We start from the raw sequence: 53,172 nt of genomic DNA on the forward strand, positions 1-53,172 counted from the left end.
CCGTCCCTGCCCGCTTCTTTCCCCCCTGGGTTCTCTGGTGGTGGCAGCCTCCGCCAGCACCGGGGGCAAACGGGATGCGCCGAACCCGGTGATTTCTCACTCGGTGCACGCGTGGGCCGTGTTTCTCGTGGTGCCATGTGCCCGCTCCGTGTCTGCCCGTCCGTGCCACGCCTGTGTGCCGTGCCAGTATGCGGCAGTGGCACGCTCCTGCCCCGTGCCAGTAGAAGTACGGGTGAGCGGAGGAGGTGGGAGCAAGATGTGAGCCTGGAGAAGGGAGCTGACGCGGGCACGGAGGTGCAGGCGGGGGTACTTGGCTGCTTGCTGCCCTCACCCCACTCCCTTAACCCGTCCCACACATCCCCGAGCTGACAGTTGGGTTTGCCTCGCTGGAGGCGGCGCGGTGACAGCAAGGTGCCTTCTGTCACACGGAAGCACTGAAATTAATGATTGAAACGTGCCGCTGTGAATCGCATTGAGCCCTTCTACCCCGTTAGGTCTCTGGTCGGCTCTGAGCCGTTTCCTGGTGCCGCCATCCAGGTTGTGCAGAGCCCGGAGTGACACCGATGGAGTGGGACAGGGGGAGTGCAGGAAGTCCCAGTTTGGGATTTTCTATCCGAAGGCACACAGCACAGGGTGCCTCGAGGAACTTGCTCACACGCTGCAGTATTTTTGCTGACCACTAAAAATAAGATGGACATCCTTTAAAGCCTCGGTCAGCCGTGGAAGCACGGCTTTCTCAGGGGACAGCTGCAAGGAGCAGTTGGGGAAGGGTGGAAGTGGCAGAAAAGAGAAAAATGCTCTGCATGATTGGGATCAGTGGCCATTTTTCTGGCACAGGCGAGGTCAGGCTCAGCACATGGGCGTCTTGCGGGCACGGCTCGGGGCAGGGACCTTTTCCCATTCTATTTTCCCCAGTGATGAATTGACAGCCTCCCGGCCATGGGAGGTGCTGCACAGTGCTGGCTCCAGCAGCGCAGGATGGGGCGTTGTGTGGGTAGGGCTGTGCCATGGCAGGAGCAGGAAGGAGCACGTTGGAGTCTCAGTCTGTAGGAGGACCTGAGAACTGCTAAACCCTGCGTGGGGTTCCGGGAGGACCCCTCATAGATGGGCCCAGAGCTCAGCTCCCTGCTTTGGGTCCCAATCCAGCACAGATCCAACAAGGCTTTAACTTGCGCTGCATGGGTAATCTCATGGCATGCCAGATCATAACGCATGAAATTGAGGCCACTCTTGTCTTTAAAAATAGAAGGGGAAAGGAAAAAATATAAGTGTGTTTGGTGGCGCTGGCATTCGGGCTCTCAGTTCTGGATGACAGACACCGTTGTTGAGCGCAGAGGATCTGCTGAGGGCTCCTTTGCACACAAACACGTGATAACGGCCAGTCCAGGGCTGCTCACGCTCTGAAAGTTGTCCTCACTCACTGCCAATTAATATGAACTGGGCATCGCTTCTCTTTGTAAAGCTTTGCCACGCAGGGTACCCCAGGCTGTGGGCTGTCGTGTTGGTTTATGATCATTCTCTCACCAGGAGAGACATAAAAATGAGGGAGTTGGGAATTAGCGGTTGTAACACCCAGAAAATACTCCGCTGGGAACGTGAAGGAGGTTTGGCTGAAATGGGAGATGAGCTGAGGGGCTGCAGTGGGGTTCTGGAGCATGTGGGGAAGTTGAGCGGTGTGAGCTGTGAGGTCTCTTCTCATGGCAGAAGAGCGAGGGTCCCCATTTGGAGGAGGGACACATGGAAGGACTTCAGGAAAAGAAAAGGGGAGATAAACATGTGTGCTGCAGAGGATAAGCCTGAAACCGACTGTCAGGAGCCAGAAAGATGCTTCCTTTGTGGCCATTTCATTCCTCGCCGTGGCACTCCGGCCTTCCTTTGAAGTGCTGATGTTTATCAGGGCCGGGGCAGCACAGCACTGTGCATGGATGGATCCAACCCAGCGATATCCCATCGCTTCCTGCCTTCCCCTCTGCTCCGACCCCACAGCTGCTCTCCATACCCGGCCCCGATCCATGCAGCGCTGCAGGGCGCCGGCCAGGTGGGCACCGTGATGTTTTGGAACAAATAATCACAGGGGGATTAGTTGTATTTTGAAACAAATGTCACAACTGAGCGGTATCCTGGGCGACTGGGCAGCTCCCTTCGTGGGAGCCGCAATGCGGAGGTGGATGCGGAGAGGGAGAGGTTTGTGGACCATCAGGAAATGGACACAGGGAAGAGAACCGAACTGCAGCACTGCATTGGACAGCTAGGAAGGAACCTGTAGTGTAAATCCATGCTTGGCTTTGGAAGGTGCTAACAAAGCATGGCAGCAGCTCCCTGGGATCACCCCTGGAACATCCCACTGGGCATCACTGCTGGTCCATTCCTCACACAGCGGCTCTCAATCTCCAGTAGTGCCAACTCTGAGGTTTTTCCAAGTAGAAACTATTCCTGACTTTAATCAAAACCTAATTTAGATCCAGGTCAGATAAAAAGTTGAAACAGCTAAGGGTAGTCCGCAAAAAGCCCGCATTCCTTCTGGAGCCCATTGAATTTCTGTCTGTGTCACAGCATCAAAACATTATTTGGTGTCTCCTGCCTGGGACCGAGGCAAGTTGAGGAGTGGGAGCTACAGACTGAGTTGGGATTTGTGGGAATAACAGGTGCTGCTCCCACCTTCTTACTCCAGCTTCAGAGCTCTGGGAATCAGACCACGTGAGTGCTCGGTTGGTGAGCGTGGGGGAAAAAAAAGATAGGAGAAAAAAAGGGGAAGGGGAAAAAAAAGCAGAAGAAGGAGTGCAGCAGTTTCTGGTTGGACTGAGACCCACCAGGTGCTGGGGCAGAGCGGGCAGGGGCTGCACTTCGGGACTGCATTACATCCCTGCACTGGGTGAGGACATCAGTTGGCACCTGCCTGCACTCTGCATACAGCACTGCACCTCAGGGTCAGCGCGTTTGCTGCTCTCCTCTTCATTGTTCAGGAGAAAGAAGAAAAACCTCAGCCAGGAGGAAATGTCCGGGAGCGGCTGCATGGACGTGGTGTGAGCAGAGCTGGAGGGGACAGGTGCAGGGAGATCTCATCGTCTGTGTGGCAGGGAAATGATGTGCATTGAAAACAGCTGTGCGGTTTGGGAAGTGGAACGGTGAGCTCAGAGCAGCGCAGGGATGTGGGCTCTTGTGCTCTCAGCCCAGAGGAGCGGCTCTCCTTCCCTCTAGGTGTCATTCGTTCCTCTATAGGTGCATCTGTGTGGGCTGTCCTCCCCCATTGCCATTGTCCTCCTCTGAAATCCATGCTGTGGGTGCGCTCTGGCAGCAGCTGCAGCTGCAGACATCTGCAGGGGCTTTGCCTGCAGTGCTCCGAGGTCAGGGCACTGGGACAGCAGGGCAGCCATGTTCCTAGCCTGCCTCTATCCCACCTCCTCACACCAAAACGCTCAGACAAAGCTGTTAACTGACAGAAGATGGTCCTCACTGTGGCCCTGCCTGTCTGGGGGGCTCACTGCAGTGTGAGCATCGCTGCAGCAGCACATCCTGCAGGGCTGGGTGCTGGGAGAGCCCCGTGGGATGGGATGCTGCTCCTTCCTCCCAGCTCCAGCAAGACAGCAGCTGAGTGGCCACTGAGGCGACTATTTCCTTTTTTATAGGGGCAAATGGTTAGGGTTTTTTTTTTTTTTTGCTAGATTTCTTGGTATCTTCCCAGGGGTGCCAAAGGTCACCCCGGTCCCAGGATAACGTGGATTCTGTGTCACACTGGGCCTCAACGGGTTAATTTTTGTGCTTCTCTCCCCAGCTCGCTGCGGACTCTGGCTGGGACAGAACATCTGTCTGTTGCTATGGCTGCAGTACACTTGAAGGGGATGACTGGATAATTATTGCAAACATCCATCCTGCCTGATGTGCTCCTGGACCTTGCTGGCCCAAGCGAGGGGCAGCGGCCGGGCAGCTCCAGAGCCGGCCTTGGCCATGGGGACCCTACCTAGGGACGGCGCCTTGGCAACACCTTTTCATTTGCATAATTAATGAGGCCGAGGCTGCAGTGCTCCTGGGAAATCCGTCGCAGAGCAGCAGCGATGAAATGGCACGGAGGGCTCGAGCCTTCTCGGCAGCTCAGAGCTCTGCCCCCAGCTTTGGGGCTGGCAGGGGGATGTTCTCCTGTTCCCATTCATTTACCGCCCACTTCTATGGGAACAGATTGCTCCGGGCCCGATCCTGCACACACCTCCTGCAGGCGTGGGCTCTGGGTACAGCACTGGGTGCAAACCCACTGCCTGCAGCACCGCTGTGCCTGCCAGGCCCGGCCCTATGCCTCGTGTCCCGGCCTATTCCCACATCTGAAATAACACAGCAAGAAATGACACCGAGGTTCCCCGTCTGACTCGGTGCTGCTGTGCTCTTTGCCCAGCCGCACAACTTCAATGCGTCCATTGTATGGGTTTTTTTTCTGTTTATCAACAAGTGGAGGGACAGTATGTCAGCAGGGGGGAGAGCCGGGGCTGGGATGAGCATGAGTGTCCTCACTCAGGGCAGCATCACAGCATCACAGCAGGGACCCTCTGTGGGGCTCCGTGGGAGCCAGGCTGTGCAGGACAGGGCAGCCCTGCTCGCCCCAATGCCTGCGAGGTTGGCAATACGTAATCACAGAGTGCCAACAAATCAGAACAGAACACAACAGAACTCATGTCTGCTTCATGGCCACAGGTGCAATGACTGCGGAGCGCTCCCCAGGACTGGCGCCTTGCTGGGAGCTGGGGCAGATCTGTGAGCCCCTGCACGGCCCTCTTCGATGGGAGGGTGATGGGAAGGGCCACATGCTGCTCCTGGCCCTGCCTGATCGCTATCGCCCCAGCAGTTTTGTGTATGATTCAATAAACTCCTTTGCTTGCACAACTTACTCGATTCTCATCAGCATGACTCAGGTGCAAATGATCCGCTCACATTAGCAAGGGAGAGAGTCAAACCCCACGGCTGCAAAACCTTCAGGAGATCCAAGTTTTGATTCAGGTCGGCCTGGAGGGCAGCCAAGCTCTTCCCTCTGCGGCGGAGGGAATGGGGTGCGTGTGGGTGGAAGCACAGGCATTGCCCAGCTCTGCCAAGGGGGGGGGTCCCAGGGCGTGCCACGGTTTGCTAAGCCCACTGAAGGTCTGTCAGAATCCGGGGGACTGCTGGGTGCCCAGCTGCCAGGGTCACACGCTGTGCCGTGGCAGGGAGCAGGGTGTCACCTCCTGGCAGGCCCAGTGCCGGTCCGGCACTCTCCGATGGGGAAAGGACTCCTGCGGGCAGCTCCTGGTGCTGCGATGCCGGTGGGGAGGGGACACGCAGGCCGTGGCTGGAGTACAGAGCTGAGCTGTGCCTTGCTGCGGGAGGTGGAAGGAGCAGCTTCAGCGAGGCTCACCCAAAATGTGCCCTTACCTGGAGCTCACAGCGGGGGGGTGGGGGCCGCCCCCCCCCCCCCCACGTCCCGGGTTTGGCCCCATTTCAACGGGGCTTGGCACCATATGGTGCACGCTTTATTTGTTCTGCCGCCACTCGGGAAGCAGGGCAGGGGCTCATTGTCTGCAGCAGGAGGTGGGACGCAGCGCGGGGCCGTGTCCGTGTCCAGGGAAGCGCTGCCTCCCGCTCGGCGCAGCGCGGACCCTCAGCGCCCCGAGCCCCGCGGAGCTCCCACGCGCTCAGCCCCCGGCACGCAGCGGGACTCGGGCGGGTGGGAGGAACGCGTGGCAGCGCCGAACCTGACTCATCGCAGCACAGGCAGTGATCCTGCGACAGCGATGCTGGGCTTGCCCAGCACCAAAAAGTGACAGCTCGCTCCTCCCACCCGGCTGCGGGAGCGGGAGCGGGAGCCCTCCCTCCCCTGCACGCCCGCGCCCCCTCTGTGTGCCCGCACCGCATCCCGCAGCCCCCGTTCCCATCCAGAGCTGCTGTTCTGTCCCGACGCTGCTCGGCGCTTGGCTGCTCCGATTCGGCTACAGAAATGGGGGAAGGGGAGAGGATACTTAGAGCCTCCTAGGCCCATCCCTGCAAAATTTGCATATATTTTTTTTTTCCCTGGGCCCTAAGTAAGACGTTTCTGAGGGGAAGCGAAAGCGTCTCCGTCCATCCTCGTGGATGCTGCGTGCTGGGACAGCAGCAGCCGCTGGTGGAGGGGATGTGGCCCTGTGCCCACCATGGGAATGCTGCAGGCACAGCCGGGCTGCCCCCCACTGCTCCCTGCCCACCCTATCAGGACCCTTTTCTCAGCAGTTCCACAATCCAGAGGCTCTCTCTCTGCTGACCCAGGATCAGGTCCCGCTGCACACAGGAGGAGCCCTGAAGGTGCCCGGCTGCACAGATCTGCACCTTTTTTCCTTTTTTTTTTTTTTTTTTTTGGCCAGAATTTCCAGCTCGTCCCTCCTCTCGTGTATAATTCAGTCGCATGAAGAGAAGCCGTGCGCGGAGGGGAGAGGATGGGGAAACTTGCAAAGTCAGCCGCGGAGAGGGAATCTGTGTCAGAAAGCATTACAAAGGGAGCGGGGGGATTGGCTCCAGTTGCTTCCAGTTGCTGTTTGTTTGTGCCAACCCCTTCGGAAATTGCCCAGCGCAACGCACGGCTCTTTCTTTCCCTGCGTCCCTCTCTCTCCCTTTATTGCACTGCAGACTCCGGCTGGGACAGCCCATCTCTGTTGCTATGGCTGCAATATGCTGGAAGGGTTTGGCCGGATGATAATTGCGAGCATCTCTCTCCTTCCTGCCTTGCGGTTCCCCGTCCCCCGTCCAGAGATTCTGGCGGATCCTCGAACCTCTCCGTCTCCCGCACGGCGAAAAGCCGTGCGGCGGGGTTTTAAGACGCATTCGATCCGACAGCGCTGTCTGTGCGCGGGGCGGCGGGGCCGTGCGGGCAGCCCCGATCCCGCAGCGTCGCCGAGGGCCCCTCCTCGGGGAGCGGGGGGGCACGGCTGGGGCGCGGCGCAGCTGATCCCGAGCGCGGAGCGCAGCTGAGCCCCGCCCGGCTCCCCCCCAACCTCCCCCCCGCCTCCCACCCCGGCAGCTGCCGCAGCGGGGGCAGCGCGGAGCCGGCCCGGGGGTGCGGGGCGGTGTGCGGGGCGGTGCGGTGCTCTCTCCTCCCCTCCGCCCCGCCGAGCTCTCAGATCCCAGCCCGGACCGGAGGCGGGGGATGAGGGAAATGAAAGTGGCAGGCAGGGGAGGGCAGGGCGGAGAGAGCCGGAGCGGGGAAAAAGGGGGGAGACGTGGGGGGATGGGGGGCGGGGGGGGGGAGCAAATCCCCGGTGCTGGGAGGGAAAGAAAGGGCTGCGCGCGGGCGGGGGCGCCGGGCAGGAGCTGGAGCCGCGCCCGGGCGGGACGGTGCCCGCAGCCCCAGCGCCGGGAGTGAGGAGCGGCGGCTGGGCGGAAAACGGCGGGCTCTGCCGGCTCCTTTCAGCCCCCGGTGCCGCCGCCCCGCAGCAGCGGGAGGTTGGGGATGGAGGGGGGGGGGGGGGCGTGCGGCCGCGGGGCACGGAGCGCCGCAGCGCGGAGCCGCGTCCCGAGGAGCAGCGCTGCGAACGGGAGCCGAGCGCTGCAGCAGCTGCACGGCCCAAGGAGCCGCGCCCGGCCGGGCTGCGCTGCGCTGCGGGCTCTGCCATCGCCCGGCCCCCCGCGAAGCTTCCCATGGTGCCGGAGCCTGGAGCTTTGTAGGGCTGCTTGGGGAGAAGCCCCCGGCTGCGGGCACGGCTCCATCCCATGAGCTGTGCTGGCAGCGGGGGGAGGGGGGGGGTCGGCAGCAGCACGCCAAGACCTCGCCTTGGCTCGCTTTGCCCTGTCCTCGCCGTGGGGCCATCTGTGCCGTGCAGCTGAGAGCCGCAGCGGCCGTGCCGTGCATTGCCGTGCATTGCTGTGCCGTGCCTTGCATTGCCGTGCCGTGCCGTGCCGTGCGTTGCCGTGCATTGCCGTGCCATGCCGTGCTGTGCCGTGCCCTCCTGGGGCTGCAGCCACACTGCGGTGTTTTCCCCATCGTGAGTGCCATGTGATGGGTTGGGATGAGTTGAAATGGAATGGGTCGGGATGCGATGGGGTTTGGTTGCAGCCTTGGACCCATCGTGAGCACTGCGTCCCTCTGCCCCCGGCTCCTGCTCCCCTCTGCGCCGTGCCCTGTGCCTCCCTGCGCTCCTGATTACCATCTTGTTTTGAGCCTCTACAGCGGCTGTAATTTGATGCTCTCAAAGTTGGTGTTTACGAGGGACGAGGCAGCCATCAGAGGGCTCTTCTTGTTCTCCCAGTGAAAGAATATTCCTCCGTCTGAGCGCGTGCCCACACCGTGTGCCAAGCACTGCTGGGTTACACCCGGCACCTTCCAGACACGCTCACGGGGTCAGCACCTCTGGATCTACAGCAGAGCCTGAGGGCACTGCATTGCTCCAGGCAGAGGCCGGGAACCACAGGGTGCTCAGCGGGGTGGGTGGCACTGAGCCCAACAGCACCCGGCCACGTGCTTTGGGCCTCCCACCGGCCAGGGGGTGTGCAGGGCAGCCCTGCAGGACTCATCAGCTCCCTGCTGACAAATCTCTTCACTCACAATAGAGCAGAGCACAACGCAGCTCGGTCCGAGGCCCCCCAGCATGGCTGCAGCCCTGCATTGCTACCTCTTCACTCCATGGGGCTGGGCAGCAGCCGCCACCTCCACCACAGCCCCCAGACCCCCCCCCAGTGACTCATCCACAGGCCTGGGGGGGTTGGATGGAACCCTCCTGCTCTCACAGGGACTTAAATGGAGCCGGGGATCAGAGCCCAGCTCAGGTCCCGTGTGGGCGCGGGCCCTTTGGCAGCGCTGCTGCAGCACAGCATGACACCGGGCAGCGCCTGCAGAACAGATGGCACCGCCTCACTGACAGCAAAGGACCCGCTGCCCTCCAGCCTGTTTGTCACAGCCGGGAGCGGGCAGCCCACCCCAAGGCCCTCGGGAGCGGGCTTTGCAAAATGCCATCGACAAGGGCAGGCTGTGCTCCAGGCAGCGAGCGGCGCGGGGATCAGCGGCAATAAAAGCTGTGCGAGCCCTTTGTGCTGCGCCATGTTTAGGCAGTGCTGTCTATCACAGGGCAGCAGACCCTCCCTTTTTCTTTTTTTCTTTTTCCCTTTTTTTCTTTTTTCTTTTTTTTTTTTTCTGTGCCCCCAGCTGATGGGAATCCCGCTGGGAGGGGAGCGAGGGATAAAGGCCAAGCAGCTAATGAGAGGGAGAGATGTTAATGGGGGAGCCCTGGAGTGGGAGAGGCTGGGGGCACTTGAGCAAGGGGCTGCGGGGCAGGTTAGAAATCCTATGGGGGGGGGCAGCCCCTGGGTTACCGTGTGCCCTACATAGGTGGTGGATGGTGACTCTTGTCTCTATATAGAGCCAGCTCCTCCGTAGTGGAGGCTAAAAATACCAGCCTGCCTGGTTCAGTAACCAGATGCCTGGAGGTAGCCCCCAATGAGCCCAGTGTTTCCTATCGTTATTATTTTTAATCAGCTCTGACGGGTGAACTGCCCCGACGTGGCATGTTGTGCAGCGGGATGGGGCTCCTCCATCACCATCCCTTGGCAAAGGGAGGGAACGGGGACAGTTGGTCTTAGGTTTTATTGTGTTTTGAATAACTCTGGACAATGAGGAGAGGGTGGCTGATGTGACAGGGCTCCTGCCCCCCCAGCCAGGGGCTGACTGATGCTGCCTGTGTGGGGCTCAGTGCTGTGTGCCCGTGTTTCCATTTGCCCCAGCACTCTCAGGGCAGTGGCATAGGACTGTCTGGTGGGGGATGTGGTAACCATGGGTGATGCTCACGGCTCTGCCTTAAGGTGGTTCCAGGGCTTCTGCCAGGAAAGCCCACGTGGAAAAGGGCTCGCGGGAACTGGGGGAGATGGTAATGCCAGAGAGGTATGGGGTTGGGAGGGGGGGTACTGCTGCTGAGAGCCGTGGGCAGGGGGTAAAGAAGGGGAGGGAGGCTTGGAGGGAGGGAGGGAGGAAGAGGAGTGGATCTGGAGGGAGAAATGGGGAAGGGATGGATGCCCACAGCGCAGATGTAGGGAGCCGTGCTTGGAGGATGAAGGGCGAGGTCTGGGGAGCAGTAGATGCTGGGGTGGGTTGGGCAGCGCTAAGGGCAGCGGGGGGCTGAGACAGGGATGGAGTGGAAAGGGATGGGACGGGGAGATGGGGCTGCGCCGGGATGGGGCTGCAGGCACAGCGCAGTGCTTTGGCGCCCCCTGCTGTCCGCACCGCGCACTGCACGCAGCGGGGCGGGGGAAGGGGAGCAGCGCGCGGTGCCCGCAGTGCCCCGGGTCGGCAGCGGATGGGGGGCTTTGCCGGGGGTTCCGCTCCTCCCGCCTGGGGAACCCATCTCGAGCCCCGTGGGGTGGTGTGGGAGCATCGCTGCGGGGTGAATTCGCGAGGACAGTGAGCAGAGCCGTGCTGCTCGGCGGGAGCGAAGCTCGCCGCCCCCTATCCCGGCTACTGTCCTCTGCCATCCGCCATCCCACTCTGCTGCGAGACAAAGCGTGAGCAGGATTGGGGCTGGGGCTGCTTCCCCGATCCCATCGCCAGGGCACTGTGCTCGAGGGCCGGCGCTGCTCTGAGGTTCAGCGCTGTTTCTGCAGATGTGGCAATGCTCGGAGACGAGGACGGCACGAGGGCTCCTCGCCTGCTTTGCAGCAGCACCGTCACCACTGGGACCAGCGAGGGCGCGTGTTGGAACAAAGATGCTCCGCAGCGCTGCGCGTTGTGTCGGCAGCGCAGGGGTTAACGCCGTTTTCCCTCTCTTTCCATGGCGAACTCGGTGGCGTGGTCGGGGATAACCTCATTAGCGGCTGCGCTGCAACAGCGATGCCCCTGGGACAGAGCAGACCTATAAAATGGAGCTGCGCTCTGCGGGGAGCATGGGGAAATGGTCGCTGTGTGGCGAGGAGCGGGGCACTGCCCTCCGGTGTGGGGCTGGGGGTGCTGGGGCACAGCGGTGGGATACAGGCTGGGCCCATCGTGGTGCTGGGGGAGGGGGGGGGGCTGCTAACAGAGCTGTGTCTGTGATGAAGCCACTGCCACCGGACCTGGACTGGAATGTTCCAAGGGTGTGGGGCAATGTGAGGCACTGGGATCCCCTCTCTTTGGAGGGGCTGCGGGGCTCCACCACCACCCTGTGCCCGAGCATTATTTGCTCTTTGTGCGCTTTTTTTTGTGCCATGGGCCCCCATTCTGGTGGCCACCTCCCCATGCTGCAGGAGAAGATGGGTTCCTTATGGCTGAGCATTCATTCGCTCTGCTGATCGACAGCCTGCGGTCTGGCTGAGCAGCCCCAATTGTTCCCAGAGCGCCCGGACAAAGAAATGCCTCGAGAGATGGCACGGCTCGGGGACGGAGAACATGCTAGGAATATTTCTGCTGCCTCACACACCACCAGCCTTTCCTCCTCCTGCAAGAATGGGCGGCAGCACTCCAGGTTCGCGCATCCCCACGCCTGGAGCAGGGCTGCAGCGTGGCTGTTCCCATGCAGGCTGTCCCCTTGGCCCCACTCCGGCCACCACAGCCTCCCCGCAGAGACGGGGCCGGTGCTGGCTGCCCCGGGCAGGCTGTGGGGTCAGCACCATAATGCAGTGTTTGTTTCGGGCCGTAGAGGTCACGGAGGCCCCGCTGTGCGTAGCCGGGCTCTGGCCTCTGCTGCGAGGAATTTGCTGATCTGTGGGTTTGGGGCACCTGAACTTGTTCTTGCGATTGCTGCAGATTGATGTGGAACTGGGGCTGTGTTCCCTGCCTGCCCCCAGTCCCTGCGCTCACCATGCTGGCGCTGCAGTGCAGGGCTGTGCTGGGGGGGCACTTGGCTGCTGGTTCCAGCTTTGTATCCCCCTCCCTGCCTGAGCCCCGTCTGCAGGAGCTGGGATGTGTCCACGTGGAGCAATCCCCAGCCAGCCCCCTCCTGCCCAGCTCTCCTGATGGCTGCCGCAGTGGGAGCTGCCTGTAGCAGGAATGCAGTGGTGTTGCAGATGGGAACAGCAGGGCACTGGGATAGTGGAGGTGATTTGAGGTGTGCAGGCAGGGAGCAGAAATGGAGCCACGCACAGCACAGTGCCTGCATCACAAAGCAGATCCCATGCCTGCAAACCCTGGGTGCTGAACCGGGGCTGGGGCTGGTGCACCATCATCCCATAGCTCCTCCAGGGAGGTCTGCCAGGCCCCACAGCCTTCTTTCCTGCAGCAAACACTTTCTAGGAAAAGCTCTTGGCATTCCTCCATAGGTATTTGTGTGTGTTCTGGTTGCTCCTGGTCCGGTTCCAGCTCCTGGAATGGGAGACCTGGAGTGCAGAAGGGATGAGCGTGGTGGAAGAGATCACCCTGCCAGGCAGGCAGAGGTGAGGGGCTCTGCCCAGAGCAGAGCTGGCCATCTCCAGGGATTGCTGATCACAGCAGCACTGAAGCTGTGCTGGGGGCGACGAGCCATGGGGGAGCAGCCCCCACATCCCAACTGTCACTCGCCCTCGTGGGACTCTTGTGGGATGCATGGGGCCTTGGGATGGCCCCATACCCATGTGGTGGTGCGGTCCTTGACAGCCTCTGGGTGGGAGGAAATGGGCCGAGAGAGCCCCAGGGGAGGCAGAGGACAGCAGCAGTGTGGTTAAGCTTCACCCCACACCGCGAGGGGCCCCGTTTCCCCCACTCCTGCTGTCCCACAGAGATTAGCTCTCGCAGGCGGCCGCAATTGGCAGCACCGGTACTGCAGAGACCCAGAGCTACCAGGAAACCCAGGCAGAACCAGGCTGCTGCCAGATTGCCCACAGCCCTGCACCCCTGCACTCACCTTCCCAGCCCCACGCAGAACGAGGTCACACCACATCTCCCAGCCTATGCCAGGATGTCCCTCCCCTGGGCCCGGCTCCATCGCACGCAGCCCAATGCAGGGATGAACTGGGCTGTGGGTCACCGTGACCCCACGCTCTCTGGGGACCATGGAGCAGTGCAGAGGTGACCCCCACGCTTGGGGTCGGCGTGCTGTGCTGTGCATCAGCCCCACAGAGCTTCATCTGAAACAGGAGATGGGGATCCTGACCCGGTCTGAGCATCTTCCAGCACAGTGGGACGGGCTGACCGCTGCGGCACTGGGGGGGTGAGGGGAAAAGGGAGAAATGACAGAAAATGTAAAGCAAAACCATTCCTTTTGTCTGCAGAAAGCACTCCGGGGCTTTTCCTGCCACCCAAAAGGGAGATGGAATATTTTGCAGGGCGTTACGTTAAAAAAAACAAACAACCCAAATTCTTTATTACCTTCATCACGTGACAAAGCTTAAAATGCTCATGGATGGCCTGCTATGTCAGGAAATAAATATGCAGATACTGTCCCCAGGCTTGCCAGCAGGATTCCCTGCGCTGTGCTCCAAGCACGTGATTCAGCCTGTCCTCACCACAGGTTCCGATCCCTCATGCAGGATTGCATGAAATGCAACATGGAAAAGTGCCAGGTCTTCTGCAAGATGAAAAGACCAACGTGAAAGAGGAGAGGTGGAGATGGGGTGTAAGGGAGGTTTTACAGTGAGGGCAGCAGCACAGAGATGAGGTGGGTGCCTGTATGGTGACTGTTGAGTCGAGGCCTGAGCCACTGATGGAGCACGTGGGGAAGGGCCCCTGTCAGCCCTGGAGCACAGGTGAAGGCAATTCAGGTGGAGCTGGCTGCACCTCTTGGACCTCATTTAAGGGCTGAGTGGCCCAGGGGAAGGATCTCTTTCTGGAGATTCCTCCCCTGTGAAGCTGAAATCTCCTGATCCAGGTAAGCAATCTTTTTCCCTTTCCTTACAGCACCTTTTCTATTGAGCTCATCCTCCCATCGTACTCAGGTCAGGCTGGGGGGCTCTGAGCACTGGTGGAGCTGCGGGTGCCCCAGCTCACTGCAGGGCCAGATGGCCTTTAAGGCTCCTTTCCAGCTCAAACCTTTCTATGGTGATTCAGTGCCATTTTGCACAAGATGTGACTGGGAAGGATGCAATCATTCCATTCCTTGACACGAGAACAAGAGGCTCAAAGTGGGTGTGAAGTGGTTCAGCAGGCTGGATGGTCTCCTTGCACCCCATCCATTCCTGCTCCATTCTTCCTAGCATGGAAGTGATTCTTTGCTCTGTTTCTGTCTCAAAAACTCAAATTCTGATACAAACAGAGAAGGATGGGGATGGATTTATTTCTTTGCCATTTTAGTACAAGTATCCACGTCAGACAATTTCTCATGATAGTATTAAAAAATGGCCAGGTGGACTCATAGTGCCTTCAAAGCATTTGCCCAAGTTCTGGCTTTTGAAGGACTTCTGGCACAGCTGTTGGTTGCACAGCCTCATCTTCTCTTACCAGCTGGAACAGAGCAGATCTGCAGGTCCACAAGGAGAAATTAAACACCCTGCACAGACAACAGGTCAGGTCCTTGTAGCTTCAGCCGAAGCTTTCCAGTGTGGTTTTGGCTCTTTCCATTTCATGCAGGAAACTGTAGAACTGGGGCAATGTTAACTCTGTAGGCAAAAAAAAAAAAAAGAAATAATAATAGAGGTTTAAAACCTTAGATGTCAGGTTGCAATGAAGGCTGGAGAAGCCACTCTGGTGCTATCGCAGAGCAGCTCGCGTTCACCTAAGCTAGGTTCACTTCCTTCCTTTGCCATGCTGCTGTTTCCCAGTGCTCCATGGCACACCTGCATCTGCTTTTGCAAAGATGTGAGGGCTGCCCAGCAGTCGGTGCTCCCAAATGCTTCCCATGACTGCATCAAGGAGAGGCTGGAGGAGCAGCATCTCCCAGCAATGCTCTCACAGTGACCCCTGCTGGGTCTGCCCCCAAAGCTCCCCCACCTCCCCAAACACACAAAAGCTCTGAGCTGCAGCTCGGATTTCAAGCTCTCTGCTGCTTTTCCAGAACGGTTAACTCACCTACATAGACATTTTCCATTTGGCTCCCTTTTTTAATCACCAGCTTCAGCTAGGGGGAAGAAAAAGCAGAGATACATCAGTGCAGAAGCCCATATTTCAAGCACCATGAATAGACAGGAATCTGCTCTGAGTTCTAGTGCCAACTGCTGCACAGAACACACATCTCTGTCGGGCTTTTCAAGAAGTGTCACTGCAGGAACAGATAAGGGAGGATCTCTGGGAAGCCCTTAGAAACCACGGCCTTCCCCCTCCCTCCCTGAGACAGCACAACCTGTGCTAAGATCAAGCTTTTTTTGAAGCTTTTCAGAGTGGGCTGCACTTTTGTGATGCAGCTCTTCTGAGAAGTAACAAACAGCAGCACGCCTGCTATCTGCTGGCAGCTCACTCAGAGCACTGAAGATGTGCCATTGCAAAGCTCCTATGAGATCCAGCTTTCCTCTGCTTCCTCTGGCAGCCAGTTCCCCCCACAGCCCTGGCCACGGCTCGTTCCCTGACTGTGCTGTGATTCCCTCATGCAGGGCATTTACCTGTAAGAAGATACTTCCTACTTTTTCAAGTTCGCTGCTCCCGGCTGTAACTGTGGATCAGGGAGAGCAGAAGGGAGAGGAAGTCAGCTAAGCTGTGAAACAAAACCTCCTACAGCCAAAAGGTGCTGCTGGGTTTCCCAACCCGGTCAGTTTAAGTCTTAGCTCCGTTACCACCAAACTTCCACTCCATGTCTATCAGCTGGTTAATCATCAGGGTCTGACCAACAGCCAGGCGTGTCAGGGTGGGGGCATTCAGCTTCCACTGCAAGAGCAGAACACACCATCAGTTCAGAGGGGCTCCACGTGTGGTACCTGTAATTTCAACACAAATCACAAAACAGCTGCCCAAGTGTGTGTGTGTGTGTGTGTGTGTGTGTGTGTGTGTGTGTGTGTGTGTGTGAGATGGGCCAAGCTAATGCAGCCAGGAGGGCTCCCAAGGATGAGGCCTGCAAGGATTTCCATCTGCCCCGTCACTTCTGGCACTGGCTGGTTTTGTTTGAACATTGGTTCTGTGTAACAGTATCTGCTCAAAAAGTCATGTGTTCGTGTAAGTGCGTGACCCCGGGGCTCCAGGCATGCAAAGCAGAAAAACAATCAGATGGAAGCCACACGGCTGCAGGAATCACTGAGCCCACAGGCCACAGCAAAGCACAGCACCATTACACAAGTGTTTCTTATCACTGAGAATTTTCAGCTCAAAATTCAGAGCTGGATTGGAAGAAAGCAGCTGGTGCATCTGACTGACTTTCTGTTAGTTTAGAAACAAGCAAGGAGGTCTTCATACCTGCTCTGCAAAGTAACTGGCTTTCTCTTCACTGAGGCCTGTGAGAGAAAGCACACGAGGTTACTAGAGATGATAAATGTTAATTAGCTTTTATTTAGTGAAGTCACGTGACCTACCTAGAGCAACAAAATCTGCTCTGACTTGTTCGGAAGACAGATTTCTCTTCAGGGCACCTGAATAAACAGTGCAAGGGGAAAAAAATCAGCTTCTACTGAGTGGAACCAGTCCTTACTGTGGCAAACAGAGGCAGGGATGGAGACCTCGCCATAGAAAGGCTGTTCTTGGACTGTTTTGAAACAAACCCCAGCTTGCCAATAGGCAATACAGTTGTGTCTGCTGGTATCTTTGCAGATGCCCAGTGCTTTAAAAGTCAGTCCTGTGGAAGTGCCTGAGAGAGAGAGGGAGAGATTTCATTGCAGGTAACCATGGCAACGGCAGCAGCAGTTGTGTTTTGAAGTTGCTGCTTTCTCTCCTATAGAAGCTCTGCTTGTTAAGGGGGCACTGTTAAGGCTGGCAGGCTACTAATTTGACCTACCTGCTGTGTTTTGGATTATGGGTGTGAACGTGTGCATATAACACTTTCCCCTGCTGTGCCTGCCTCCTTTGTTCCGGAGCGCAGGCAGCACATGGAAGTTTACAAGGATTCTGTTCTCTGAAGCCAGGAGCAGGAATTGTGATCATTCAAAGAGACTGGCAGCCCCACGTGGCTCTGTGTAGCACAGAGGCAAAGTTATCTGCTGTGTTCTGCTCTGGTGCAGCCCGTGGCATCCCGGAGCTTCTGAGAAGGTGTAACAGGACTGGAACCAGCGCTCGCAAACAGGAACTGTGAGGCTGAGTGCAGCCAGTGCACAAACAGGAAGGGAGAAAATGCTGATTCTGCACTGAGTCCCTCCAAGGCAGTTGTAGGGAAGGAAACTATTCAGTGCTTCTCTGGGACAGAAGAAATGGCTTGAAATAGTAGGATGGAAGTTTAACCCGAATGCAGGAAGCCGCTGCGCGCGGCCTCGCTGCTGTGACGAACTCTGTGGGAAATGGGGGACTGAAGGGTATTTCCAAGCAACCATTGATAACGAGGATCACCAAGGCATGAATGTGTGTGAGGGAGGATGTCTGATGCAGCGTTGCGTCCGACAGCAGCCAAAACATCAGAGCAATCTCCTACGGCAGAGTCCAAACAGGGCATGCAAAGGGAATTCTCCCACCCCTCTCCTCCAGTGTTTGTGAATGAGAAGTCACTGGAGGCTTGTGTGTTTTTCTAAAACAAGACTACAAGGACAGACATCACGTGTGCACAGAACTATGCCTGCTGGATCCCAGTCTGCTCCAGAGGGGCGTGAATGCAGCCCTCAAATGGTGCTTTGTTCTCGTAGGAGTTGCAGCGCTGGGTTACTGGGATGGAAGTGCAAAGATGTGGTGCCAACGTAAGGCTGTGCTGGTTTAGCACAAATGGATTACAGGTATGGGTTGAACCAAGCTCTGTTACCATCACAAAGTGTTGTGCCTGCACTTAATAAGCAGGGGAGTGAGTGTAGCCAGGCCTGCAAAACGTGTATGTGGGAACGGTGTAAAGAAGACAAAGCCTGAGTCATTCAGTAGGGATGCTGCAGCAGGGGAGCACTTTCTGAATTTTTGATTCTTACATGCTAAGCTATTTATGAGTTACTGTTAGCATCACTGTGCAACACAGTTGTGAAGACATGGGGCCTTTAGCAGCATGCAGAATGGAAGCAGCAGTCTGGCCTCAGGGCAGCATATGCATACGTACCACTTACCATTGGGTACCAGAAGAATACTTTTGACAATGTTTTTCAGGGGGCCCAAGCTGATTTTATTCATGGTTGCAAAGTCGGAGAGCTGAGTAAGAAACCTTTCTACCTGCTCAAGAGAAAGAGCAATGACACAATCTTATCTCGGCATGCTTCTCACCTGAGAGCTGCTTTTGTGCTCTGTGCAGCCTTACCTCCTTGGGTTCTGTCAGAAAGCCAAAGAGCACTTCGGTCAGTGCTGAGAATTGCTGTGAAGAAACAGGGTGGTGTTAGGAGTGAAGCATCAGCATGCTTTGTTCCTCAGCACCTCGCTCCATTCTTCAGCATCTCGTTTCCCCCCTCATCATGCAGTTTGGGGCTGATATCCTGCCCTGACACAGCTCTTCCTGTCTCCTTGTGCTGGTGCTGGAGTTTGAGCTCCCAATCATAGAATCACAAGGTTGGAAAGGACCTGCAAGACCATCCAGTCCACCCATCCTCCCACCACCACTGCTACCACAAGCACTAAACCAAATCTCATAGCTCCTCATCCAGACGCCTCTTGAACGCTGCCAGGGACGGTGACTCCACCACCTCCCTGCGCAGCCATTCCAGTGCCTGACCACTCTCTGAGAGAAAAAGTTCTTCCTTATGTCTAACCTAAACCTCCTCTGGTACAACTTGTGGCCATAAATGCTGAGGTGTTCCCCCAGCCCTCGCCATGACAAGATGCCTACGGGCAGCATTTGCACATGGACTCTCTTCAAAGACACCCCGAGGGGTTCGTGCACCCAGCACCAGCAGGCCTTTTGTGGCCGTTCCATCCCATGCGATCCAAACAGCAGCCAACGGGAGAGGATGCAAACATCCACTCCGATGCACCAAAAAACCCACGGGGTAACCAGAGCGACTCGGCAGACAGCAGCACGGCTTCAAGGCCTCGCCGTCACCCCCGGGCCCAGCTGCGGGCAGATCCCACCGCCTCCCAGCACCGCCGCCACCGGCGCGGCCCGCAGCCCAGCAGAGCCTTCACACGGCAGGCCGGGCTCGGGGCCCCGCGCCTCAGGGCCGCTTGTTCGCCCTCTCCGGGCACCGCCTGCCCCCTCCTCCCCCTCCCCCCGGCCCCGCACCTCGGCGCTCAGCTGGTTGAGGTGCTGCACGTCCCCGCTCCCCGCCTCGGGCCCCGCGTCGCGCCCGGCTCTCAGCAGCCCCATGGCGGCTCCGGCCCCGCCCGCCCCGCCGCACCGCCCGAGTCAGTCTGAGCATTGGCGCTCGCACTTTCCACGGAGGGCCGGGCAGGCCGCGGGGAAGGCGTTGCTTCTACGGGACTTATGAAAAAATAATAATAATAATTAAAAATTAATCGTTAAAAAGCTGTCGTGGGTGGGTCGGATTTTATCTATCTATCTATCTATTTATTTATTTATTTATTAGTACATCCCCCGGGGATTGCAGCCAGCAGCAGATGAAGGATAAAATCACCCCTTGCTGCTTCTCCTCTGTTATGTTACCCAATTTCTAGGAGAAAATCCCCAAACTCAGTGTGTTCCCCCTGAGAACCCCCAGCCCTTTTTTTCTTTTTCTTCTTTTTTTTTTTTTTCTTTTTTTTTTTTTCTTTTTTTTTTCTGAGAGCAGGAGCTGCAGGAGCAGCGCTGTGTCCACATGTCTGTGCCTGAGCTCTTCTGTCCCAAAAGCTGTTCACCCGTAAGAAAGCCTTCGTGAAAGGCAAAATCACACAGTTCACAATCGTAAATGCCAGCGTGGGATATTTCCATGGGTTTGCAAGCAAGGAGTCAGGCAGCGAAACACCACAGATGATGAAGAGTTAAGAGAGATTCACTCTGTGTCTGGAAATCACAGCCCTGTGCCCATTCCTTCCCCCTCTACCTCCCAGCTCAGCCTGGAGATCCCCACTCCATGCCCAGCATGGCGGGATGCCGCTCTGACCGAACAGCGCTGTGGGGGTGGGAAGTTACACGTGGGGCTGAGTGGCTGCAGGATTTGACCCTGGGTGTTCAGCACAGCCCAAAGCAAGTGTGGGTTTTTCACCTAGCTATTGCTACAATGTATTGGGTGAAGTGGTGGAGTGGCCACATTCATTCATGGCCAAAAAAAAAAAAAGAAAAGAAAAGAAAAAGTGGAAAGAGCCAATCTTCCGTTTGGATTGCAAGCCAGGATCAGCCGTGCTGTAGCAGTCTGTGACTCATCCTTAATTCCCCTTGTCTTTCTAGGGTGATGCTTTAGGAACTAATTAATGATGGTCTCAGTGCTGGTGTGTGCTTGTGTGAGCATGCACGTGGTATGGCAGAAGGGAGAAACCCATGGAGGTAAAGAATTTCCCAGGCAGCAAACCAAATTCTTGGAGAAAGTTGAGTGACGGGATCCACGAAGAAGAGTTTAAATGGAGAGATGTGCTCCTAACATCCTGTTTGAACGATCAGTGGGAAATGCATCCATCCTGCTGCATGGGACATGGCTTTATGGCAGCGTGTGCTGAGCACCACCAACCTTCAGTGCTGAGACCTGGCTGTGGGGTTGGGCAGTGGTTGTTGGGAAAGGATTTGGGGTTCATCTATGAAGAGGAGGCTGCAGGCCATCAGCCCGGGGTGCTGCATTGGGGCATTCTCATGCAGAGCGTTGCTGATGGGCTCGGAGCTGCGGGTGGCATCTGGGTGCTGTGCACAGGTGATGTTAACCACAGGTATTGCAGCAGGAGCAGCAGCAAAAAGCAATGGGAGGAGGAGAGGTGAGGAAGCAGGGTGTTCCAGTGGGATGCTCCAAAATAGGAGGAACCATGTGTCCTTAAGATATTTTTTCAGCTTCATTTCACCTGTCCACCCTGGGCTTCCTCCCTCCCCTTCCCCTTTGTATGGAAAGCATCACCTCAGGAAGGCTCCCTCCTGTGTATTTCTAAAAGATCAACTCCCAGCTGACACATCCAGCTCGGGGGTCTCAGATCCTTCCATGCAATCCCCCATGGCCAGACCTGGGGCACATTTCTGGGACAGGAAGGCCACCGGCTGCAGCTTCCTTGGGGAAGGCCCAGAATGGTAAGAAACTGCCAACGATCCCAGGAATCACCCCAGCACCTTTCACCCCTCCAGGATCAGCTCTGTTTGTTCTGCTGATGCACAACGTCCCTTCCAGCTGTGCGGATTTGGGAGAGCATCCCTCCAAGAGGCTGAGGAATGCTGACATTCTCCCCTGCTCTTGTGATGGATATTGCCCAGCTGGAGGGGGAGCACTGTTCCTGCAGAGGCAAATGGCACCTTTGAGATCAGGATTTCAGTTTCTTCTTGCAGCTTCATGCCCTTTCCTTTCTCTCATTGCACTCTGTGCTGTTTGCTCCCAGGGAAGTGCTGCTGCAGGAGCCCATAATTGCAAAGGCAGTGGCAGTGTGGCAGCACGGGCTCTGGGTTCTGCTATGCTCTTGTTGCCTTGTGACCACAGGGAAAACATTTCCTCTGCAGGGCTCTGCCCACTGCTGCCTGCATTCACAGCCTGACATTTGGGGCCTCTGCTCTTCAGGTTCGACTGCAGCAAATGCATCCTGTTTTCTAGAAAAAAAAAAAAAAAGAAGAGGATTTTGTGGCCAGAGAGGCACAGAAGATTTTTCTTTGTGTGCCTTCTCGTTTGAAGTTCACACGCTGGTTGCCAGTCTTTCGAGATGTTCTGGTTACATGAGTGCCAATTGGTTTTAAATTTATTTTTATTAGGGAGTTACAGCATGTGGTCCTGGCCAGCCCACAGGAAGGGCTCGAAACGCCGTGTAGGAGGGAGAACACTTCCTACCTCCATGTCAACAGCAGCTCCCCGCAGATGTGAGCAGGCAGCCCAGCTCTGCACAGGCTGCAGGCTCCTTCCCACATGTGGCAGCAGGCTGAGGCTTTCCGACAGCTGAGGCAGAGCCTCCAGCGAAGCCCAAACCCTGCAGAGATGGCACAGGGCTGTTTGAGGATGTGGGCATGAGGCACAGAGCCCCCATGGGGGAGGAGGACACACCTCAGGAGATGCACTCCCTGGGGTCACTAGGAGGGTTTGTAATGGTTTGCAGTGTTTTAATGGTGCTGGTGCTTTGCTCTGCTCGATGAAGGCTGAACAAACACCTCACCTCCACCAGGGCCTGGGACCTGCGGCCACCAGAGATAACAAGGATGCACTGCTGAAGGCTGTAGGGAATAAATCACAGTTGCTCAATTGCTTTATTTGTCTGGGATGTCCAGGCAAGCTGTTTGCAAAGCACAGAGCAGTTTCCAACCCAAACCTTTTGGTGCAAAGTAAGAGACAGCAGGTGCCCAGAGGAAACAGGGCAGAGCTTTAGGAGGAAGCAACATTGGTTTGCCTGGCCAGGACAGCAAAGGAGAAATTTAGGAAGAGGCTTGACAGGAAAGAATAAGGCAGACAGCCAGGATCAGATAGCTGCTGTGACCAACCTGGGCACAATTCCCAGCCTCTGGCAGAGGCACTGGTGACAGTGGTGAGCTCCAATCCCACAGCTGCATCCCACTGCTGGTCCTCACTGGGGAACCTCAAGCCGATGGGCAGCAATGCTGTGATTTCAGTGGCACTGCTGTGACCCAGCATAGCCAAAGTGCCCAGCAGGAACCTCGATACAAAATCTCCTTTATGATTTCGTCTCCTTTAGGTTCCTTTATAGGGACCCTTTTTTTTTTCTTTCTTTCTTTTTTTTTTTGGCCCATAAAATGACATACTTACTTTCTTGATGGGTAAGAAATAAACTCGCAGCATCTCTCCGCGGCTGTGTGCAGCGGTGATGGGGTCAGGGTTTAGCTCATGATCTGCTCAGAGCGGCTTTGTTCAGTGCCGTGCCTTTTTCAAACCGTATGCACAGAAGTGCTCTCCTGAATTAAATGATAACCGAGGGAAGAGAGGGAAAGAGGCGTTTCCACGGGCAGGAGATTGATGGCAGGTCAGCGGGGCCAGCGGCGGCAGGAAGGTTTTGCTAGAAAGGGAGAGGAGCCTGAAGGTCCTTGAAGTAAGGGCTAATTCCACTCCTCATGGTGGCCTGGAAACACACAGAAGCATTTTGCTTCTCAAAATTTGGAAAAACCAAACAGGATTGCTTGGATTTAATCTATTCAGCAGAGCTGCAAATCAGCTTGAGGTTTATTTGGCGTGTGTTTATTTGAATGGTAATCTCCAGCATTCCCAAAGGCTTCCCCAGACCAGATTTCTCATCTCCTTCTCTTGTTCACTTGCAGGGCTTTTCTCTGCTCATGCAGCCACATTTTTCATGCTCGCGTTGTGCACAGTGGGGTGGTGGTGTGGGGAACCTGCTGTATGGGCCTGTGTAGGCACTGCGTACAGGTTGCTGACACTTTGGCTGCCTCATTTTTCCTCCTAGCCTTGAGAGCTTATTTCCATCGCAGCAGGCTAACAATATTCCCTCTCTTTCCTGATATCCAGTTTTCTGCTGTACCCAGCAGCAATAACAAGGGAGCAGAGAAGATTATACCCCACGTGGACTCGGGATGCTTTGTCTGGGGCAGGGGACGTGCGGACTGTTTTCCTCATCCCCAGTGCAGCCTTTCCAAGTGCTCACCACTGCATGGGAAAGGAAAAGGAGGAAAAAATTATAAACTATTGCAAAAGTTGTGTGGCTTTGTCCATCCACACCGTGGTGCAGGGCTGTGGGCAGGGGGATGCTCAGCCCAGAGCACCCGGCAGGGCTGGGGGGCTGCACTGTAGAGCACTGTTAGGGCTGAGCCCCGGGAGGATGTTGAGCCCTGGGGGGATGCTGAGACCCGGTGGGATATTGAACCCCGGAGGGATGCTGAGCCCCGAGGGTGCCAGCACTGGGGATGGAGCACCACTGAGGGATGGAGACACCCGGGGGGGTAGGGGGAGTCTGTGGAACCCCGGAAAGTGGATGCGAGGCATGGCGAGGCGGTGGGAGCGGAGCCTCGAGCGATGCGGAGAGATGTGGAGCGATGGGGGAGTGAGCGCTCGGGGCGCCGATGGCGCGGGGCACTGGTGGAATGCAGGGCACGTGGAGGAAACTCGGGCGGGGTGGTGCAGAGGCGCAGAACCCCGAGAATGCCGGGCTGCTTGGGGGGGAGCTGCGCGGCTCGGGGGCGGCGGCCGGGCCGGGGGGTGCGAACCTCGCCCTCCCCTCCCCCGCCGTGCGGCGTGGGGCGGCGGCGGCGGCGAAGGAGGAGGGGCTGCCCAGCACGGGCAGGGTTAAAGCGCCATGTAACCGGAGCGCGGGGCTGTCGGGGGGCCGGCCGGGGCGCGGGAGGCGGCGAGTGGCGGCGCGGCCCCGCTGGACGGCGCGTCCCGTCGCGGCGCAGGTGAGCGCGGGGCCGGGCACCGGGGGGAGAGCCGGGGGTTCCGGAGCCCACGGGGCAGGAGCCGCGACGCATCCTCGTGGGCGGCTTTGTTGTTCGCAGCGGCGGGGGACAATGGGGCGGGCGGGGACGCGGTACCGGAGCGCGGCGCCGGGTCTTTGCGGGAGCGTCCCGGGCCCCCGTCGCTCCGTGCCCCGTTACCGGGGCTCGCGGCACGGGGCAGAGGGCGGTGGGGAGGGGCTGCGGGCAGCGGCCTCGCCGCCACTTGTTGCCGGCTCTCGGCCCCGGGAGAGCTGCGGGACTCGGCGACGGGCGCGCCCCGGGCTCCCTCCTCTCCCGGCCCCGCCGGCTCTTGTCGCAACTTCACGAGTTACCGGCGCTGCGCTCCGCGGGGCTCGGCCGGGGCTGTCACGGAGAGGGCGGGCGCTGGGCTTCTCCCGCGATGCCGGGACGGCCGAGGCACGGCAGACCACGGCAAAGCCACGGTGACTCGCGTTCCCGACGGCGAAGAGACAAGTGATGCCTTCGGGGCTGGGAGGGTCCGGGGATGCTGCGGTCATCAACCCCGCAGGCACCGGGGCAGACGGGAGGGCTTCCGGGAGCCCGCGGTGGCATTGGCCGTGCTCGACATGAACACCTTTGTTTTCCTCCCCGTGGGCCGGTGATGTGTCAGTTCATCTTTCTCTCTTTCTGCAGGAGAGCGGCTCCCGGTGGTGCCTGAAGCGTGAAGTCATCCCTCGAGCTGCGCACGGAGAGCAGCGGGCGGCCGGAGTCGGGGTGCGCTCAGCCGCGGGGCAACGGCGGGGGGTGCGGGGGAAACACCTCCACCTCCTCCTCGTCCTCCTGCCGCCGGGCCCGGGGAGAGAGACTGCGGGGGGTGTCCCTGCGGTGAGGCAGCACTGTGCCGGGGGCTGCGGTGACACCCTCGGGGCGAGGGGTCAGGGGACGCTGGGAATGCTGTAGCCTGAAGGGGAGGACGGCAGTGTCTGAAATCGCTGCCCCGCAGGAGGATTTTCATTCCCGTCTTTCCCCGAACCGCAAAGAAGGTCGGGTTGTCCCCGCGATGGGAAGGGCGGGTGGGAGACGGGGACAGCGAGGTGTCATTGTCATCACTCCGTTCCCTTTGTGCAGGGCAGCGGGGATGCAGTAGCCGCTACCGAGGGGACCCGGGGGCCACCGCCTGCCCTGCCCGCCGGCACCGGGCACCGCGATGAGCATGGTAACGAGCCTCGAGCGGCTGGAGCAGCGGCTGGCCGTGATGGTGGCTGCCCAGGAGACTTCCCAGGCCTGGTCTTCGCTGGGAGAGGAGGGGCCGGTTTGTGGTTTTTTGTTTTGTTTTGTTTCTTTTCTTTCAAGCGAGCTTTTACGGAATGCAAAGGGGCAATGGAGCACGGGGCGGGGGGAGGGGGGCAGGGAGGGGGCACAAAAGGGCTGCGGCGGTTCGGAGGGGAGCGGGGCAGGGAGGGCAGAAAAGGAAACGGGGGGGAAAATGGAGGGAAATGCCGCAGCCCGGCGTGCGGGGAGGGAGAGCGGCAGCGGGGAAGGGGCCAGGCACAGGAAGCGGGCAGGGGAGGGGAGAGGCCGGCACGTTAATGAGCATATCTGCCCCAATGCGCTCCCTTTCTTACTAAACTGCCAACCCGGCGACTCTTTTCTTCGCAGGATTAGAGGGAAATGTTCGGTTTCGGGGAGCGTTAAAGGCCATTTGTGTTGCGTGATCACCCGGAGCCGGCTGCAGAGCCGGGGTTGGAGGGAGCCGGCCCCGACCATTGGGGGCTTTTAGTTCTTTTTGTTATTCAAACAGGGCTTGGGTGATGGCTGCCATCCCAGCCATCGCGCAGTGCTTCCCTCCAGCCTTTTGATATGCATGCCCCTGTCTGGAGGCAAAGTCCGCCCGTCTCCCCTGCAATCTCTCCACCTACTGGGGAAACCGACCTGATAAGGGCCCTTCTTCTGTTTTCTTAAGAAGGAAAACTGAAAGCGGCCCGGAGCTGCCCCGGCCCCGAGCTGGGGCCCTCCAGGTGTGCTCTGCCCGGAGCTCAGCCGGACACAAGCGGGCATTCCCGGCCGCGGGATCCCTAAGCAGTTAATGCCATGGCACGGGCTTCAAGCAGCTTGGCAAACCGTAAAGAAGCTGGTATTGCAAAACTAGGGCGGGATCTGGAGGCAGCGGGTTTATTGTCTCCATGGGGTATGGCTGCAGGGAACGTCCCGGTCACCGAGGCAGTGTCATGGGCTGCCGGAGCGCCAGCTTCTTGGGGAGCCTCGAACATCAGAGCTGGAGTGCTGGAGTCGTTGGTTCTCCACAGGTCCTATGGGCTGTATCACCATAGGGTCTCCCTGCTTGCTTTCAGCAGGGCGAGCGCTGCGGTGCTGCTTTTCTCCTCCCCCCTGCCAGAGAGAAGCATGCGAGGGGAGTGCTCTGTTTCTTATTATTTTTGTAAGGCCCTATCTGCACATGTTGGTGTGCTTCTGCGAGGGGAGGTGAGGACAAAGAGCTCTCCAAGCTTGCAGCAGGCGGAGCTGAATGGACCGGGGTGACTGTGCTGGAGGTGCACGGCTCTGTGTCCTGGTACAGAAGCTGGCATGGGGAAGAGAAGGAATGGGGATGGCTGCCCAGGGGAAGCCGAGAGTTTAGCTAGCTTTGCAGCCTGTGTTTTGGTATAATGTTCCCTTTCCTGCTTGCGTATCAGAGGATAGTGATGAGATGTCCTTGAGTGATCCCAGGCTGTGCAGCTGGAGGAGTGCACGGAGCAAGCAGGCCCCTGGGGCTGTCCTCCCCACACCTCAGAGCCACGTGTCCCCATCCCTTGCTGCCTTTCTCTGTCACATTTCCTGGCACTGTCCCCGTCCATTGCCTGTACTGAAGAGAGCAGCGTGTCTGCGCTCAGTTTATGGGATTCTGAGTTAGACATGTTTGTGAGATGCTCTGGTTAGGGTTAAGATGCTCTGGTTTTACTGGCAGCATCACTGCTGCCGATGATTTGGGGCTGGGGAGAAAATCCCCAGCAGTTGCTGTTGTGGGGCTGTGTCTGCAAGCGTCCAGGGCAGCCGGGGGCACACGGTGAGTCTGGGCAGCTCCTGGGAGTTCTTCACTAGTCTGGGAGCAGATGTGCTGCAGCAGTGGGATTTCTGTGCACAGCTGTAGGGCTTTATGTGGTTCAGGCTCCCGCCAGTGCAGTTTCCCTCCTCGTCCCTTTGTTACAGAGCCGTGTCTCTGGTGGGGGGAGGATGTGTGCCTGAGGTCCCTGCCCGGAGTGGTGGGGGCCAGGCACCTGATTCCCCTCGCATTTGGGTTTTACCGGGGTTTTAATGCAACCCTCTGCATCCAAAACATCAAACCCCGACTGGTCTTTGTTTGCCAGAGGTGCTGACAGATGATCTCAAAGCAGAAATCTCAATTGTTAGTGAAGCAGTCGGAGGCGATGCTGAGAGCGGGAACGCTGGGGTAGGGGCGGCCGGGCTGGAGCCCGGGGCTGGGGGTGGGGGCTGCAATGCATCCTTCCCCCCCCCCCCAGGGCCTTGGAGGGGTGAAGCCGTTCGCTCCCCGACTCCTCGAGCTGATCTGCGTGCTCCTGAAATGACGGCGTTGGCGAAGGGGCAAGTCGCAGCACAGACCCATAGCCAGGCAATGAGGCAGCTTCGTTAGCACCGTCCTGGGTGCCTCTGGGAGAGACTGGGAGCTTCTGGGAGCTGGCGCTTCCGAAAACACGATCCAGGAAGGGCACCCGCGGGGAGGCAGAGGCGGCGGGCGCAGGCGAGGCGTGTCCCACTGCTCCTGGAGCCCTCCGCTTCCAGCGCTGCTGCTGTGAAATGGCTGCTGCGGGGCAGGGGGTGCTGCTGGGGAATGGGAGAGGTCTCCGTGGCGGGAATGTTTGGCAACGCCCAGCTCGGGCTCAGCGTCGCTTTGCTCTTTTGGGGTCAATCTGCCTTTGGCCTCGGAGCTCCTGGCGGTTTCGGCTTTGCGGGGGTCTCGTGAAAGTGTGGCTAGTGTGGCTACAGCTGCTGTGGGGAGCTGGGAGCTGCCTGACCCTGTGTGAGGAGCGGCAGGGCCGGCTGACGTGCAAATGGCTGCAGATGCAGATGTTTGCACCGGCCCGCGTGCCTCTCGGGGGGCTGAGCAGGGCAGGCACAGGACTTTGGCCCCACGGTGCTGCTGGCTGTGCCCGGTCTGCAGTGCTCACCCACTGCTGCAGCTGTGGGTTGTGCAGGGCAGGAGCTCAGTGCGTGGGGCTGGGGGCTGGGGGCAGGATTGTCCACACGTGCCGCGTGCATGGAGGGCATGGGAAGGGTCTGAGCCACGGCTGGGCACAGCACGGAGCCTGGGAGTGCTCCATGGACACGTGGGGCTGGGAATAGCTCTGGGAATAGCCCTGGTGCTTCTCTAGGGGCAAATGTGTTGGGTTGCTGGAGCTGGTGAATCCGCAGGACTACGTCCAGGGAGGTTTTGTCCAGGTGCCCATCAGCACCCAGTGTTACTGCAGGTGCATCCCCAGCCAGAGCCTTCTGCCTGCCCTGGGTGCTGTAGGAGAGCTGCTAAGGGAATAGGCTGTGCCTGGCCTGAATAGTTCATACAACCTGCTCTGCCTTTCCCAGCCAGGGGGCTCTCTGGCTGGCTAAGTTTACGATCCCCTATTTCTTCCACAGGCAGCCATGAAAAAGGAGAAGAGCCATGGCCGGGATGAGGCGGACTGCAGGGCAGAGCTGATCCTTTTCGACAGGGACTGCACTGATCCCACTAAGGACACAGCTGCCCTGCTGCTGGAGGCCAGTGGGAAGCCCAGCACCCCAGGTAAGTGGGACTGGGGGGTCCAAGCTGTGTGCTGCTGTGGTCAGGATGTGCCCCAGCTTTATAGTGCTCGAATTGTGGTGCCCAGATTCTGGCTCTTGGTTGGCCAGATTGTGGGAGAGTTTCTGCTTTGGAAAGGGAATGAATAGCAAACTTGATCAGGCTATCAAAAGTGTTGCTCTCACTGCGTTGTCTGAAAGATGAGGCTTCAATCTCTTCCTTTCCCAACACACCACTCTCATGAGATCAGCTCATAGAGCTGAGCCTGCTCTGCTCCCTTGCACAGATGCTGGGAGCCTGGGGCTGGCACCCCTGAAGAACAAGAGGGTGAGCAAAGACCTGTCCAAGGAGGAGCTGTCCTGGCCTCTCACACTGATGGAACCGCAGGAGGTGAGTGCAGATTGGAGATCTGCCCGTGACTGTGAGGCTTTGAAAAGAAAGAGCCATAAATTCAGCCGGGGTGACAATTCTGCGTTCCCACAGTGCCACGTGCAGGGGCTGCTCACTCACAGAGCCCTGCTGTAAAAATCTCACTTCATTTCGAAAGCGCTGTGCCGGATGCCAGAAGCATGCCTGGTTTGGGCTGCTGCAAACCGCAGGGGAAAAGCTGCCCTCAGTGCCTCCAGGCTGTGGGGTTGAGCATACTGTGGGGTGTGCAAGTTCTGTTCGGGGTCTACCCTGTGCCCCCCGTGAGCTGCTCACCTCTGCTCCTTCCTACAGGTGCGGCCCCGAGGCAGTGCTGGCTGGGAGAGCAGCCTCCGGCAGAAGCCCCCCGTCCGCCTCATCTTCCAGGCAGGGCAGACCCCCCACGAGATGCAGATCAAGGAAACGAGCAGCGTGGAGGCTCTCAGGGAACTGCCAGCTCCGCTGCGGGTGAGAGCTGAGGGACCTGGAGCTGTCTGCGTGGCTGGGGGTGGCCTGAGTGCCACATGCCCCGTGCCTCAGTTTCCCTCTGTGATGTGTGTGTGCCTTTGAGTTGGGTGCTTTGACTGCCTGGGGTGAAATGAAGGGAGGAAAGCAAGAGCTGGCTTTTTTGCTGTGTGTCGTACGCACGAAGCAGTGCTCCCTTAGCTGCACCCAGCCCTGGACCCTCTGATCCCAACCGCAGAGGCTGGGGGTCGTGCTGTGCTGTAGGGACAAAGTGGTGGGGGCTGCTCCCTGTTCCCAGTGGGTTCTCACACCGCTCGCTCCCACACAGAGCTCCCGGAGGAGGACAGCCATGCCTGTGCTCACCACCATCGACCTGACGGAGGAAGACTCACGGGACTCATCGCAGAGCAGCAGCACGCTGTCGGGGAGCAGCTCCCAGGAGGGCCAGAACGGTTCCACTGAGCTGGTGGCTGAGGAGCCAGAGAGCCGGGATGCAGGGATTGCGCTGGAGTACCAGGTAGAGGGGAGGCTGTGCTCTTCCAGCACCCCCTTCTTGTGCTGGGTGGAGGGAAGGTGGTGGGTCTGTGCCCGCTGGGTGCTGGCAGCAGGGGCTGAGCCACAGCGCTGAGCCGTCTCTACTGTGTGCAGCTCAGCACTGCCAGCAGCCCTGAGTGCAGCACATGCCTGCTGGCAGCTGTACCTGCTGGGATGGGCGGCTTCCTGCCCGCAGAATGCCTTTCTGTTGGGAGATGCTGAAAGGGGGAGTGAAAGCGGAGTGATTTGATGCCTGATGGCGTCAGGGCAGGGCCTGAGACTTGCAGGAATTGGGCAATTGCTTTTGGCTGAATAATTAGGTGCCTAATAGCTGAACAAAACTTGAAGGAGTGCTCTACTCATGAGACAACAGCTCCTGTGGGAAGATCCTGGAGCCAGTGCAGTGCCGGGCTGCCTGCTGGAGGTTCTCAGCCACACCAACTAACTGTCCCAGCTCTGTATTTGCTCTCTTTGCTTTGCCTCTGAGTTCCTGCTGTGCCCTGGGGGCAGCAGAGGAGGGTGGGTGCCCTCTCACTATGCTGCAGACAGATGAATGGGTTGTTGCCCCATGAGCAGGAGCTGCCTGGGGCATGGGACCCAGCCCCAGCTGCCTCAGAGCATTCAGGGGAATCTGAGGACTGGCAGCATCCTTGCAGAGCTCCACACGAGTGCTGTTGCAGCTCTGCATGGTGCCCAGCCGTTTCTCTGCACTGCAGCAGCCCAGGGCGTCCTTATGTGGGTGCTGGGACAAAGCGTGAGTGCTTCTGGTTCATCTGTGTGTTATCCTTTGCTTTCAGGACGGGAAGGAATTTGGAATCGGGGAGCTCGTCTGGGGGAAGATCAAGGGTTTCTCCTGGTGGCCAGCAATCGTCGTTTCCTACAGAGCCACGTCCAAGCGCCAGGCGGTGTCGGGCATGCGATGGGTGCAGTGGTTTGGGGACGGGAAGTTCTCCGAGGTGAGCATGCTGCTTCTGGCTGGGGGTGAGCTGGAGCCCCTCCTGTGCCAACCCCTGTGATCTGTGCCCATTTCTGCGGCTGCTTGTGCCTGGGGCTGGGTGTGTGTGTCCAGCTGCAGCCTCCCCAGAGCAGGGAGTGCAGCGCTTTGCAATCTGCAGCTCTGGGATGCTCTCCTGACTCTGATGCTGGCAGCCCGTCCCCTTCCCATCTTCCTTCCTGGTTTGTCCCAGCTGTCCCCCCTCACTCCGTGCCCTGCTGAGCACTGCCCTCCCACAGCCCCATGCTGGGTGCCATGCTGCAGAGGCTCAGTGCCAGCAGAGGGTGCACACAGCCTATCATAGCCACGTGTGCAATGATTCCTCTGTCCTCCCTTCCTGCTGCAGCGTGGCTTGCTCCATGCAAAGCTACTGCTATCTTCTCTGCCAGAGCTGTACCACGCTATATGGGGACAGGAGCAAGTCGTGTCACTGAGGTTTTTGTCCCTCTGTCCCAGGTTTCTGCAGACAAGCTGGTAGGACTGATGGCCTTCAGACAGCATTTCAATACTGCCACGTTCAATAAGCTGGTCTCCTACCGCCGAGCCATATACCATGCCCTGGAGGTATAACTGCAGAGCAGAACTGGGCTCTATAGGGAGCACAGGGTGGGGGGCAGCTGGGGCTGGTGTGGCCATGGCACTCCCAGTGCTGGAATCTGGCAGCTGCTGCTGGGAATGGGAGGGGACCATCCCCCTGTGCCTTGTCACTGTGCTTCACTGCCCTCCTCTTGCAGGTTGCCCGGAGCCGCTCAGGGAAGACTTTCACATCTGCCCCTGGGGAGTCCCTGGAGGAGCAGCTGAAGCCCATGATCGACTGGGCACTCACTGGCTTCAAACCACTGGGTGTGAAAGGGCTGCAGCCACCCAAAAGCTCAGGTGGGCTGGTGGTAGGAGCTGGGCATGGTGCTGGGGGCTCCAAAAAGCACGCTGAAGCGTTCTCCAAAATGTTGCTGTTGGCAATGAAATGTGATCTGTGGCCACCTTGGGGCTGTGGATCTGGGGGCAGCAGTGGAAGCACAGGCCCCATGGGGAGGGGATCAAACAAGGTCAGGGTACCACTCAGCTCCTCCCTCAGCTCATCTGCTGAGAGGAGGAAGAAGGAGCAAACATGGTAGTTCTGCCCTGCAGTAGATGCCAGTAGGCAGAGATGATCTCTGCTGATTTGCAGGGTTGTGGCATCCCATATGAGCACTGCACCCTGGGGTGAGCCGGAGCCTCGAGGAAGGGTTCTGGGGTGGGACTGTGACAAAGCTCAGGGCTGATGTCCCCATGTGTCCCCACTGGAGCTGCCTGTCCCTTGCAGAAAACGGGGTCCTGAGGAATGGCACAGAGGAGGTGCTGTGCCTCGAGCATTGTCCTCCCACCAAGAGGCTGAAGAGCAACCCCTGCAACAGCAGCAAGGAGCAGCGCATGGAGGAGGACCAGACTCGAGGTACTGGGATGTGGTGTGGGCTTGGTTGGGATGGGATGGGTTCCTAAATAAATAAACCCTCTATGATCTGGCTGGATTTAAAGGCCAAACTGTGACTGCAGAACTGCTAGTCAGGCTCTGTTATCTGCTCAGTATGAAAGTTACTTTATGGAATGCTAAATCTTTTTTTTTTGTTTGTTTGTTTTTTAAAGAACAAATGGTTTCCGAAGTTACAAACAACAGTGGGAGTCTGGAAGGTAAGCATTTGCTTGTTCTATCCTGATACAAGAGCTGGGAATGGTGGAAGTGCTGGAGGGCGGCATCAGAGAGAATCCATCGGTGCTTTTTTATATGCACTGTGCTAAGCTGGGGACAGGGCTGCAAGGCTGGGACCTGCCCACAGCTGAGGCGATGTCCCCAGCCCCACTTGGTCCCTTGGCCACGGGCTGTAAGGAGCCATGGGATGAGTGGAGCTCTCTCTGCCCTCAGACAGCTGCTTGTCATGCGGGAGGAGGAACCCAGCCACCTTTCACCCGCTGTTTGAAGGGGGCCTGTGCCACATCTGCAGGGTAAGAGCGGCCAGCAGGGCTGCAGTCATCGGGTTGGGAATGGGATGGGGATGGTAGGGGAAACTGCCAGACCCAAACCTGCCATGCTCACCTCAGGGTTATCCCTTGGCGTGGTCCCCTCTGAGTTCCCTGCATGCTGTGGGTGGTGTCAAGGAGGCACTGATGATGCACATCTCTGAACTGGGGGCTGGGGGGGAGCTGAGTACAGATCCTGATGCTCTCTTCCCATCTGCCCTCTGCCAGGATAGATTCCTGGAGCTCTTCTACATGTATGACGAAGATGGCTACCAGTCCTACTGCACCGTGTGCTGCGAGGGCAAGGAGCTGCTCCTCTGCAGCAATGCCAGCTGCTGCAGGTGGGTCCCCTGTGCCTTGGTAGTCCCTGCAGAGCTTGGTGCTGGGCTGGTGGTCAGGGAGGAGCAGGGCACTACACTGGGGCAAAACAGAGCTGTCTGTACTTGGACAGGTCCTGGGGAGGGTGGTAGGAGATTTACCCAGGCCTAAGTCATCAGTCTGTGTCAGCAGCCCTAAATCCTGAGATGCTGTCAGTCGGGGAGAGCATCCTTCAAAATGGGACAGGGCTGCAGGAGAAGCTGGGCTGACACCCGGGGGTGCTGTGTCTGGGCAGGTGCTTCTGTGTGGAATGCCTGGAGGTCCTGGTGGGACGAGGCTCATCAGCCAAGGCGAAAGAGCAGGAGCCTTGGAACTGTTACATGTGCCAACCCCAGAGGAGCTACGGGGTGCTGCAGCGCCGGCAGGACTGGAGCTCGCGTCTGCAGGACTTCTTCACCAGTGACAAGGGGCAGGAATATGTAAGGGCTGAGGGCAGTGAGCCTGGTGCACAGGGTTAGGGGAGAGGGGTTAATGGTCCTGGCCCTGCCTCAATCTCATCTAGGCCATCCAGGTGTGCTGGGCTCATCCCCCCCATGGATGCTCCCTGCGAAGGGAACTGAACTTGGGGAGCGCTGCAGCACTGCCCTGAGCTCCGCAGGGCTCTGCTGCAAGGGGAAACAGAGTCTCACGTCTGTCTTCCATTACAGGATGCACCCAAAATCTACCCAGCGGTGCCACCAGCCAAGAGGAGACCCATCAGAGTGCTCTCTCTGTTTGATGGCATAGCAACAGGTGAGGTGCTGGAAGAAGGTGCTCTGATAGCCTCAAGCCTATCAGAAAGCTTGGGGAGAAGGGGATGGGGCAGGTGCATCCCCATTGATGGAAGCAGGGAGGAGAGCAGGGGGTGGGGATGGTGCCCACAGGCTGTGCTGGGTGCACTGGCTGCACTGTGGGCACTGTGGTCCCATTGCAAAGCCTTCAGCCCCCCCATCCCCGGGCAGGGTACCTGGTGCTGAAGGACCTGGGCATCCAAGTGGAGAAGTACATCGCCTCCGAGATCTGCGAGGACCCCCTGGCAGTGGGCACCGTGCGGCACGAGGGCAACATCACTTACGTGCACGACGTCAGGAACATCACCAAGAGAAATGTGAGCTGCCCTGCTCTTGGCTCAGGGAGGGTTGGGTAGGTGCTGTGCCCCGATAACCAGCTCTGTCTGCCCGCTGCAGATCGAGGAGTGGGGTCCCTTTGACCTGGTGATCGGCGGCAGCCCCTGTAACGACCTCTCGCTCGCCAGCCCGCCCAGGAAGGCTCCGTACGGTGAGGCTGTTTGGCCCCACGGGGCTGGGAGCCCCCAGGCTGCCTGGGGCCGGCGACGCAGTTGTGCGGTGGCTCCGTCCGGGGATGCGTGCCAAGCGCTGTCTCCCCCAGGCCCACCAGAGCCCGTCCCCACGCCTCAGCCAAACCTGCGGGGCCGCGGGCGGTCCCCTCCTAACACCCCTGCTGGGTCCCCCCGCACGGAGGGCACCGGGCGGCTCTTCTTCGAATTCTACCATCTGCTCAACTACGCCCGTCCCAAGGCTGGAGAGGAGCGGCCCTTCTTCTGGATGTTTGAGAACGTGGTGGCCATGAGGGTCAACGACAAGAGGGACATTTCTCGGTTCCTGGAGGTAGGGATCGCTGCGGCTTTGGGAAGGGCGCAGGAATGGGGCACCCACACTTACCTGTGCAAGGCTGCTCCCAGCAAAAAAAAAAAAGCCCTGATCCCTCTGCTAACTTGCTTTCCTTCTCTCGGGCTGCAGTGTAACCCTGTTATGATCGACGCGATCAAGATATCGGCTGCGCACAGAGCACGCTACTTCTGGGGCAACCTCCCAGGGATGAACAGGTAACGTTCAGCCATGGTTTCGCTTTGTTTGTGGTACTTGCAAGGTTCTGTGCCGCTTGACACTGCAGTGTTGCTGTCCCTAGAGCTGCAGCCACTGTAGGGAAGAGCCACTGCTGTGCACAGTGCATGGATGTGTGCGGAGCTGAGCCCAGCTCGAGGCTCTGTTCATGACTTATAGCAACCCCAAATTTGCTGCAAAGTACAACAAGATGAGTAGAGCAGACTGCAATTGCTAGCACAATTGCACCCCACATGCACAAGGCTGAGTTTTTGCTTACTAAGGCCTCAGCCAGCAAACAGGCTCATTTTTTTTTTCATTTGTTTATATTTAAATTGCCAATATTTATTGGAGAATTGAAACTAATTAAAGATGAGCCAGAGGCATGCAGGGATTTGAAAGTTAAACAGCAATTACTGAGCCACTGTCAGGCCGTGCCCTTGGAGATGTGGCAGTTGAACTTCCATCCAAGCAGTGGGAGCACCGGTGTTAGCCAGAGGATCCTGGGGCAGTGCTGGGAGGTCTCATGGTGCAGGGTCTGTGGGCTCAAGGCTCCTCCGAAGGTGTTACTGGGAAAAATGGGCAGTGGTGACATGGGCTGACATTGAACAAATTGTGCAAGGTGCTCTGAGATGGGTGGGCAATAAGCACAAGCCAAGATTACTCTCTTATTTTTGACCTTAGTACGGGAGCCTGGAGAAATGACTCCCTGCCTTCCCTTGGTTGTGGTGCCTGTCTGTGGTGCCACCAGGATCTGGTGGCTGTGGGGTGTGATGGCACTGAGGTCTGGTGGCACGTGGGGACTGTGAGGGGTGGCTGTGAAGGAGGCTGGATAGGAGCCATATGGGCACGGGGCAGCTGCTGAGCATCACCCATCCCTCTGCCCTCCAGGATCTTTGGCTTCCCCCTGCACTGCACCGACGTCTCCAACATCAGCCGCGGGGCTCGCCAGAAGCTGCTCGGAAGGTCCTGGAGCATCCCTGTCATCCAGCACCTCTTCTCCCCTCTCAAGGATTACTTTGCCTGCGAGTAGCCCACGCTGCATCCCTCGTCTCTCCGTCACAACGCAGCTCTGCTGCCCGAGGAGGGCTCAGCCCTGTGCTCACCATTCCCAGCACTGTGCCCCCCGCTGCCGCAGGGCTCAGGAAGCGCCTTCAACCAAAGAACCTGGCCAGGTGCCTTCCTGATGGGACTACAGACAGCACTGCCTGGGAAATGATGGACAAAACGAGCTTTAATCACCCAGCACAAAGCTGCGTGCATCACTGATGAGGCGAGAAGTCTCTTCCAGAGCATTGAATGTTCCACTTGAGCCCAGAGCTGGAAAGCAGTGAATGGTGGAGGCAGCTGCTGGCGTGCTGCAAATGTGGATACAGAGCTGCTCACCTCCTAAACAAGCATAAACCTCTCTTGAAATGACTGCCAAAAATCCTCAAGCTGCAGCAGCAGGTGTGAGGGCCCCGGGTCAGGTTATGTACACTGAACATGCAGAACACGCAAACCAAATCTTTTTTTTTATTTTTATTTTTTAAGACCTTTTGTAAAACTACATTTTGTTGTTTAATGTCTATTGCTGCTTTAAGGCATTACATAAGAATGTGGAGACTCCTAGACCTGAATGTAGCTGAAACTGAACTGTGAGATGATAGAATTACTTTTCTAGTTAGGGAGATACTGTTTTATGCGTTTGGCTGTAGTTTACAGATATTCACTACGTCCTTTTCCAAGCATTTCCCTTTTTTTTTCCCTGACGTTTCAAAATCCTGCTGAGTGGGTTGAATGGTTACATTGGGGCTGGAAAATCGGGCTGCAGTGACCGGAGGGGAAAATGTTCTGAGAATGAGTGCATGGGGTGGGCAGGGCGGGCAGTGTTACCACCCCCTGCTGTCACCCAGCAGCAGCCAAGGTCCATCCATGGGTGCCACCGGGGTGCCCATCCCTCTGCCACCCCATCCCATGAGTTTTGTTTCTTAAAGCCACGTGGGCTCCTCTCCGTCGCATCCTCCATTTCGTGTGCTGGATCTCGCATCCCTTCCCGTCTGATTAAAAGGAAAATAGAGAAAAAAAGGACTTGGGGAAAGCAAACAAAGATAAAAGGGGAACGAGAGCGGTCCTGGCATTAAGCTGACTTGATGAGAATCACAGACAAGTCTTCCTTGGAACGCTGCCTTTTATGGTGTGCTCATAAACACGTTGCAAGGAGGTAGATCTCAGAAATGCCTTTTTAAATGCTTTGTAAAGGTTTCTAACTCTCCCTGGTGCTATTTTTTTAGTTAAAGGATTTTTGATGTCCAAAGTTTTGTGGGTTTTTATACAATCTTTTAAAATAAGAGGAAAAGAAAAAAAAAATATTGTCTTGTTGAATGTGTTTCATACAGTGTTCTGGTTTGTTTTTTTGTACTGGGAACTCAAAACGGTGCGTTGGCCGAGCAGTTTACCGATTTTCATATGGGGAAAGGAAAGGGATCGATGATTTCGCGCTTGCCACGCAGCACCGCGGAATTAAAAGACTGAAAGCCGTGTTTCTGCGCCAGCGGGCGGCGCGCACTGCGCGCACCGCGTTCATTCATCGCCTTGCCCCGCCGGCACGCGGCATCCCGGCGAGCGCTAATGAATGGGCCGCGGAGTGGGCGGGGCTAGCAGAACCCACCAATCGCAAGCGAGCGCTCAGGAGTGGGCGGAGCCGCGCGGTGGCCCCGCCCTCCACACCAGCACGCCGTTCTTCCTGCGCTGCGGCCGCCGTGACGTTGCGCGGGTGACGTGAGCGCGCCGCGTGCGCGTGACGTGGTCCCGGGCAGCGGGCGGGGCCGGTTTGAACGCGGAGGAGACGGGGCGAGTGCGGGGCAGGTAACGGGCCGGGAGGGGCCGGGCGGCCGGGGGGACGCGGGTCGGGGTGGCTGGGTGCGGGCGCGCGGGGCCGGCGGGCGCGGGGAGCTCGGGTGCGGCGTGCGGGGCTCGGCCTGACTCCGGGCGCGCCCCTCCGCGGGGGCCGCGCGGCGGAGGAGGGAGGGGCGCGGGCCCTGCGCTGTGCTGCGGAGGCGTGCGGGCGGCCGTGCCCGCCGCGGGTGCTGCGGGGAGGCGTCGCTTTGTGGGGCTGGTTCGCCCCGCGGGGAGGGAAGATCCGAGCGGGTGGAGGGCCGGGAGGTGCTGGGGGGAGGGGGAGCAACGCTGCGTGCGGGGTTCCGAGCCGCGATGGGGCTGCGGCGTGAGCGGGTGCGGCGGTCCCACCCGCTGCTCTGTCTGGCAGAAAATGGCTGTGAATGTGTACTCCACGTCGGTGACGAGCGACAACCTGAGCCGGCACGACATGCTGGCGTGGATCAACGAATCCTTGCAGCTGACGCTGACCAAGATCGAGCAGCTGTGCTCAGGTGAGGGGTGCGGGAAGGGACGTCCGGGTTTGGTTTGGAGCTGAGAGATGGCGAAGAGGTCCGTGGAAGCAGCCGTGTGGCTGTGTCGGTAGTGGGAGCGGAGCTGTGGGCGGTGCTGGGCCTGCGTTTGGTGTTATAATGGTTTGGAGTTGTACTGAAATGGATTTTAATAGTGAAAACGTGATGGGAACGTAATGGGAAGTTACGATCTTCTGATCTGCTACAGCAAAAGTGGGATGAGAAGAAATTAGGGTCAATGTGGAGAAAAATGCTCCTAAGAGAGGCTGTTTATTAGTGGGGAGCCCAAGTATTTAGCCTGAACGGGCAGGAGAAGTCCTGAGAGTGCAGTAAGGAGCATAAATGGATGTGATCCCTTATGGGGGAAGACCATTGGGAAATGCCTGCGGGTTCAGACAGGGCACAGGGGTGTGAGGGAACACACTGGTGGGTCTGGGTTCACCCCTGGGAATTCCCACCCCCCCCTGTAGTGAAGGAGCACCTCAGCCTGACCCGGAGTCACTGTGAGCTGATCTGCCAGAGCTGAATATCTGATGGTTGTGTGCAGCGAAAGGGGAAGTGCTGGTGCTCCAGAAGTGAAGTCACATGTCATCGTGCAGGGAGGAGTGTGGGGGAGGAGGCTGGGTGAAAGGAAGAGAGCAATAATGGGCTGTGGGGCAACGCGGAAAGAAAAGCAAACCCAAGGCTAAGAAGGCAGCCTGGGTGAGAGGTGGTGATTTGAATAACTGCAGCAGGGAGATGAAAGGGCCCGGGTAGGAGAGGTAGGAGCACATCTCACGCGGTGAGGTTGGAATAAGGCAGTTGGGGCTGAACAAAAGGAGGCAGAAGTTTACGTTGGGAGCTGGCAGTGCAGCGTGGGGCTGAGGAAGGAGCGTTCCCAAAGATGGAGAGAAGGAGGGAACTCAGAATACACGTCAGGCAGGTATTTCTGGTGGCTTCTGTCTAATAAGGTGATGCAGGAAAAACTCTGGGGCTGAAGGAAACTGAAGATCTGCAGCCACAAAGAGGAGAAGCGATGAGCACTGCTGGGCTGAACTCAGCTGGGCTGAACTCAGTGTGCTCCACCTCAGTTTGGGGCCCAGAAGCTTTGCAGGGAGCTGGGCTGGCTCAGGGCAATACAGTGCACTGCTTCTTGGCCTCGTGCCCCTCAGACGTTTGCCATGCAGCTATTTGTTTTAAGCTAAGGCTCCCATTGCTCTCTGTGTCCTCTGAAGTGTTTGATGTGGGGTGAGATGTTGCGCTCAGAATGCTGTGCTTGTGTTGCTGATGACACACAAGTGTGCATCATCACTGCAGTGTAATAACACAGTTTTAAACTGTCTTTCTGGGGAGTGTGTGTGTGTGTTGTGCAAAAGCTCATCATTGGGGGTGGCTCTCTGCTTGAACCACCCCCCACCCCCACCCCCTGCTATTACAGTGAGAGCTGAATTGAAGGACTTGAAGGATTTAAAATGAACAAGAAGGAAATAGTGTCTTATTTCAGTTCTCTGATTAAAGTGTGACTTAAATACCATAGAATGGTTTGAGTTGGAAGGGACCTGTTCAAGTCTCCTCCAACCTCTGCAGTGTGCAGGGGCACCCACAGCTCCATCAGTGCTCACAGCCCCCCATCCTGACCCGAGTGCCTGCAGGGATGGGGCACCCACCTCATCTCTGTGCCACTGCCTCACTACCCTCACTGTAAAAACCTTCTTTATATCCCATCTAAACCTCCCCTCCTTTATCTCGATACCATTCCCATTGTCCTGTCACACAGAGCCTGCTAAAGAGTCTCTCCCCTCCTTTCTTACAGCCCCTTCAGATGCTGAAAGGAAATGTGATTCAACTTACTTTACTCTCTTACTTCTGAGAGCACCTTGAACTTTGTAGGTAGTATATAAGACACTATTTTAAAAACAACTAAACATAATTTTTAGAAGAATACTTCTTCCAGTTCAGCTCTGTTAATGTTGATAAGAGTTCTGATGCCCATGAGGGATGGGACGCCACATTGAGTTGGATTTTCCCTCTTGGAATTACAGAGGTGTTACTGCTCTTGGGTACAAGAGCTCAAGCCATGGGGCCAGACCCTTAGTTCTGCAGCTTGTTTACAGCCACGCTTCCAAATCAGGCCAAGGGGTCCTGTTATGTCCTTTCTGCTCCTCTAAGGGCTTTGTGCACTGGTGGAATGAGGCTGGGCAGTGTGCTGCTCTGGCTGATCATCTGTTGTTCATCATGGAATGCTATTCTTCTCTCTCACAGGTGCTGCTTACTGCCAGTTCATGGACATGCTCTTCCCAGGTTCAGTAGCTCTCAAGAAGGTGAAGTTTCAAGCAAAATTGGAACATGAATACATTCAGAACTTCAAGGTTCTACAAGCAGGTTTCAAACGAATGGGCGTTGACAAAGTAAGTTGGGTTGGAGTTGCTTCTCCTTGTTCCTGGGATCCAAACGGGCGGCGTGCGCTTTGCAATCTGGGGGGCAGGGTTTGTCAGCTTACAAATCTCACAAGTTTTGGTTCACACCTAAATTAATGCAATATTTACTAGAGCAAAGGTTGCGTTTGCAGTCTTTAATGCTGGAGATAGTTTCTTCCATGTTAACTCAATTCAACTTATGTAGTGTTGACCAGTACTGAAACCTGAGAAATCATGTTTGAGCTTACGTGGCGTGAAGCTGTTCCTAGCAGTGCGTCCCAATAATCTGTTGGTGTGCTGGTCTTAAGGATTTCCCCTTCCTCTTTACCAGTGTGTGTTGTTCCACTGGTGAGAATGGGATCTTTGGAAATACGTGTTTGGATCAAGTGAGTGCTGTGCTTATGGAAGAGTGCTTTATGGAGGTGGAAGTTATTGGTGGCGTGCTTGGTGCAGTGCAGAGCATTCCCTTGCTAAAGCTGCTCCCAATGAAGAGGGCATCTCGTGCTGTGTTGGCCAGCAGCTCCAACACTGCATCTCTCCTCTCCCCGGGGCTGTACCTGGAGCAGTGTGCCCACAGCAGGGCTGTGCTCACAGGGAATCAAATGGGGAATCAAGGGAATGCCTTCTGCCCACTGCCAGACCTCAGGCTCTCAACTCGTGGCTTACAGGCAAGACTTCACAATTTACTGCTTTTTCTCCAAAATAAACAAAGAATTGCATTTGCTTCCAATTTAAAAACCCTTATTATATAAGGCAGAGAGGTTCTTTCCCCTTACAACACGTTTTATTATTTATTGCTATTTTTTTTTTTCTCCAGATAATTCCTGTGGACAAACTAGTGAAAGGAAAATTTCAGGACAACTTTGAATTTGTTCAGTGGTTCAAAAAATTTTTTGATGCAAACTATGATGGGAAGGAATACGACCCCGTGGCTGCCCGACAAGGCCAGGAGACAATGGCACCAAACCTCGTTGCTCCAGTGGTGAACAAACCCAAGAAACCTCTCGGTACTGGCAGTGCAGGTAGAAACGAGTTCAAGGTGATCTCGAGCCCTTAAAAACTGAAGGAAATGAGGCTGGGTCGCTGTTTCAGTATCTAAAGGGGCTGTAAGAAAGAAGGGAACAGACTGTTAAGCAGTGTCTGTGTGACAGGACAAGGGGAGACGGCTTCAAGCTAAAGGAGAGGAGGTTTAGATAGGATATAAGGGAGAAGGTTTTGACAATACACGTGGTGAGGCAGTGGCACAGAGATGAGGTGGGTGCCCAGCCTTGCAGGCACTCAGGTCAGGCTGGGGGCTGTGAGCACTGATGGAGCTGTGGGTGTCCATGCAGAGGAGCTGCACCCGTGGGTGCACTGCAGGAGGTTGGGCCTGATGGCCTTTAAGGATCCCTTCCAACTCAAGCCATTCCATGGTTTAAAATTGGTGTATGGAGATGTCGTGTCTCATCCCAAATGCTGGGCTTCAGTCTCTGAGTGAGTTACAGAGAGGAGTTACAGAAAGAGAATGGCAAGGGTTGGTGTCAGGGTGTGCTGAAGGCAGTGGATGTGGGGGGGGGGGGAGGGGGTGGTGGTGAAGAAGGAACACTTCATTGATGAACGTGCCTTCAAATTGTGACATGCCTGGAAGGGGGACCCCACCCTTGGGGGAGGAGGAGGGGTGTTCTGAGAAGAAGTAACAGCACATTTATCTTGCAGCCCCACAGAGGCCCATTGTTGCACAGAGGACCCCAGCAACTCCCAAAGGCAGCACTGGGATGGTCAAAAAGGCTGCGGGAGATGATGAATCAGCGGGATTGATTGAGCAGGTGTGTTGCCAGAATGGCCTGAGGTACTGACCTGGGCTTTCTGTTGGATGTATAGGTATAGATATTTAATAGCATGAAATGGCTGTGCTGGGGAGAGACAGATCGCTTTCTTCTGTCTAGTAGGTTCATTTAAAGTGGCTTAATCAGAAGCCTTTGGTGTGCTGGCCTTGCTCTCCTGATAGCAGCAAAGCCCCTTTTGCAGTACAAGCCCCCAGACATTTAAATCTGCTGTGTCCCATATCGCACATAGCTTTGCTTTCAAGTATTTCCACAGCTGTGTTGCAGCTATCACAGCATTCCAACGGAGCTATGAGCAGCTGCTGCGTCCCCGAAATGCTGAATGCAATGGAGCTGAAGCTGCCACCAGTGAGGGCTGTCCTGGAGGAATGTGTTAGCAGAAGAAGCTGCAGGCAGTTGGATTTTTACCCATGTCATGCAATAAGCCTTTTAGAATTTCCATGTGGCATTGCATGTGTTGGGCTGGGTGTTGGCTGTAGAAATACTCCAACTTGAGAAACAGAACCTCCTCTTGCCCTCACAGCCTTTCCCTGATGTCTTGGTTACTTCTGAAATGCTTTGCTTACAAACACACCTCTGAGCATCTTGGGGGACCCCCACCTTGAGGGTAGATGCCACTGGTGGGTAAATCATTATTGATTCTTGTGGGCAGATCAACGTGTTGAAGCTTACTGTTGAAGACCTGGAGAAGGAGAGGGATTTCTACTTCGGCAAATTGCGGAACATTGAGCTGATCTGCCAGGAGAACGAAGGCGAGAACGACCCAGTGCTGCAGAGGATTGTGGAAATTCTTTATGCCACAGATGTAAGTCATCCTCCCCCCCCTGTCCTGCCTCACTATGGGAAGCTGTCTTGTTTCTTCTGCTTGCTTTCTTCCTTTTTTTTGTCCCCTTTAAATTTACATTGTTATGGTCAGGCCACAAGCGTGGCTGGGCTCACCTGAGGAGTTGTGTAACACAGAGGTCAAAGCTGAAGAAAGTGAGTTTGCTGGGGACACTGTGAGTGGTTGACTGAAGGGTGCTTCGTTGTCAGGATCCAAAGTAGGAATAACTAAAATGCAAGGAGCGTGCAGAGAGCTGGGAAGTGCTCGGGTGTTGGCTTCTCATCGAGCCTCGTTGTGTTCCCTGCAGGAAGGCTTTGTGATACCTGACGAAGGAGCGCCGCAGGAGGAGCAAGAAGAGTATTAACAGACCACACACTGTACCAGCAGAGCAGCAACATCGGAATTCTGTGCCCCAGATCATGTGCTTAACTGTAAAATACTCCACTTTATTCTTAGAGGACTCACTGGTTTCTTTTCATAAGCAAAAAAAGTTACCTCTTCTTAAAGTGCACTTTGCGGAAGTTTCACTCTTTTTGCAGTGGGTTTGAGTTAGAAACTCTCTCACTCTGTAGCAGAGCAGTATTCACATCTAGGTGGTATATTTAGGGAGCAAGAGGCTGAACATTTGGAACTTGTTGGTTTGCTGGTAAACACTGGTTCGTGGAAAGACTTTTTTTGTACCTGAGGTGGTGTGTAGTAGAGAACGTAAAGACTGACTCATGGAAAGATGGAGTTCATGTGAAATTGCAGCACGGAAATGATAATAAAATGCCTTAAGAGTATTTAAAATATGCTTCCAAATGCCAAAATTGAAGTAATGTGACAGGAGATTTTATGTGCTTCATCCTGGGGAGACGCTCCGCTCCCCTCCCTGCTGTCCGAGGGGCTCTTAAACAAACCTCCATTCCTGCATAAAGCTGCTTACTGAGTGATTAGTTCTCAATGAAATAGGCCTTAATGTTGCCTGTCACAAGATTAGAGGGAGTATGAACAGCTGAGACACATAAATTACCTTGAGGACTGCTAAAGCATTTTTTTACTATGGCATTGTGGCTGATGGCTTTGCCAAAACGTACTGTGTTTTCTGTATTAAAGAAAAAAAAAGCTCCATAAATGAAAGCAGAGGGCACCAGTCTTACTGCCTACAAGGTTCTCCTGAAGTACTTTCCTCCTTTCTGCTTGTTCTGTTTGTTTCTGTTGGTGTGCTTATGGCCTCGCACCCTTCCCTTCCCATCCCAAGGTGCTCTGGTCCAACCCCGTGGTTGCAGCAGGGTTGGGCTGTGTGCAGCTCATAGAATGAAAGTGAATTGAGCACATGAGGATGATGATTTTCTCTTTTCTTTTTGTTTTTTTTCCTCAGACCAGGGCTTATCTAATAGTAACACTTGCCAGTTCAGTGGTCTTCTGGGGTCAAAACTAAGAGATGCTGGCTAACAGAGCTAATGTTATTGCAGAAAATACAGTACTGAGACTAACTTAAATATTAATATTTAAAGTACTTTCTTTAATTGTCCCTTTTTTTTTTTTTTTTTTTTTTTTTTTTGCTCTCATGCCCCCTCATTACTGTTGTGTTTGGCAAGATCCTGCAAGACTTCTGATTCCCCTCCACTACTGAGATCCATCAGTCCTGTTGTGCTGTATTCATTCGTTCCTGGTGGTAGCTTGTCCTAAAACGTGTGTAGGAGAGCATCTTATGGTAATTGTTGTGTAGTGCATGAATCTTTGTGAAATTCAGAGAAAAACCCAAATTCAGTGAATGCCAAAAAAATGCAAGTATCCAGCCATTGTTTGAAATTGCAGTGGTGCTATTTCTCTTGTGGCCTTTTAGACTTTCGTTGCCCTAAAACTCCATTTTACTGAGAAAACCATATTTGACTTGGATTTTTCTTGACAGGGTTTTTCTATTTTAAGCAGTTTCTAAATAAAGTTCTGTATTTCAAGAGTGTCATGTCTGCTGGAGTGTCTCGTGCTTTCAGATGTGGTCAGGCAGCCCTAGAGCTCGCAGTGCTTCTCATGGTTGGAGCATTGAGGCCCTGCAGTGTCAGCTCTCACCCTCCAACCCTAGCTGTGTGTCCCTGTGGGTAGCAGGAATGCTGAAGCTTCCCTTGGAGTGTGCTGGGGGAAGCATTGCTGCAGTTCATCCCCACCACTGAGATGTTGTCCTCCTGCTGTGCTCTGTGGGTGCTTTGTTCTGTAGGGTGGACATCGCTGGTGCTGGAGCTGGGGTTGCACTGCAGGAGTGCAGATGTGGAACCCGGGGGCTTTTGATGCACATAAAATCTTCTTGACCATTACTTGGTTACTTGGAGCTCAGAATCATGCTTCCACCGACTTGAAATGCTGCGTTATTCCACCGGTGATGTGCTGGGATGTGGGGCTGCCTGAGGTCTGTGTGGTGAGGATGAGGTTTGCGTGGGACTGCGGGGCACCCAGGTCAACCCGTGGGCTGCGTGGGGTTGGTTCTGAGCTCTGCTACTAAAAGCCAGCCAATGTGCTCTTCTGCTGGGAGTCAGAAAGCTGTGCTTTGTGAGACTGGACGCGCGGTCCTACCCGATGTGCATTGGAACTCAACTGAAACTGCAGTCTTCTAAGTCAAATGCTGCTAAGATTTCCAGTTCCTTACATCATTTCTGTGCCCCCAGGGTGGGGGGCAGCCTCGTGGTCAGCTTAAATGGCCACATCATAGGTAATGTTGGTACAAGCTGTTGCTGGTGTCCTTTTTGGGAAGCAAATGACAATTAGCTCAGCTCAAACCCACAGACCTGACACAGCTACTCTGCTATGTGGTACAGTATGTGCTGTTAATCTGTTGTACTGCTCACCTATGGAGCAGCCCAGCCTTCCTTAGTGTCTTAGTTTTGTCAGATATTTGAAATACAGGCGGAATGGAAGAACCAAAAGCTCAGTCTCCATTCTGCCTGACTTGGGCTCGTGGATGTTTTCTAACTTTTATTGTTCAATTTTTTTCAGAAATCCTGGTTTGCAATGACAATTCTTACTGTAACTGTTGAAAGCCTTCAAATAAAGGCCAAAAACTTGCTGATGTTGTATCATCGGTATTTCGTGGGGCTGCTTGAGATATGAGACTAATCTGGTGACCATCTTTCTTCATTTGTGTACCAGCACGAGGAATAATAGCGTGGGCTTATAGCACCGCTGGGATAACTCCAATGTGCAGAACTTTAAACCAAGGATAGAGGCTGCTTGGTAAAGGTTGGACAAGAAGTCTTCGTGCTTGGCTGTTAGATGAGGTGTATCTCATAATGAAGGTTGGGAAGGGGAAAGCACGTAGCTGGCCTAAGATCTGGGAGGATGGGTGTACTTACATCCTCATTAAGACAACCTCTGTCTTCCATTCACAGCATTGTAGGGGTTGGGAGGGAACTTAGAGATCATGGAGTCCAACCCCATGCAAATGTTTGTCTTTCCTCTGTAATAGAGAAGAAAGGAACAAAGTTCAACTTCAGCTTTGGTGTTTTCTGAGATCAGAGTTGAAGGCAATTTCAGCTTTGGTGGCACAGGGGCTGATTTCTCTAAGATCAGCTCTTTCCTCTGAGCACAGCTGACTGGCTTGCTGAACCGTGGTCTTCATGTATGTACACTTATAATTGCATTTATTTATACAAATGTGTAATACAGAGAATACAGTTTCATCTTCCAGGACCTCGTTCAAGTCTACAGGGCCAGGATAAGAGCATCCCAGCGTTCAGAACTGGCTGAGCTGCTCTCCGTGTCTGAAGAATGGTGACTGTCAGGTGAAGTTCTCAAGGCGTGGATTTGGATGGGCAAAGTGCAACAGCTACAGCAGGGACAGATGCTTTGGTATGTGTGCTCACTGCTTTGGGTGTCTGGTATCTTGGAGAAGCACCTTCAGACACTTCATGTGCCACGGCAACGACACTCAGGCTCAAGGTGTAACAGCAGAGCAATGGCTGCAACCTGCAGCTCCATTCCAACTGCCTCGGTGAAGCTTTGATTAGCAAAGGGCATTCACAGCACGACTTCAAAGTTGCACAGGGGTTCCGAGTGCAAAATCACTGCATGCATGCCTGCTGCTTTCCATCTGGCACGTGTGAGCAGCCCATTGCTGGGTATTGCTTTAGCAGGTTTGGATGCAAATAGTTGTGCATGGCAACGGGTAAAAGTTACAGATAAGATTAGTGATAAGGACTTTGGTGTGTTCCTGCTGCTGACTGCGATGTTTCATAGCTCAGGTAATGTCACTGTCCTCTGGAGAAGGATGAGGGCATCCTCCTGGCTGGCATTGGCTTAATGAAGCACTTCCTAATTTTGGAACGGTGTCCCTTATAAGATGTGCTGATAAATGCCTCCTGTAAGTGGGTTCTTTTTTGGGATTTGGGTTGGTGTGGCTGTTCTCCTTCATGGCTCTGTTTATGCAGATGGAACGGCTCGATCAGGAAGATTGAAGAATGGAGGTGGCTCTCACCTGGAGAAGGCTGTGGTGAGTTTGGAGAGGGGGAGTTATGGCACATTCACAGGGGGAAACCTCATGTATTCATAGGGGCAGCCTGCCAAGCCAGCTCTCCTAAACCAAGCATAAGGTAATGAATGAGGGCTGGGTGCTGGAGAGCTGCAGTCAGACGTCAGTGTAATGGGGGAGCTTCAGGCTTACTCTCTTTGTAGGTTCTCTTGTGCTTCTTGGTTTTCTCTTGGCATGGAATTCCTGGACATCAGTGGGATCTTTTGCCTGCCCAGAGGGGACAGAGATGCTGTGGCCTTGGATTATGGGATGCAGGTGAAGTCACAGGAGATGGAGTGGAATGACTGACGTACAGTGTGAACCTGGGACCTGCTGGGAGAGGTCCTGCAGGAAAAGCACTGCTCACGGAGCCAGGTGCATCCCCTGGGCTGCAAACCAATGCTCTGCTTCTGGAGGCGACGCTGTGGGTGCAGCACTGAGCACCATCAGTGCATTACTGTCCTTGAGGTCTTCACGCAGTGCCTTTTCTGGGTGTTTGTGCCATGCACAGCCCTGCTGAGGCTGAGGCACCCCTCAGGAGCTGTGTGCTCAGCAGTGATGGCCTCGGAGCCTTTCCTGTAAGGCAGTGCAGTATTTTTATTGCTCGTAAGCCACCAGCATAATATAAATATTAATACTCCCTTAGTCCCTGCTTTCTACTCGCTCTCAGTATTTAAATCCACTTTCTATATTCTAATGGGCTCTTTCTTTTTTGTGAAGCAGCATGCTGGGCTAGGTGGACGTCCCATCTATTCCCCTACAAGCAAAGCGTTTGCTGTGAAACATGGAGGCTCAAACCCTGGTGCCATGAGGTGAAATCTTTCTTCTCTTCCAGATGCTCCTGGGGAACTGGTGCCACCAGATAAAGCTCATTCCTGAGCTCAAGCTTGTTGCCTCCTGCTCAGCAACTGATAAGGGAGCAGCGATGCTTGCTTGGCCATGAAATAACACAGGGGAACTCCAGTAAGACAGGTCTCAGCCTCTGTTCTGTAATGTATCTGTTGCACAATGGTACCGGGCGATGCTGCTGGCATCTCAACGTTGCCTTCCCTCCAGGTAAAACCGACCCGTACCAAACTTTTTAGGGCTGTGGGAAATGTGGATTAGAGAGAAAATGTGGAAGAGGCTCAGTTTTGTTTGCGCTGTCCTGCGAGTAAATGAAGCTTTTGAAAGCTCCTGCAGGAGGAGAATGAAGGGGTGCAGGATCAGCTCCTATTACATTTGGGGGCATCCCCTGGCTGGGGCAGGCTGTGGGTCAGGGGGGCTCAGAGCTGATGGCTGTGCTGTTCTCACCCCTAGGATGCTCGAGGGCTCCTTGCTGCCTGCACGAACTGGGCATCCTCCTTGGTCTTCACCTCCCTCCATTGCTCAGTTTGGCTTTCAGTCCTGTTTCTCTGCTTTTTCCTGTACGTATTACACAAGTTTCATTCCCACCATTTGAATTTGTCTTTTCCTTTTCTTACCATCACTCCCATGGCTGTTTTTGTATGCTTCTCCTTCCTGTCTCATTCGTTTTCTCCCCACTTTTCCCCTCTTAAGGTTCCACGTGCTTGCTTTTCCCTTTCTCCAAAGCGCTCCAAAAGTAATGCCTCCTATTTTATGGTGTTGCCCCATGATGTCAGAGGCGGATGTTGGTGGGATGTAGCAGTAGAGGTTGTACCTTCTGTGTATCTGAATACTCAATTCCATGTTGTTGCCATGTGATGGATGGCAGCAGAGGGGCAGTCTGCCGGAATGGCATCTGACGTGGAAGTGAGGATGGAGCAAAGGTGTTACACTGAACGCCTCCATGCAGAAAAAAAGACACCTGCTGACATTCACTGATGTTTGGTGAATGCTGACGGAGCACAGTGAGGTGGTAGGTGATGCGCTGCAGAGTGGAATGGTTTGCAGGCTCTTCATCGCTGCCTAAAAGGCACAGCTCATGGTGGTGACCGTAAAAGAACGGTGTCATGTGGCTGAGAATCTGCTCTATCGACAATCGTCGCCGTGCTCTTTGTAGTTTCCGTGGAAACAAGCAGGAGGCATTACTTTCGGAGCAAGGGTTCCGAGGCAGTCCCTCCTCGGGCCGCGCGGTTCCGGAGCGGAGCGCCACCAGGGGGCGCTGTTGGGCCGCGATTCACACGGGCGGCGCCGTCCCTGCGCGGTGATCCCGTTTCGTTTTGCCGCTCGCTCTTCGCCCTCCAAGCGGCTTTTGCCACTTCTGTCCCGCTCCCCAAATATTCCCCCATACAGGCAGCTTTCGTTCGTTTCTCCCTTTGCCTCTTTTTCCTCTCTTTTTTTTTTTTTTTTCCATTTTCCTTGATTTTCTCTCACTTTTGCCTCGGGACCCCCTCTGCTCATAGCCCGGCGCTCTCCTCCTCCTTGCTGACCCTTTCACACACATCTGCCCTCCACAGCCACTGCTGAGCTCCGTGCTGTGCTGCAGGGGACCCGCAGTCATCTCCACGCATAGCCGTCCACCTCTGCTCATATCCCACCAGCGATTGCTTTGAGAGAGAGGCATTGTCTGTTTTAATGGCTCCCTGGAGACGGCTGCTGTAGGCAAAATGCCATGAAGGTGTTTTCTTTTTGCTGCTCTGTGGTTGTGACGATGCACGCTGATCATGGCTGTTATTTCTGATACTTGCTGCTGCTTCGTTAGCAGCGCAGAGATTCGTGTCTTAATCAGCTGCTCTGCGCTGATGGCAGCAGGGAACTGCAATGGTTCTGTAGGAGCTGCTGAGCAGGAGGCCCTACAAACTGAATTTCAGAGCTCGCCTGCCACCTTCACAACAACTCAGCAGCATCATGCAGTTGGGATTTTCCTGCTGCCCTGCTTTTTTTTTTTCCCCTGCCTGACTTTAGTTGTGTGTTCACAGAATTTTGCCACCCTGCGCGTGACGGAGCGCTTTGTCTGTTGGTAGGAATGTGCTGATGGACGGCTCTGTCTGTGCTGTTTGTTACAGCACGGCAACTTCTGCGCATGCATCACCTTCTGGGGCAAGCAGTGTTGGTGGGAGATGGGCGATCCTGGCGGGGAGATGAGCACTGATGAAGTATTTCAATATCTGCTGAGATCTAATGACTTCCTCGTTACTATCACAGCACTGCAGGTGCCCTTAATGCATTGTTTCTCCTTTAGCATTGTCACAGAGCCTCCAGTTTCAGTTTAGAGATCTCCTAAACTCAGTTATCATGCTGTATCTGATTGCTATCGCCTTCTGCTTGTTGCGAGCTAGCAATGAGTTTGTTCTTGTTTGCACAGCTGCGTAAGGAAGAGCTCTGGATTTTCTTGCTGGAAAGTACTGGTGCATGCCTGATGTGACCCCAGGGCTGTGGGTGCTGGCTGTGCCCTCGGCAGAGCATCCTTTGGGTGATCTTTAAGGTCTCCCCAACCACAGCTGTGATGTGACGGCTCCCAGTGCCTGTGGCAGCTGATGCTGCTGTGCTCCTGATGCTTATTGTTGGAGCCAGCAGACAGCATTCAGTGCCCTGTGACGTAAGGACAGCCGGGAGCATCAATGGAGGCTTTCACAGGACGTGACTCACCGCCCATGGAGGAGCCAGGAGGGATCCATGAGAAGCGTGCAAAAGGAACAAAAAGGTTTTGTGCAAGCTCTGAGCCAGGCTGATGGCAGGGAAACCCAGCGGGGGACCTCATCCACCCCGTCTGAACAGTGCCCTGTGTGTGCAGTGCTGCTGCTGCTTTGCTTTCCACTGGGCATCGGCATCTGCCTCCGATGCATCTGGGAGGAGCTGAAGGGAACTTCAGCAAGTAGAGGTTAGCCTTTCTCCCATGGTGTCTCTCTGTTCTCACTTCTTTCAGTTCTGCTTTGCTTGGTTTCCTGATCGCTGGCATCGTTGTGCCAAGAGAAAACCCATGGAGAGGCAGTTGGTGCCTGCAGCCATGTGTGGGTCACGCAGCTTTGTGGGTAGGAGTTGTGCCCGCTGCTGCGAGCTGCAGTGAGCCTTTCTTAAAACATATCTCCTCGACACCAACCAAGCAGGCTTGTTTTGACACCTAATTAAGTTAATTTAGGGGGCTTAATGCAGTTCAGCAGCAGCTGAAATCAGTCTCCCATCCGATCTGATATATCGATTCCACTGGTGCTTTGTCCGTAAACCTCCTCCTGTCTCTGTGCAGCTGTAATTGTGTTTGAGAAAGGGAAAATTATATCTGTGCCCACACACCCAGAGTGTGTAATTACTGCACTGAAATACCTCTGGGGTGAGCTGAGACCGCCCCAGGGACAGGAAGGAGTTCATCAGATCTTTTCTCTGTGGATTCTGAGCTGTCTTAGAGCTGTTGGCTCTTATGCTCTGGTCTGGAGGGGATGGCAGAGGGGCTGCAGGGCTGCCCAGCAGCTGCCAACACTGCCAGAGTTTGTGGGGAATGGTGCTGCTGCTCTCATCAGCATTGCTTGTTCATTGAGGTCAGTGCAATGAGGAGCTCTCCCCTGTAGTCAATGTGTGCTTCTCTCTGGTTTTGGGCCTCTGGCAGCAAATGGCTCTGCTGGAGCCAATGGAGGGTCCTCCCTCAGGGGGTTCACGTGGAACCCAGAGCACCTTGCACCCCTGCAGCACTGTGGGCTCCTGCTGGAGCAGCGATGGTGGGCAAAGCCCACCCAGCAGAAATCTCCTCCCTGCCATGCAGCATGGGGCAGAACTTCAG

At 55.8% G+C, this 53,172-nt stretch overlaps 3 protein-coding genes and 1 long non-coding RNA gene across 5 annotated transcripts; 3 read left to right on the top strand and 1 right to left on the bottom strand.

Annotated features, from left to right (window-relative positions):
• Nucleotides 1–14,109: 14,109 nt before the first annotated feature.
• Nucleotides 14,110–19,132, bottom strand: COMMD7 (COMM domain containing 7). The gene is made up of 9 exons (XM_042809373.1): nt 19,047–19,132; nt 18,132–18,185; nt 17,944–18,046; nt 16,288–16,344; nt 16,172–16,209; nt 15,559–15,649; nt 15,388–15,437; nt 14,861–14,909; nt 14,110–14,451 (listed from the first exon to the last, which is right to left on the bottom strand). The coding sequence occupies exons 1-9, from the start codon at nt 19,128–19,130 to the stop codon at nt 14,375–14,377; spliced, it is 603 nt and encodes a 200-aa protein (XP_042665307.1). The 5' UTR covers nt 19,131–19,132; the 3' UTR covers nt 14,110–14,374.
• A 6,302-nt stretch (nt 19,133–25,434) lies between these two features.
• On the top strand, nt 25,435–37,445 carry DNMT3B (DNA methyltransferase 3 beta). The gene is made up of 18 exons (XM_042809374.1): nt 25,435–25,539; nt 28,872–29,016; nt 29,300–29,403; nt 29,734–29,886; nt 30,212–30,400; nt 31,215–31,373; nt 31,868–31,975; nt 32,146–32,287; nt 32,715–32,843; nt 33,035–33,079; nt 33,312–33,391; nt 33,635–33,747; nt 34,020–34,203; nt 34,432–34,516; nt 34,726–34,871; nt 34,951–35,391; nt 35,524–35,609; nt 36,499–37,445. The coding sequence occupies exons 1-18, from the start codon at nt 25,435–25,437 to the stop codon at nt 36,638–36,640; spliced, it is 2,556 nt and encodes an 851-aa protein (XP_042665308.1). The 3' UTR covers nt 36,641–37,445.
• Nucleotides 37,446–38,372: 927 nt separating this feature from the next.
• MAPRE1 (microtubule associated protein RP/EB family member 1) lies at nt 38,373–45,983 on the top strand. 2 transcript variants are annotated; one of them, XM_042809376.1, is made up of 7 exons: nt 38,373–38,454; nt 38,855–38,978; nt 41,238–41,383; nt 42,210–42,414; nt 43,088–43,197; nt 43,868–44,020; nt 44,346–45,983. In XM_042809376.1, the coding sequence occupies exons 2-7, from the start codon at nt 38,858–38,860 to the stop codon at nt 44,400–44,402; spliced, it is 792 nt and encodes a 263-aa protein (XP_042665310.1). In that variant the 5' UTR covers nt 38,373–38,454; nt 38,855–38,857; the 3' UTR covers nt 44,403–45,983. The 2 variants fall into 2 exon arrangements, with proteins under 2 accessions (XP_042665310.1, XP_042665311.1); XM_042809377.1 differs by having other exon boundaries at nt 42,210–42,399.
• A 1,556-nt stretch (nt 45,984–47,539) lies between these two features.
• LOC122155497 lies at nt 47,540–49,606 on the top strand. Its single transcript, XR_006167262.1, has 3 exons — nt 47,540–47,860; nt 48,439–48,500; nt 49,354–49,606. It is a non-coding gene; the product is annotated as an uncharacterized LOC122155497 (long non-coding RNA).
• The last annotated feature ends 3,566 nt before the right edge of the window (nt 49,607–53,172 follow it).

This window comes from Centrocercus urophasianus, unplaced genomic scaffold (genome assembly GCF_019232065.1).
Source record: "Centrocercus urophasianus isolate 14NV4802_14NV808 unplaced genomic scaffold, USGS_Curo_1.0 seq_118, whole genome shotgun sequence".
Classification (NCBI taxonomy): domain Eukaryota; kingdom Metazoa; phylum Chordata; class Aves; order Galliformes; family Phasianidae; genus Centrocercus; species Centrocercus urophasianus.

Bases quoted from the DNA above. Each gene is read 5' to 3' on its own strand.
- COMMD7 (XM_042809373.1), bottom strand. From the start codon at position 19,130: ATGGGGCTGCTGAGAGCCGGGCGCGACGCGGGGCCCGAGGCGGGGAGC. The intron at 16,210-16,287 runs GTAGGTCACGTG...TTTCTCTCACAG, and splicing joins AGCAGATTTTGTTGCTCTAG to GCCTCAGTGAAGAGAAAGCC. The intron at 15,650-16,171 runs GTATGAAGACCT...CTGCTCTTGCAG, and splicing joins CCAGTTACTTTGCAGAGCAG to TGGAAGCTGAATGCCCCCAC.
- MAPRE1 (XM_042809376.1), top strand. From the start codon at position 38,858: ATGGCTGTGAATGTGTACTCCACGTCGGTGACGAGCGACAACCTGAGC. The intron at 41,384-42,209 runs GTAAGTTGGGTT...TTTTTTCTCCAG, and splicing joins AACGAATGGGCGTTGACAAA to ATAATTCCTGTGGACAAACT. The intron at 42,415-43,087 runs GTAGAAACGAGT...TTTATCTTGCAG, and splicing joins TCTCGGTACTGGCAGTGCAG to CCCCACAGAGGCCCATTGTT.
- DNMT3B (XM_042809374.1), top strand. From the start codon at position 25,435: ATGAGCATGGTAACGAGCCTCGAGCGGCTGGAGCAGCGGCTGGCCGTG. The intron at 29,017-29,299 runs GTAAGTGGGACT...TCCCTTGCACAG, and splicing joins TGGGAAGCCCAGCACCCCAG to ATGCTGGGAGCCTGGGGCTG. The intron at 29,404-29,733 runs GTGAGTGCAGAT...TCCTTCCTACAG, and splicing joins CACTGATGGAACCGCAGGAG to GTGCGGCCCCGAGGCAGTGC.